We start from the raw sequence: 72,089 nt of genomic DNA, 5'->3' as shown, positions 1-72,089 counted from the left end.
TCTGTGTTTGGACGTGCCTCCAGAGAGACTTGGTTACCTGGACTTTTTTCGGCATCTCTTCATCGCTAACTCTGTCTGTCCAGCTGATCTTAAACGTCCTACTGTAGCACCATATTTCCAGGGCCTATAGCCGTCTTCTCCCTTGTTTTCATATTGTCCAAAATTCACAACCGTACGCGGCCACACTACAAACAAATGCGATCATGATCCGTTTTCCTATTTCCAAACTAATGTTCTTGCTGATAAGTAAGTTCTGTCTCAAATTAAACGCAATTTTGGGCTGCTACATACTGCTCTCAATTTGTTTCCGGCTTCTACCATTCCTTGTGATATCTTCCAAAATAGGTAAATTCCTCTATCACTTCTAACACCTCTCTTCCATTTCTTGTTTTAAGAGGTTCATTTTGTTGTTCAGCAATGCGTACCATCACTTTAGACTTTCTTTTGTTTATTCTCATAGCATACTAATTCTACAGAAAATCATTTGCGTTGTGCCGAAAACCTTCTTACGTCTCCGTGACCATAGCAAATATCATATGTATAAGGTAGTATGTCTGTCTTCTGCCCATTAATTCTGAAACCCTATCTCAGTTGCTTCGCTAACTTGGTCTATAGCTCCCTGGATATAAGCATTTAATATAAGAGGAGAGACCATACGTCCTTGCCTCATACCTTTTTTCTAATTTTTGCTTCTTGTTCCTGATGAACAATCCTAATCAATAGATAGAAGCTGAATATCATACGCATATCTTTGTCATTTAGATCTGCTTTCTTAAGCACTAAACATTTCTTGCCAAGTAACAGTATGAAATGCCTGTTCCAGGTCTACAGAGGCAATATAAATTGGTTTACTTTTCCCTGTAACTGCTTTTCGATAAGCAGCCTCAGTGCCAGAGTCGCCTCCCTTATTCTTAATTGCCTCCTAAAGCAAAACCGATAGTCATTCAGCATATCTTCCACTTTCTCTTAATTCTCCTCAGAACTATCTTTGAGAATTTTTGAGGAGTACGATATTAGGTTTAAGGTTCGGCCGGCACTGTTCACATTTTGTAGCTGCCGCCTTCTTCGGTAGAGGAATCATGACGCATTCCTGGAAGCTCGCTGGTATCTCTCCTACGTTATAGATGGATCCAATCAGTGTCAGCGGCGTCATTTTCGTACTTTGCCAACATTCTCGATTTATTCTGTAACAGTGTCATCAATGGCCGTTGCTTTGTTCCCCGTAGTTCTTTTAGAGCTTTCTCAAACTCTTCTTGCGGACTGTCATCTCCTTTGTGATTTTCAAAACCTTCCCCTTTTTTCCTATTACGCCACCGATAAAGATATTCCATCAAACAATTCCTCAAGGTATTGTTTCCAGCTCTTCACCACGTCTTCACCAAACAAAATTTTCCCTCTTTGTCTTCTATTGTACCGATACGGTTGTTTTGTGTTTGTTAAAATACACTCCTGGAAATTGAAATAAGAACACCGTGAATTCATTGTCCCAGGAAGGGGAAACTTTATTGACACATTCCTGGGGTCAGATACATCACATGATCACACTGACAGAACCACAGGCACATAGACACAGGCAACAGAGCATGCACAATGTCGGCACTAGTACAGTGTATATCCACCTTTCGCAGCAATGCAGGCTGCTATTCTCCCATGGAGACGATCGTAGAGATGCTGGATGTAGTCCTGTGGAACGGCTTGCCATGCCATTTCCACCTGGCGCCTCAGTTGGACCAGCGTTCGTGCTGGACGTGCAGACCGCGTGAGACGACGCTTCATCCAGTCCCAAACATGCTCAATGGGGGACAGATCCGGAGATCTTGCTGGCCAGGGTAGTTGACTTACACCTTCTAGAGCACGTTGGGTGGCACGGGATACATGCGGACGTGCATTGTCCTGTTGGAACAGCAAGTTCCCTTGCCGGTCTAGGAATGGTAGAACGATGGGTTCGATGACGGTTTGGATGTACCGTGCACTATTCAGTGTCCCCTCGACGATCACCAGTGGTGTACGGCCAGTGTAGGAGATCGCTCCCCACACCATGATGCCGGGTGTTGGCCCTGTGTGCCTCGGTCGTATGCAGTCCTGATTGTGGCGCTCACCTGCACGGCGCCAAACACGCATACGACCATCATTGGCACCAAGGCAGAAGCGACTCTCATCGCTGAAGACGACACGTCTCCATTCGTCCCTCCATTCACGCCTGTCGCGACACCACTGGAGGCGGGCTGCACGATGTTGGGGCGTGAGCGGAAGACGGCCTAACGGTGTGCGGGACCGTAGCCCAGCTTCATGGAGACGGTTGCGAATGGTCCTCGCCGATACCCCAGGAGCAACAGTGTCCCTAATTTGCTGGGAAGTGGCGGTGCGGTCCCCTACGGCACTGCGTAGGATCCTACGGTCTTGGCGTGCATCCGTGCGTCGCTGCGGTCCGGTCCCAGGTCGACGGGCACGTGCACCTTCCGCCGACCACTGGCGACAACATCGATGTACTGTGGAGACCTCACGCCCCACGTGTTGAGCAATTCGGCGGTACGTCCACCCGGCCTCCCGCATGCCCACTATACGCCCTCGCTCAAAGTCCGTCAGCTGCACATACGGTTCACGTCCACGCTGTCGCGGCATGCTACCAGTGTTAAGGACTGCGGTGGAGCTCCGTATGCCACGGCAAACTGGCTGACACTGACGGCGGCGGTGCACAAATGCTGCGCAGCTAGCGCCATTCGACGGCCAACACCGCGGTTCCTGGTGTGTCCGCTGTGCCGTGCGTGTGATCATTGCTTGTACAGCCCTCTCGCAGTGTCCGGAGCAAGTATGGTGGGTCTGACACACCGGTGTGTGTTCTTTTTTCCATTTCCAGGAGTGTATTTGTTTGCTGTTTAATAGGCTAGAACAGTTCATCGATTTCACATATTTTCCACCACCTCTCTGCATGTTTCCCCAAGAATACTTTCTTCTGGTTCCCTAGCATCTATTCTAAGTTCCTCAGTCTTTGTCTCCAGCTTTTTCTTTTTAAGTTACGTTTTTACGCAGCCTTCTGTTTTCGAAAAGCCAAATAATATCACCTGTAATCCTTTTTCTCTTGTTTTTGGGTTTAGTTTTCCCAACTATCTTTTCTCTGCTTCGTATGTACCAGATTTAATTTGCTCTCAGGATTCTTTTACTCCTCCATGGCGCTGCAGTCATGGACTGTGCGACTGGTCCCGGCGGAGGTTAGAGTCATCTCTCGGGCATGGGTGTGTGTATTTGTCCTTAGGATAATTTAGGTTAAGTAGTGTGTAAACTTAGGGACAGATGACCTTAGCAGAGAAGTTCCATAAGATTTCACCCACATTTGACATTTTACTACTCCATGTTGTCTGTTTCCCGCGCATAATGTCTTGCCAGTCGCTCAGCTTTCAGTTCTCCTGTTTCCATTTCAGTTTTACAGTCTTTTTCTCAAGTTATTTGAATCTGAGTGAACTTTTCACCAGGACCATATTGCGGTCAATGTCTTTGTCTACGTAAGGATAGGTACTATAATCTTTATGTTCTTTTCTAAAATGTGATTTCAGTAAAATGTATTGTCTCTTGAGCTCTCCTGCGCAGTTCCAGGTGTACCTTCTTCACTCGCGATGTTGTTTACAATAACTAATTAGTGGCTCTAGCAGCATTGAATTAGTTGGGTTCCGCTTTATCTTTCTTCTCACAAGTCCATAGTTGGCCGGCCGAAGTGGCCGTGCGGTTAAAGGCGCTGCAGTCTGGAACCGCAAGACCGCTACTGTCGCAGATACGAATCCTGCCTCGGGCATGGATGTTTGTGATGTCCTTAGGTTAGTTAGGTTTAACTAGTTCTAAGTTCTAGGGGACTAATGACCTCAGAAGTTGAGTCCCATAGTCCTCAGAGCCATTTGAACCATTTTGAACCAAGTCCATAGTTGTACACAATCTCCTATTTCAGTTCCTCAGCCTCATTCGTATTCCAGTACTCCATAACAATCAGGTTTTCATTCCCTTAACATATCATATCACGCTACTTATTTCTTAATCTATTTTGTCAAATACCGTATACTTTTGTTTGGACGTTGGCACGTACACTTGTATTACCAGAATGTTTTTTGATTTAGTTTCAGTTCTGACTAGTATCAACCTAGAGCTATGCTATACACATCAATTGCCACGAAAAGTAGTATTTCTTTCTTAAAATTATTCCAACTCCTCGGAGTTTCATTTTGTTTTGATCGGTTCCGGTGTGAATAACTGTAATCTCCAGACGAGAATTCTCCTGATGGGGTCATCTCATCTCTGATTCGCCAAGACTATCGATTTCCAGTCGTTCCATTTCAAGTTTCAGGTTTTCTAACTTGCTGCACTGCAACAGTATTCTTGCATTCGAAGTGGCTCCTTTAAAATTGGCGTTGTTTTTCTTCACCTTGTCTGTACCTTTTCCAATCTTAATATGGTATACTGAGAAGAACAGTAGTTTTATTTGTGATGTAGTTCATTATTTAATGTGTCCCGTATTTTAGCAAAGCTAAATATCTTTACAACTCGCTTTACTGGAATAGTTTCACTCATATTAGTCCTGCATCAGACACTGAAAACTGTCATGTTTGAAAGCCAACTGAGATGCACCTAGTTTAAAATCTCGCACACCACAAAAGTAATTTAACAGCCACGCACATTTATCGTTGTACCTGACAATGGCGCCACAGCGAAAAACTAGTTTCTAAAATAACAAATATTATAGAATATTACACTAGTGCCGTGTGTTTTTTTCATTCATAATGTATTTTCTGTAGTATGTCAGTTTCTCATAATTTCGCAAGTTTATAACTAAGGATTTTGACACTAGTTTCAATCCAAAAGTATGATCTTTGAGCAATGAAATTATCTTGTCTAGATTAATTTTATTTAATAATGATTCTTGTATTGGCATGCAGAGAGATACAGAGCACGCGAAGTGGCTAAGGAACATTTCAGACGGTCTGTGGATAAGTAGGGTAGCGAGGTAACTGATGTTACGGCGGAATCTAGCATGCGGCGAGTGGAGGTCGTAACGTGTTGCAGCGGCATGAGCAGCAGTATGACTGCTAATTTAGAATATAGAATTGTCTATCGTAACAATTAGTGTCAAATCTAGACAGGTAGTAGTGAACATTGTTTAAAGTTTGAGCATGGATATTTTATAAACGTTTCAGACTTGTGTTTAACTGAGGCGTTCTCCAATTATTGAGTGATGGTTCAGTCATGCCACTGCAGTAAAAGAGATTTGGGACTGAATATCCATCACAAAACCGTACACTTTGATCAGTGAAAGAAATTTACGGCGTACCACTTGTACGAAGGAATTTTGGTCCAGCTACTTTAAATCCTAAATACTGTAGCTTATGGTCAAAATATCACCGCACATACATATGTACAAAAATATAGAAACGCCATAAACACAACACGTTACCATGATTAATAACGTGTGGGGGAAAACGTTGGCATTCAAAACAGCTTCCAGTCGTCTCGAAATGGATAAAAACAGGTCACGTATGCTTTTTAAGGGTATCTTATTACACCACTCTTCCTGAAAAATAGCGGGAAGTTCAGATAACAATGAATCAGGCAGATAGCGGTCGCGCATTACTCGTCCAAAGTAGACCATAAAGGCTCAATAATATTGAGATCTGGCGACTGTAGTGGCGCCGGCCGGAGTGGCCGAGCGGCTCTAGGCGCTTCAGTCTGGAACCGCGCGACCGCTACGGTCGCAGGTTCGAATCCTGCCTTGGGCATGTGTGTGATGTCCTTAGGTTAGTTAGGTTTAAGTAGTTCTAAGTTCTAGGAGACTGATGACCATAGCAGTTAAGTCCCATAGTGCTCAGAGCCATTTTTGACTTAGTGGCCAGAGGACATGCGAGTATTCATCCTCGTGCTACAGAATGGGTCCTACACGATACGAGCTGTGCGAATAGGGATCCTGTCGTCTCGGAACAGAGCACCACTATTGGGAAACATTCTGCCATGGAGTGGACCTTATCAGTGAAAATGGCCACATACTGCTTGGTAGTAACGCGATCTTGCAGAGTAACCATGGAACACTTGGAATATCACGGTTTGGATGCCAGAATGATCACTGAACCACCGTCAGGTTTCAGTCTTGGGATGTAAACTCGGCCAGAAGTTGGAAAGTGTGAAACGAGCCTCATCCGATCAGCTGACTTTCTTCTGTTACTCCATACTCCAGCTTTTATGGCTTCGGCACGACGTTTTTCTCTTACTGGTGTTTGCATCGCGAGTGGGTTTGTAACTCCAGCTTGGAAGTCACTACTTGTGGAGCTCCCTTCATGTTGTTTTCATTCTGACAGGGTTCGCGAGTGCTACATCAGTTCTGCAGTGACTTTTGCAGCTAGCATCGTCTTACTTTTCGTCACTGTTGCGTCCGCCCTGCGACTTAGCGGATGATTTTTTTTTCCCCTGTGTGCACTATAAATCTTCGACATGGTTCCCCTTGCAACACCGAGACTTCGGCTCTCTCGATTACGGAAGCACACACCAAGCCAGCAGCAACCATTAGCCCACGTTCGAAACGACTTAGCTCCAATATTGTGCACTACAACTACTCGTACACAGAACGCTGTTCTGAGCGCGACCGACTCTTCCAACGTATGGAGGTGTTCCGGTGTAACAAGGAGCGCCGGCGCGAAGATGAAGAACGTAAGAGCAGAAAAGGCTGTGAGACGACGTCAGCCAATAGCTCGCTAATTAGGGCCACACCACGACAGGAGCGGCCTCTACAAGAAGAGAATGTAAGTGCCGCTCCTGCCAGCCCCGGCCGGACAGTAGAAGACCGGCACTAGTGGAACAGTTATGAGTGATTCATACCCATGGCTTACGTGGAAATTATGTGTAGTGAAGGACACTGACTTATTTCTGTGTCGCCCATCGCTTGCGACAGCCCATTGTAAATACAAAGTTAAGTAGTGTCAATCTGCTTCTTTCTAATAAAAACGATGCTTGAATTTTTGTGTAGCTATCCGAGAAAGCAGCGTCCTTTAGGCACCCTGTAGGAGACGAGTGGACGAGACACCACAGAAGGAGGCATTGTATAGGCACCGTTAGTGGTCAAACAACAGCGCAACCTCTAGATTTCGCTAACACCTTGTAATGGTACTTGAATTACGTAAACATTACGGCACCTCAACGTCTCGATACCAGCCATATTCTACTGTGTTTCTGTAAAATAGTTAACATATTTCTGTGACAACATTCAGATTTGATTTCATTAATGTAGAGGTACTTCGATACATCGATATGTATATATTGCAATGATATTATTCTTATGTGTATTCATTCTTTTGTCACTATGGTCTTTGACATACTTGTAACCCTGATTTTTGGGCTCGTAAGCGGTTATTAGAGTGTCAAGTTTTGGTTGTCATGTTAAAAAGACGCAAACTGTAGTCAGTTTATGAAATGTGAACTTTAACAGTGAGGAAGATATTTTCAAGTATGTTTTATATTGTGAAGTGATGTTTTGGAACGAGTTACGTGATATTGCAACAAAAGTAATAAAAAAGAAGTGTAACTTAAATTCGGAGTTCTGATTACTTTTTTACATCACCATTGTCCTAACTTGCAAAAGTTTATCTTCAAGAATGGTTTACGAAACACATCTATAAAACTTTTGAATATCGCAGAATAACACCTAGGCCTCTTTGCATCCGAGCTTGGAATCATCACTACCTAGATTTTCGACGATTGAGCCATGAGTACACAACGAGATCAGCGTGGGAAACACGAAAAGATGAGTGCCTAGTTTATCCATTATTTCAAGAAATGACTTATTAACTGTGCTCTAATGACATCTGCCACATAATATAACTTTCTTGTTGCCCGAAAATGCAATATTTAGCAGCGTGACCAACACTACAATCATAATTAGTTTTTGACCTTTGTTGTGGTAGGGTTGGCAGAACCTGCATCCATTTAGTTTCCATATTTTTGTCGAACCCCTGTATGAGGTTGACTCTTAAGGCACAGAACAGGCGAAAGTTTCCTTAGCAAGCCACGCAGTAACCCAACCGTCGTTGCAGAAAAGAGGGGGGAAAATAAGGGTGCATGGTGCGGCGCGGATGGAGTAAACTATCACCAAGCGCGACACCTTTTCATTGCTTGTTATCCCAACTTGCGCGCAGTGTCTTATAGGCAAGATTTTCATCCCTCGGTATAAATTAGAGCAAACTTGGAATTCACGGTAATGATAACAGCCAAACAGTTGTAGGATAAAGATTTATTGAAATCCTTGACCACGCTTTCGGTATATCTAAATATACCTTCATCAGAAGCAAAAATACACCTGAACAGGAAGACGCCTTAATTAGCAAAAAACTTAGCAACGTAACTGAGATAGGAAAAAAACACTTATAGAGGTCTGCGCGGATAAGAAAAGTGCAATCCGCATTCGCAAGTTCCTTATCCGCATCCGCATATATTTAAGTTTTGAATGAGTAATTAATAGTAATGGACAGTAGTACTTAGAATTATGGTATGTAATGCCATAGTTATTGTTAGGGTGCCATTTCTGCGACAACTTAACTACTTTTCACTTCTTAAATCACAGTAAATGCTCTATACCTACTCTGAAGCAGACCATTCCAAATAGGAAAGCATTGGCGCTCCGGAGCACACACAGCAGCGGCTCGGATTTCGTGAGATTGGAAACGCTATTTAGAGAAATAAAATTCAATGTAATAGTATTAAATGATGAAAATACGTGTATAGAAACAATTATATTTCGCTGCTCTTGTGCCAAGGGAGCTGAAAATAAAGATCGTTTTAAACTGTTACTAGCACATTGCATCATTTACCGACAGTTTTTTGTACTCACTGCTTGGATGTGTCAAATTCTGAAGCCATTCATGTCAGCTGATGATTATATTATAGCTTACACGTTCAGTCCTCGTCATTTCCAGGTGAAAATATTTACAGTATTAGGCCTACACTGCAAAACGCTGGCGCACCTGTGAAAAAGTTAAACTGCCAGCAATAATTGACGTTGTCTGGAAGAAATAACTAGTCTTCCAAAGAGTGACAACAAAATGAGTGGTTATAGAAATTAGGAGTCCATTTAGCTTTAGTTAAAAATACGATTGAAATCTCGAACCTCACCTTTTGGCTGATTTATCGAATTAAGACCTAGCGATAAATGAAATGTCTGTTTCATTCTCAACTTAACAAAGTTTTTCACACTTTAAAACATCCTCAACATTGGTCTAAATTACCAAGACAAAATTTGCAGTAAATTTCGCAGTTAATACTTTCAATGTTAAAAATAATTTTTTTCAGAGTTTAATGGAACTGCAAACGATTTCAAGATGTCTATATAAAAACCAATGTCCCATAACTTCAAATGTTATGCACTGTTCCCTGTTAAGAAATACCGAACTACAGTTAAAATGTTCAATTTTGTTACGAATTTCAGCCCTTATCTGGCTGGTAAATTAAAAGACACATTATTATTTTGGATGATTTGAATATTTTGTAAGTTTTCAATGTGATCAGAATAATCTTTCGCGGGCTATCCCAGTCACAGCTTGTTGGTGGTCGTGAGCCGTAGTTTGAAGTCCCACTTGTAATTAATTACAAGGCCCACCGCTCCGAGCGAGCTGTTTCACTGTTCACAAAGAGCGACAATGTTAGGCGACTGCAAATGTTACTGTAGTGCACGCTAAAATTTAGGTAGGCACTTAGGAGATCATTACCTAGTTTGATAATACTGACGTGTTAGCTGTTGAATGTTCTTGTTGCAAAGACTAAAAACTTAAAATTGAGTTCTTTAATATGAAAATTACAACAAAACAAATTCTTGTTAAATATTTCCTTCTTTTACCTAATGCTACTTAAATGTTCTTGTTGGGAATAGTAAAAATACTAACAATATGTCGAGGAAATTCTTTACTATAAATATCACTATAGAAACTCACAGGCTTCAGTTAAATATTTTCATCTTCTGCTTGCTTCTGATTCAAATTCTGAAAAAGAAAGAATCAGATGAAAAAAATTGTAACTAATTCAGATAAGCCCAAAAAATATAGTGAAGTAAGAGAAGCTGTACAAGTACCTTTTTACGTTGGAAGATTACTATGCAGGAACATGATGTCATCAATCGTCTGTGGCTTCAAAGACGTGCGTCGGTCCTGCATTATTTGTACCGCAGAAGAGATGCTTCTCTCAGATGGCGCGCTGGACGCTGGAATGCAGTGCACGAAGTATGCGAGTTTGGAAAGACTCGGATAGATGTTTTCACGTCCATGCCACCAAGCTATCAGGTCGATGCCTTCCGAAAACTGGACTTTATCATTCATATATCTGAGAATTTGATCTGACGGAAAGTCAAGATCTCTCGTCGATTCATCTTCTGAGGAATCTTCAAATTCATTAAAAAGTACGTCAGACTCCTGTTTTTTGCAGGAATTCCAGATGTTGTTCCCTCCTTATCTTTTAACTGTGGACAATTTCTCACAACATAATTATTCGCAACCTTGACAACTTCATCTTTTTCGGCACTGCTAAGAAATTTTAGGCTTTTATATTTTGGATTCAAAAACGTTGCAAGTTTATGGGTTACTGTTATGTCCCATTTGCTGATTAATATAGATTTGGCTGTACTCTTTAAATCTATTAAAAATGGGCTGTCGCCATTTTTTTTTCAAGGAAGGAGAGTAGTTTTAACTTGTAAGACGTATGCGTTGCCGGCGATGGGCGAGCCATGGCAGAGTCTCTGACCAGAGAGTAGTATGTAGTTAGTTGTTGCTTGTCTCGAGTCGGCGTCTGTCGGCAGTAGTCTTCAGTCCGTGCTAGTAGGCAGCAGTCTGCGTGAGTCGGCAGTAGTCGACAGTAGTCGGCGCGTGCCTGCGCGTATCGGCAGTCTGCTCTGGTCGGGACTCTGGAGGATGAGTATTATTGTAGAAGGTAAAGAAGCAGCCTTGCGCATATCTAGTAATGTATATTAACTGTCATTAACTTCTTTAAAAAAAATGCCCCCAATAATAATTTTTATAATATAAAGTAATTTTTTAAAGAAAAGCATTCATTTCAATTTAAAGAATATTTCCAATGCATGATCATTCCTTTCAAGAATCAGAAAAAAATATACACCAGCATTGCACGAAGCTATGCCGAAAAATTTCTACATAAGAGCAGATATACTCGCAGTTTTTATTGAGGTAAGAATTTTTCCTTTTTTATTCAGAATACAGGGCCGAGGTGCAGCACTGCTGTCGTCATAAAATTTACCAGGTTACTGAATTTTTTTTATTATTTCCGGATTTACGAATTGAATTTTGTGGTTACATTAAATGTGAATGCATTTCTGCACAGAGATTATAAGTGGGAGCCAATTTTGTTCAGAGGTTACAATACTTTACAAATTCATTTATTCATTATTTTTGTGCAGAGGTTACCCTTGGTTCATGGCTCATATTATAAATAAATTTCTATGGGGAGGTTACACTTGGTTCCTTATTCATTTAAAAATATTCGTGTGGGGAGGTTACACTTGGCGACCCTGCCAGGATCGTATTTCTTTGTGAATCTTCTGATAAGTAGTCACATATCTGCTCTTATTTACTTAAATGTAGTTTGCATCTGGCGCAACACATTTACTAATTTGTCACTCTTTCTTTCACAGATCATCGGCAATTTGTTGCTCTTTGTTGTAATTGTGTTTGTTGCATTTTGCATTGTCCTTGTTTCATTTTGTGCTTAATTGTGATTTGTGAAAAATGCGGCGAAAAACTGTTAACAGTACATCGCGATGTGCAATGAGTGAAATAGCCGACTCGAATAATTTGACCGATAATACTTGCGACACTCAGTGTAATGATGATAATCCGCTAATTGTAGACAGTCAGTGGGTACCGACCACAAGTAATGATTTTGATCGTAATGATGAACAAATAAATTCAATTGTGTCATCTGTCAATTTAACGACAATTGATGATGCGGGACGTTCTAATTAACGCTGCCCAGTTTAACACACCCGGTTTGCAAAATTTGCATAGTGAACAGATGAATTTTTCTAACGAAAATGAACAGTATACTCAAAATACGACAGATTTATTTGATTCCGAGGTAGTGACTAACAGTGCACATCCGATTGGAAAACCTTTTCGAGAATCACTGAATGACCAAATGGTTACTCAAAACGTGATAATTGCAGGTACGCCATCAAACAGCACAGAGAATAGAGTAGGTAATATTGGCTTGGATCAAATTATGGCAATATTGCTACAACAGAATTAAAATTCCAAACAACAGAATGAAATAGAAGAGAACAACTCAAAAAACTTAGTGAAAATCTCAAACATCAAATTAATGAAAAACAAGACAACCTTAATGAAAATTTCAAACAACTTAGTGAACAGAACAAACAACTTAGTGAACAGAACAAACGACTTAATGAAAAACTAGACAACCTTAATGAAAATTTCAAACAACCTAGTGAACAGAACAAACAGCTTAGTGAACAGATTACAGCCGTTGCCGTGCAATGTCATGATACTAAAGAACAATTACGTGAGAAACAAGTGTAACCTCCCCACACGAATATTTTTAAATAAATAAGAAACCAAGTGTAACCTCCCCACAGAAATTTATTTATAATATGATCCATGAACCAAGTGTAACCTCTGCACAAAAATAATAATTAAATGAATTTTTAAAGTATTGTAACCTCTGAACAAAATTGGCCCCCATTTATAATCTCTGTGCAGAAATGCATTCACATTTAATGTAACCACAAAATTCAATTCGTAAATCCGGAAATAATAAAAAAAATTCAGTAACCTGGTAAATTTTATGACGACAGCAGCGCTGCGCCTCGGCCCTGTATTCTGAATAAAAAAGGAAAAATTCTTACCTCAATAAAAACTGTGAATGTATCTGCTCTTATGTAGAAATTTTTCGGCACAGCTTCGTGCAATGCTGGCGTATATTTTTTTCTGATTCTTGGAAGGAGTGATCATGCATTGGAAATATTCTTTAAATTGAAATGAATGCTTTTCTTTAAAAAATTACTTTATATTATAAAAATTATTATTGGGTCATTTTTTTAAAGAAATTAATGACAGTTAATATACATTACTAGATATGCGCAAGGCTGCTTCTTTACCTTCTACAATAATACTCATCCTCCAGAGTCCCGACCAGAGCAGACTGCCGATACGCGCAGGCACGCGCCGACTACTGTCGACTACTGCCGACTCACGCAGACTGCTGCCTACTAGCACAGACTGAAGACTACTGCCGACAGACGCCGACTCGCGACAAGCAACAACTAACTACATACTACTCTCTGGTCAGAGACTCTGCCATGGCTCGCCCATCGCCGGCAACGCATACGTCTTACAAACTTCCACAACACACATCAATAAAGCGTAGGGGTTTTGGAGGCTTCGAGATCACAAGAAGCTATTTTAAATGGTGTCAGAAAGGTTGTTATATCTTCCAACAACCTCTTGTCTATAGAATCAATCAAATTATCTTGATTTTTCTCTGACAAAATTGACAGAATTTCAAACCATTGTGAATTAATAGACCCAAACATATCCAATTTACTGTTCCATCGTGTGTCTATATCTCCTTTCAATGACTTCTGAAGGCGATTCTGAAGTCCAGATCTTTGAAAGAAAGTGATAGCTCGACAGGAATTTATTAGTCGCTGCACGTCACTCTTCTCATCATTCGCGTCTCCTCGAGTCGTGTGCTCCAGCACAGTATTAAGAATTTGTGCTGAACACGAGAGGCTCTTGTATTGGCGAAATGCTGCCACAATATTTGGAACTCTATCCGTAACGAACACGATGTTATTCACAGCACTGAATAAATAGAACGACCGTAGTATCTTAATTAATTCAAGTTTAATGTTTTCTCCTGTTTTTTTAATCTCACTCTCAAAATTTCTGGTGAACAACACTCGATCCTCAAGTTTTACTTCTTCGTAAGTAACATAATGTGCAGTCACTCCCATCTAGTTTATTTTACGGTACGAATCAGTCCATAAATCGACAGTTAGTGCTGCACCTATATCTCTGAATATATTCTTCACTTCTGTGGAGACAGTTTCACGCAGACGATCGGCCGTTTCCTTCAAATTTCTGGATATGGTGGTTGGATGAGGTAGCAGCTCCTTAGCACTCACTGCATCGTACTTGGCCCTCACATCAAGAAGAAACTGTGCCGTCTCGAGAAACCCAGATCCACACGCAACTTCGAATGGTAAAATGTCTTTGCCGACAAGATTGATAAGTTTTTCTGTCACGGCTGTCTTCAAATTTGGCGGAACTTCAGGAACATTCACGTCTCTCTTGGTATTTAAATAAGAATTTGTGCTACTTTTTCCAGCGTCACACGAATGTTTTAGCAAATTTGAAGTTCTACTTTGTGTCCAGTGTAGGAATATACTTTTTTACATGCAAAACAAGCCACTATATCTTTTCGTTGCCATCAAATACGTATCCGAATTTTTTCCAAATTGGCGATATCAATTTGTTTTCCTTCACTAATGTAAAATCACCTTTATTCACCTTACACGAAATTGTATCCGTCGATATGGTGTTCATTTGAAGAAAGAACTCTCACTGATATTCGCTACGATGCACATTGTCACTCGGTCACTACAAAGCGCTAACTGAAGGCAGCGGAAAATTGCAACGGGCACCTGTCTGGTAGACAGTGGGCAGGTTTGCCACCCAGAGAGCATTTCACAGGCCGCACAAAAGACACGGTCGCGGAAACGCATTAGGCGCAGGTCTCTCGGGTACAGCTACGTCGGTCGTAGCCAGGGGCTGAGGACAACAGACATCCGTTCTACCCGGGCCCTGCAAGATTCCAAGAACGTCAACAGACTTGAAGTTTTCAACTAACATTGCAACATACGTACTGGGCACATGCCTTGCTCATTATCCGCAGATGACCCGCTGATATCCGCGCCGGTCACGATTTTATCCGCCAAGTAACAAATACCGCGGATTTCCGCGGATATCCGCATCCGCGCAGACCTCTAATTATAGCTTTAAGTAACCATGAAAATTACCAAAGTATTACAAGCAGAAAAAACTATTAGTCCCTTACTAAAATCACATCCTGTGATGGAGATGCATAAAACAATCCTGCCAAACGCGTCGTCGGTAGTTAAAATTGAAATATCACCTCCATCTGTACAGCATAATTATGAAGAGGTGGTCAATGCGAACACGGCATATTATCAGTACTTAGCCTGTGAACTAGCGTGAAGAGGGCGTGGAAGCACTAGGGCAGACAGCTTCACCGCGAGAGTGCACCCGTGGCATGCGCGAGACACTCACGCACATCAAAACCCAGGGATGCATACTCATGCACGTCAAAATTTTAAAGGTTGTGCTAATTCAAACCTTCTGTCTTAATAAATAGAACATATCAAACCATTTAAAACACCTACATATAATAGAAAATATGAACAGCAATTTACGTATGTCTTAGTAACAAGCAGGTGAACCTTGCGCTAAGGAACACATCTAACGAGAGAGGGCACTAGTATTATGCGTGAGAATCTCGCGCTAATTAGAGGCTAGTATACATACTAGCGAAAACGAACAAAATGTTGTAAATCTAAACCGTCTGTCGTCATGAATAAAAAACATAACAGTATCATTTAAACCACACATACACATCGAAAACCACGAACAACAGTCATCAAAAATACGTAAAGTCGCAACAAGACAGGAAAGGAGCATCTCTCCACCATCAACAGACAATAAAACTAGCTTCTAGTCAGCCAGACTATATTACGTTAGAGCAAGAAGCGGTTTGAAACTATCCAAAAGATTTTTATTTCTAAGCTGGACCTGTTCGTTAAGAATAAATCCATCTATTTGAGATAGATGTTTGAAAATTTCTAATTCCTCGAGCAGGTCCAGTTTGTAACCCTTACTCACTTGTGTAGAAATTCTACGTCATCCAGTTAACGTGGAGTAGGCTGTAAGAGCAATAGATGTTCAGCGAACGTAGAATTGTACACGTTTTCCCCATTTTTACCTAGCATGTGTACTTTATATCTTAGTTCTGATGAAAGTATATTGAGATATACCGAAACCGTCGTCAAGGATTTCAATAAATCCTCATAATGCAACTGTTTGGCTGTTACCATTTACCGTGAAGATGAAACTTTCTGGAAAACTAAAACTGTGTGCCGGATCGAGACTCGAACTCGGGACCTTTACTTTCGCGGGCAGGTGCTCTACCATCTGAGCTACCCAAGCACGACCCAGACCCCGTCCTCACAGCTTTACTTCTATCTTCCAAACTTTACAGAAGCTCTCCTGCGAAGCTTGCAGAACTAACATTCCTGAAAGAAAGGATACTGCGGAAACATGGCTTAGCCACAGCCTGGGGTATGTTTCCAGAATGAGATTTTCACTCTGCAGCGGAGTGTTCGCTGATATGAAACTTCCTGACAAAACTGTGTGCTGGACCGAGACTCGAACTCGGGACCTTTGCCTTTCGCGGGCAACTGCTCTACCATCTGAGCTACCCAAGCACGACTCACGCCCCGTCCTCAGCGCACACTCCGCTGCAGAGTGAAAATGTCGTTTTGGAAACATCCCCTACGCTGTGGCTAAGCCGTGTCTCCGCAATATCCTTTCTTTCGGGAGTAGTTCTGCAAGGTTCGCAAGAGAGCTTCTGTAAAGTTTGGAAGTTAGGAGACGAGATAATGGCAGAAGTAAAGCTGTGAGGACGGGGCGTGAGTCGTGCTTGGGTAGCTCAGATGGTAGAGCACTGGCCCACGAAAGGCAAAGGTCCCGAGTTCGAGTCTGGGTCCGGCACACAGTTCTAATTTGCCAGGAAGTTTCATATCAGCGCACACTCCGCTGCAGAGTGAAAATCTCATACCGTGAAGATTTTCAACAGTTGCTGCTTCAGCCTTGTTTAAAATTTTGTCAAACTTGGTAGTTTCGTTTGCTGTGAGGCAGTCTCGCCCCGCTGCAGGTGAGCTCGCAAGACGCGCCTCGCCACAGCGAACGCGGGCTGCCACTCCCCGCCGTGAGAGGGCCGCGACCGCACGCGAGGCTCAGCCAGGTCCTTCACCTTGGCGGAGTTTCGCAACGTGGCACAACACTGGCGGCCGTGGCCCAGCGAGGTCGTCCCCAGTGGCCGAGACCGACAGCGCACTCGGCCGCCAGGAAGGCGTTTCGTCCATGTCGGCGTCATCAGGGACGAAACTCGAGCTCGGTAGGGCAAAGAGAGCGAATGAAACTGCTAGCAGTTGGGGAAAGTGGCCTGTTATCAGGTACCGTTTTTAAATTTAAAATTACTAATAAACTAGCAGTCTGTAAATTATGGAAAATGCGCTACACCATTACTGGAGAATATTTAAATATTACCTTTGCAAAAACTCCTACGATTATTTTCTCATTCTGTAATACCAGAACAAAAAATTAAAACATAATTTTTACCTCCGAAAAATATAGCTCCCCTTTCAGGTTTTCGGGTTTCCTAATTACGAGTTGTTAATATACACTAAAATCTAATGAATTAGTAACGCAGCCTTTTTCACACCAAATGTTTGTTTCAAAAGTAAAAAGAGCTGCGTAACTGTTGGTTATTGTGCAGAACAAGAGAAAAATACTTAGTCTTTACTGCTTTTTGACACTGAAGTCACATTTAAAAACCTTCCAGGTATCATCGTCGATACCTGCGCAGAGCTCATAACACCAGCCAAAGCAGCCGATGCACTTCAAAGGTCGCAGTTGAGCGCAGTTGTTCGCAATAAATGTATTCCTAGTCCTCTTCATATTTAGATGGGCAGTCCATCAACATGGTTTCATCAACGCTTGAATGGGAGACTTCTTCACCATGATCCTGCTGCTTCGTCACGCTCTGATTCTTTCCTACGAAGAGCTTCCTTTTGGTATCCCCGGATGTTGAAGGTCTATCAGATGCATCGAACGAAGCTCCTGCAGCAGGTGTTGTTGGAGGTGGTGTCTTCCCTGTAGTCTAGGTACATGCTTTCTTTTTTCCTTTTAGCCGGTGAGTCCTTCACAGCCTTTCTGAAAGAAGATAGTAAACAAAACTTTTTTACCTGCTCCTGATGTCTGGTTTAATGGCGAAAGTACACGACGTGGGCTGGTTTCAAAAGTAGAGAACACTGTTTCTTGTATTCTGTTAACTGCAGTCGGCAGTGGCCCTGCTGTGGCTTCTTTGACATTGTCCACACTTGCTGCACTTTGCTAAAGACGAAAATCCATAGATGTAGAAACCAGGGAGTCACAATGACAGTCCCCACATTTTTAAAACCATCTGCAGCTTTGAAGTTTCATATCTGCGCACACTCCACTGCAGAGTGAAAATCTCATCCTGGAAACATTACCCAGGCTGTGGTTACATCCACATCAACATCTACATGTCTTCGCAGTATCCTTTCTTTCAGGAGTGCTAGTTCTGCAAGGTTCGCAGAAGAGCTTCTGTAAAGTTTGGATGGTAGGAGACGAGGTACTGCCAGAAGTAAAGCTGTGAGGACGTGGCGTGAGTCGTTCTTGGATAGCACTTGCCCGCGAAAGGCAAGGGACCCGAGTTCGAGTCTCGGTCCGGTACACAGTTTTAACCTGCCAGTAAGTTTCATATCAGCGCACACTTTGCTGCAGAGCGAAAATTCTCATTCTAAGCCATTTGCAGCTTGTTCCGTTGTTCCCGTTCTGCAGTATGCCCAGCCCATCAATGGCCCAACGGCTTTGTCTCTCAAACTCTGGAAACGTGACGCCTGAATAAAATTCAGAAAATCCGTTTGTATGAACTGAAGCCAAACTTTGGGTACTAGAAATCCCATACTTCTATTTAGGCAGAACTTAACCGTTAAGTGAACTGTGGATGACACTTCTTTTCCATTAGATAGGTAAGAGCTTGTTTCAAATTACTGTCTCATGTGAAACGCCTTCCAAGTACAGCTTACCTTGTTTGAGGAAGGACTTCCAACTGAATTCTATAGAAAATGTTTATCTTGACGACAGTGCTAAAACAGCTATGGGGAACGGAACGTTAACGACACCGACACAAAACTCACAATGGCATATCAGTGTGACCTTCGATATTGGCTGTCGGAGCGAGCTACGGAGTGCGGCGCCAAGCAAGGAAAATGTTCAGCTACCCGGAATTACGCAAACACCCAAAACAGGGCACTTCTCTATTTTCGAAGGAGCCGTCGTTTCGTTACCCCGAATAATTTAGGGAACCACCCGGAATCATGAATGAAGACGTCCCGACGAGAATCAAAACACTGTTACACTCGATGAGTCCAGTGTGCTATCTAACTTGCGCGTCATTTGTTCTGTTATTCTCTAAAAAGGACAAGTTCTTTAGCAGTTGTACGGATACTTACTGGATCACAAACATTTTGGTGACGTCTGTAATTTATTATGTTTACCTTCAATAAATTTAAATGACAATTATAAAAACTACCATACCACGAGATCTGTTAGAAACTTGCGTATCAGAAACGCATCATTTTTTGTATACAAAACAAGATGATTCAACTAAACTGTTCATTTCAGATATTTCGTTAACCGTTTACATCTACATGATTATTCTGCAATTCACAATTAAGTGCCTGGAAGGGGATTCGTCGAACTACGTTTGACTACTTCTCCCATTCTACTCTCAAGCAGCGCGCGGGAAAAAGCGGAAGCTAAAATATTTATGTGCGAGCTCTGATTTCCCTTATTTTATTATCATGATCGTTTGTCCCTATGTAGGCGGTGCCAACAAATTATTTTCACACTCTTTTTGAGGAGAAAGTTGGTGATTGAAATTTCATGAGAAGATCCAGCCGCAGCGGCAAACGCCTTTGACTGATGCGGATCCCGCACCGAACAGCAGTCAGAAGAACGCCGACAATCGTAGTATAAGCAGTCTCTTTAGTACACCTGTTACATTTTCTTAGTGTTCTTCCAATAAATCTGTCTTTGGTTTGCTTTCCCCACAGCATTATCTATCTGATCTTACCAATTTAAGTCATTCGTAATTGTGATCCCTAAGTATCTAGTTGAGTTTACAGCCTTTAGATTTGTGTGGTTTATCCTGCAACCGAAATTTAGCAGATTCCTTTTAATACTCATATGGATGACTTCACACTTTCAATTATTTAGAGTCAGTTGCCACCTTTCGCGCTATTCAGATATCGTGTCTAAGTCGTCCTGGCCGGCCGGAGTGGCCGTGCGGTTCTAGGCGCTACAGTCTGGAACCGAGCGACCGCTAAGGTCGCAGGTTCGAATCCTGCTTCGGGCATGGATGTGTGTGATGTCCTTAGGTTAGTTAGGTTTAATTAGTTCTAAGTTCTAGGCGACTGATGACCTCAGAAGTTAAGTCGCATAGTGCTCAGAGCCATTCGAACCTTTTTTTTTTTAAGTCGTCCTGCAATTCGTTTTGATCATCTAAAGATTTTACAAGACGGTAAATGACAGCATCATATACAAAAAATCTAACAGGGCAACACGGATTATCTCCTACGCCTTTCATGTAGATCAGGAACAGCAGAGGGCCTACAACATTTCCTTAGAGAATGCCACATATCACTTCTACATCTACATCTACATTTATACTCCGCAAGCCACCCAACGGTGTGTGGCGGAGGGCACTTTACGTGCCACTGTCATTACCTCCGTTTCCTGTTCCAGTCGCGTATGGCACGCGGGAAGAACGACTGCCGGAAAGCCTCGATGACTTTCTTCGAATTATTACGAACTGTGATCTTTGTAACGGGAAATCACGAATCCAATCAGACAGCTGAGATAACGCGCCATATGCATGCAGTTTGATTAGAAGTCGCTTGTGAGGAACAGTGTCAAGCCTTCTGGAAATCTTAAAATGTGGAATCTGTCTCAATTTGCCTGTCGATATCACTCGTTACTTCGTGAGAATAAAGAGCTATTTGTGTTTCAGAAGAATATTTTCTGAATCCGCGTTGCTACTTGTCAATAAATCGTTTCCTTCGAAGTAATTCATAATGTTCGCGTATTACTCCTATTTCTTTTCTCGGGAATAGGTGTGAGTGGCGCAACTTTCCAGTCTTTTCTACGAGAAAGGGTTTGTGTATGATTGCTAAGTACGGAGCTATTGTCTCAGTATACTCTGAAAGGAACCTGACTGGTATACAGTCTCGACCGGAGGCTGCTTCAGTACGCCGAGGGTGTCTGCTTCTAAGCTACCTATGTTGAAAATAGTTCTTGATTCGAGTTCTGGAATATTTGCTTTGTCTTCTTTTGTGAAGGAATTTCGGAAAACCGTGTTCAGTAACTCTACTCTAATGGCACTGTCATCCATAATGTCACCATTGTTATGGCACAGTGAACGTATTGACTGCATCATAGACTACGATCTCTTTGGGTTTTCTGCCAGATTTCGAGAGAGAGTTTCGTTTTGGAAACTGTTACAAGTATCCTGCATTGAATTTCATGCTAACTTTCGAGCTTCCGTAAAACTTCGCCACTGTTCAGGATTTGGAGTTCTTTTTAATTTGGCACGTTTTTTCGTTTAAGACATTGTAATCCTTTGTACCCACATAATTGTGAGAAAGTTCTCAATAAATGATCTATAATCTCTTTTCATAGCTATTAATTACGGAGATAACGGTATCAACTTCTCCTTTTCAAACGGAAGTACAGTAATTTCTGATGCTAGTACCGTATTTCTAAAAGATGTGAATACAATGGCGATTGACTCTCCAAAATTCGATTAGTAGTTTGGGAGAAATTACGATATTTAGACCTTGGGCTTTATCTGTTTTCAACACGCAACTGGTTGCTGTTCTGTGAGGAAGTTGTATTTGTTATACGGAGCTGTCGTGTCAAAATCACGGGGTCCTTCAGCTTGACGCAGCTGAGAGATTCTAGCTACAAAAGCAGATTGGTGGAGAAAAGTTTAATTTAAAAATGACACTTATCACTCTCAAATACATGTGGCGTCTGAACCGACATACCACCTAGAAGGCAAAGGACGTGGCATCTAAGGATGATACACCAGTTAACTACGTTAACAATTCTGCTCTTGTTTCTGCCAGAATCTCGAAAGAAAGGAGCACGTCAAAAACTGAATGGATTTGTTAAACAGGAAATTGAGGTATACAATTGTTAAATACTGACTCCACATCCTGAGTTCAAGATACACAGGTAGGCAGAAAAATTGCATCGGCAACAGCTGCAAAGAAAGGAAAGCACAAAGGATGGTGTGTCATCAAGACTTTCTTGAAATTTTTATTTGTGTCCTTCACAACTGATCGATATGCCCACCGTCTACTGAGATACATGTTTGAAGTTGCTGATGCAAGGACTTCTAGATACACGTAGGACATGCCTTTAGTGCCGTCGTACACGCTGCAACAACACTGTTTTTAAGCCTCTTGGGTCGTCGGAACTTATGCACGGACTTCATATTTTTGTTGCCTCGGAGAAAAATACTCAGTGGTGTCAAAGCAGGCGGACGTGTAACTCAACTGATAACGTCTTCGTGTCATACCTAGAGACCAGGAAAGAGCTGGGTGAGCGCTTTCCTAGCCTCAAGTAACAAGTGAACAGGGAACGCGTCGTACTAGTCCCACGTACAAATACGTATTCCTAGTGGTACTTTCTTTACGAGAGACTGTAGCACTTCGGTAAAATATTGAACCTGTTTCTTACGCATTAAGGTTTTTTTCGTTGGAGTAAGGAACAACCACGTAGTCCCCAAAAATCTCATACCACATATTCACACTCCACTGCCTATGCCGTTCAATCTCCCTCAGCCAATGTCGATTCTCAGCGGACCAGTAATGCGTATTTCTCACGTTGAGCTTTCCATCATGTATATAAAAGAAGCTGCATCGCAAAGGGAGTTCTTTGAAGAGAGGAACTACTATCCTGATGTCGCATCAGAACCCAGGAAGACAATTATATGCACCTTCTGTAGCCCCGCTGATTAGCCTGCTGGGGTGGTGACGCATAATAGGGATATATGCTGTTTGCGCACAAACATGCAAACAGGACTGGTCTGACTTACATTGAAGAGGCAAAGAAACTGGTACACCTGCCTAATACCGTGTAGGGCCCCCTCGAGCACGCAAAGTGCCGCAACCCGACTTGACATGGACTCGACTAGGATCTGAAGTAGAGCTGGAGGGAATTTACACCATGAATCCTGCAAGGCTGTCCATAAAACCGTAAGAGTACGAGGGCGTGCAGATCTTTTCTGAACAGCACGTTGCTAGGCATCCCTGTTATGCTCAATAATGTTCATGTCATGTCTGAGGAGTTTGTTGGCCAGCGGAAGGGTTTAAACTCAAGAGTATTCCTACAGCCACTCTGTAGCAATCATGGACGCGTGCGGTGTCGCATTGTCCTGTTTGAATTGCCGAAGTCCATAGGAACGCACAATGGACATGAATGGATACAGCTGATCAGGCAGGATGCTTACGTACGTGTCACCTGTCAGTCGTATTTAGATGTTTCATGATTCCCATATCACTCCAACTGCACGCGCCCCACACCATTACAAAGCCTCCACGAACTTACAGTCCCCTACTGACATGCAGGGTTCATGGATTCATGAGGTTATCTCCATACCCGTCAAGTCTATCAGCTCTTTACAATTTGAAACGAGACTCGTCTGACCAGGCAACATATTTCCAGTCATCAACAGTCCAATGTCGGTGTTGACGGGCCCAGGCGAGGCGTAAATCTTTGTGTCGTGCAGTCGTCAAGGGTACTCGAGTGGGCCTTCGGCTCCGAAAGCCCATATCGATGATGTTTCTTTGAATGGTTCGCACGCTGACACTTGCTGATGGCCCAGAATTGAAATATGGAGCAATTTGCGGAAGGGTTGCACTTCTGTCACATTGAACGATTCTCTTCAGCCGTCGTTGGTCCCGTTCTTGCAGGATCTTTTTCCGGCCGCAGCGATGTCGGAGATTTGATGTTTTACCAGATTCCTGATATTTACGGCACACTCGTGAAATGGTCGTACGGGAAAATACCCACTTCATCGCTACCTCGGAGATGCTGTGTCCCACCGCTCGTGCGCTGACTGTAACACCATGTTCAAATTCACTTAGATCTTGATAACCTGCCACTGTAGCAGCAGTAACCGATTTAACAACGGCACCAGACACTTTGTCGTCTTATATAGGCGTTATCGACAGCAGCGCCGTATTCTGCGTGTTTACATCTCTCTGTAGCTGAATACGCTTGCCTATAGCAGTTTCTTTGACTCTTCAGTGTATTTCAGACGCACTCACTCACAGTTTATCCAGAACTAACATGTGGATTATCAGGAACTGTTGTCTTACTTCGTTTCACGTTTGCTCCTTACCTTTTTGGTAGTATTCCAGTATCGTAGCAACAACAATGTTTTGCACATTCACTGAACTGTCATTCTTGCTGAAACTTATCCGTCGGGGTAAGTTTGTGTGAACAATTCAGTTATCTCTTCGCGTTCCTTCTTTCGGATTGTGAAATACGTTGATCTTTTTGTAAAACTGTGTAACATTCGGCACATGCTAACGACACAAAGAGAACGAAAGCTACATTTTCTCTGTGTCCCTTTCATATTGGTAACGCGGTGGTGCAACGATCCATTTCCTCCTCATCCGACGTAGCATATTCCATTATTTCTGTATAAAATGATAAATTTCAGCGCAAGGCAGCAATCGGTTGTGTGTTCAAAACAGTCCTAAATATAGTTATTATACGGAAACTACCAATCATTGTTGAAAAGTGAAACGACGTTGATCAAATGGTTCAAATGGTTCTGAGCACTATGGGACTTAACATCTATGGCCATCAGTCCCCTAGAACTTAGAACTACTTAAACCCAACTAACCTAAGGACATCACACAACACCCAGTCATCACGAGGCAGAGAAAATCCCTGACCCCGCCGGGAATCGAACCCGGGAACCTGGGCGTGGGAAGCGAGAACTCTACCGCAGAAACGACGTTGAATTCGTCTCCTTTAGAACTGACATTAGTAGTGCAAATTACTGTAGTTCCAGTTGAAAAGCGAAGTTGATACCGATATATCTGTCACTAAAATAGCTATGAAAAGACAGTATACATCGTTTGAGGACTTTCTTACAATTCATCTGGGAGAAAACAGAATTGCGGTATCTTGAAAGTTCCGGCAATATTTTAGATAAACGCTTTGCTTAATCACCCATTAAATAAGAACAGGAGTGATACTAGAATTGAACCTAAAGGAACACCAGTTGTAATACGTCCCGTATCAGAAGGAGATTCACTATGAGAACTATGTGAGGTAAGTCAAATATTATCTTTCCGTTAGTATCATTAAAATATTAAGTTTCATCAAAAGAAGGTCGTGGTTTTCACCGTCAAATGTCTTAGACACATCACAAATAACCCAATAAGTGAAATGTTGTCACTGAGGTATGTTATTATAGCGTTGCGTATTTCAGATTCAGTACTTTTATCTTGACGGCTTCAAAGAACTGACTGCCCGAAAGCAAAATAATGAATGTATCAACAAAACATTGTTTAGACACCAGGAGTACATTAACCGTCAAGACTGCTTCCTGCAACTTCGTTCATTGCGAAGATATGAAATACAGTATATCTCTTTGCGTTTTTTAAACAGTGCTCCGTATTTTTTTTTTATTTGGTAATATCCACTTTCTCCCGTCAAGATCTGTTCCAAAACGCGGCACAATGTGCCATTCACGTAAACATGACGTTATTTAAACAAAACTCCAAACCTACTTTCACTCTCTTGTGCCACACACAGTGCAGGCTCCCAGGGCACCGTAACTCGCCCACTTGCTCGAGGAGACAGTAAACAAAACGAAATATAAGAAAAACATTATTGCAGTCACTATTCTGCTAACGTACGTCCTCCGTAGACGAATAGCGATAGTACCTCCTCGTCGTTATTGTTCGAGGGTCATTTCAGAAGTCCTGCACACTGCATATTCGCGACCGTCAAGGTGGCGTGATCAGGTTGAAATTCGTGTCGGCTGTGAGCGGTACTTCAGCGGTCGTGGCGGTCGTCTATGTGTTTTACTGGTTCGCATGGCTGTGTCGTGAGTAATTTAAAGTGGAAGATGAAACCGAGTCAGATCGTATTAAACTTAGCGACCAGCCTTCCTACATCAAAATCGAGTCCTAACAACGCTTAGAGAGAGGTGCGTGGGAATAGTTTAGTGGATCGTAGCACTCTATCAGGATGGTCTGCTTGTTTCGGTGAAGGTGGTGTAATCACTGAGGACAACCCAAGAAGTGGAAGACCATCAACTGCCACAGACTACACCTCTCAGGTTATTGTTAATGACATCTCGAGAGAGGATCGACAAAAAACGTGTGAGGAAACTGCATATGAGGGCAGAATGTCTGTCACATCTGTTTTTCAGAATCATAAACGAAAAGTTAAAAATGAGAAAAATTGCTGCCAGGTGCGTTCCGCATGGTCTAAGTGAAAGCCAGAAAGCAGAACGTAAAATAATCGCAGAATAATTGATTCAGCTTTGTTAAACAGAAAGTGAATAGGAATGTTGCACTCGATGAAAACTATATACGAGATTTTGAGCAAGAACTGAAGTCAGTCGTCACAATGGAAAAGTTCCTACTCTCCACGCCCGAAAAAATTCCGCCGCAACAATCAAAGTCGAAAAATTATGATCTTTGTGTAGACCTGAATGGAGTTATAGCTACAAACAGGGAACCACAGAGGACCTCAGTAACAGGCGCGTATTACAATGTGTTTCTGCGAAATGTTTTGCGCTCGAAAATCCTTAAAAGAAAGACTGACAGGCTTGCAGCTTCTGTCCTCATTACGCACGATAATGAGAGACTGCATATTGTCCTACCAGTGAGAGAAACGCTCGACAAACATGGATGGCAAATACTTCGCCACCTACCATACAGTCCTGATATGAAGCCATCAGATTTTGATTTTTTTCCAAATTGAACAACTACTTCGTGGAAAACCTTTTGATACAACTGTTAATGCTTCCAGTGAAGTGACAAGAGTAATCAGACAGCTCAACAGCGACGATGCCCTGTTCGGAATACAGAAGTTCACAAAACGTTGGCAAGCTGTCGCAAGCAAGAATGGAGGTTATATTGAAGGCATGTAAAGGTATTTTGTAAAATAAATTACTTTCTTCACTTCCATCTTGCAGTCAGTAGAACTTTTGGAATGGCCCTCGTAGATCGTAACCCACGAATCTCCAACTAAGGTCAGTTCTCTGAAAGACCATTGAGCATTTTTTTTACTGTCGACTCCAAAACGTGGACAAACTAAGTTATCCCAGGTGCCTTCACTGTGTGAAAATACAGGAGAAACAGTCCATTTTGTGTTACGTTTTAATTATAGCCAATTTTATGTGAATGCAACACTGTGACACTTTTTGAACAGGTCTCCAGGAGAGCAGGAGGATTAGCGAATAAAAAATATAGGATGTTATTCGAAAAAAAAACGTACTGTTTTCATGTCTTCGTAATGAACATAGTTTCAAGAAAGGCAGTCGTGGTGGATAATGTTCACCTGATAGCTAAAAAACTTTCGCGCTATACAGTTTTTCTTTTGGTTCTTAACAAAATGTTACTTGTGGGAGAGCGGATGGAGGCGGCGATCAGAATAAATGAGACTCCCTGTATACAGGGCCGATTCTGCCATTCAGTCGTCGGCACACGGGCGGCCATCCGAACGTTGAGCGTACCAAGTTTCTGACGTCATAGCGTGGAACAGCACGTTGGAGAGTCTTTCTAACGTGCAGAGCAATATCTAGCGTGTCAGGTATTGTGAACGGCGTTTGAACGTTGACCAATGAGATGGCAGAACGCCACCTACGTCGCAAGCACGCCATCTCAATTCGGAGCAGAGTTGTGAGGCGCCTTATTGGCTTTCAGTTGAAGCTCATTTGTACACTACGTGATCAAAAGTATCCGGACACCCCCAAAAACATACGTTTTTCGTATTAGGTGCATTGTGCTGCCAAGTACTCCATATCAGCAACCTCAGTATTCATTAGACATCGTGAGAGAGCAGAATGTGGCTCTCTGCGGAACTCGGGGACTTCGAACGTGGTCAGGTTGTTGGGTGTTACTTCGGTCATACGTCTGTCACCCTCCTAAACATCCCTAGGACCACTGTGTCCGGTTTGATAGTGAAGTGGAAACGTGAGCGAACACGTCTAGCACAAAAGCGTACAGGCCGACCTCGTCTGTTGACTGGCAGAGACCGCCGACAGTTGAAGAGGGTCGTAATGTGTAATAGGCAGACATCTAGCCAGACCATCACACAGGAATTCCAAACTGCGTCAGGATCCACTGCAAGTACTATGAAGTTAGGCGGGAGGTGAGACAACTTGGACTTCATGGTCGAGCGGCTGCTCATAAGGCACGCATCACGCCAGTAAATGCCAAACGATGCCTTGCTTGGTGTAAGGAACGTAAACATTGGACGATGGAACAGTGGTAAAACGTTGTGTAGAGTGATGAATCATGGTACACACTGTGGCGATCCGATGGCAGGGTGTGGGTATGGCGAATGCCCGGTGAACGTCATCTGCCAGCGTGTGTAATACGAACAGTAAAATTCGGAGGCGGTGGTGTTATGCTGTGGTCATGTTTTTCATGGAGGGGGCTTGCACCCCTTGTTGTTTTGCATGGCACTATCACAACACAGGCCTACATTAATGTTTTAAGCACCTTATTGCTTCCCACTGTTGAAGAGCAATTAGGGGACGGCGACTGCATCTTTCAACACGATCGAGCACGGCCTGTGGCGGAGTGGTTACATGACAATAACATTCCTGTAATGGAGTGGCCTGCACAGAGTCCTGATCTAAATCCTATAGAACACCTTTGGGGTATTTTGGAACGCCAGCTTCGTGCCAGGCCTCACCGACCGACATCGATATCTCTTCTCAGTGCAGCACTCGGTGAAGAATGGACTGCCATTCCCCAAGAAACCTTCCAGCACCTGATGGAACTTATGCCTGCGGGAGTGGAAGTTGTCATCAATGCTCAAGGTGGGCCAACACCATATTGAATTCCAGCATTACCGCTGGAGGGCGCCACGAACTTGCAAGTCATTTTCAGCCAGATGTCCGCATACTTTTGATCACATAGTGTATATACGCCGTTTCTGAGAACCAGAAAACTGAGGAACCTCACACAACTCGCCGTCAATTGCATTATTCGTTGTACAAAATGACGAGAAACGTCATATTCATGATAAAAGGACTATTGTAACTTGCGTTTTATGAGAGTTATGCCACACGAGGCAACGGCACGTTGAGGATCCATTAAAACGCGTTGTTCTTGGTACAATTTGTTATAATTAAATTTCAGTTAGTAGTAAAGCTACGAATGAAGCTTTCAGGACATAGTAACAAGCTAGATATGGCCGTCCAACAATTGTGGTTGCTTTTGCGCAATGAATAGCATCACAGCTCGTGACGAAATTTGCGATGTGTTGATGGATCGCGTCCTATTACATGCAAATGTTTTTCTTTCCAACTTTCGTGTTTTTCTTATGTTCTGGTATTTTCTTATTAGTTCAATACAAGTATATACTATAATATCCGATGTTACGTAAATATAAGTGCTCTCTTTTTGAGTAGTTAGTTTCTTCGATTACTTAATGTACAGGACACCTAGCACTATTGCAGTAAGATATTTTGCCTTTTTTTCCTTTCAAGTTTTGAAATTCACATATCGTAGAGATTCTACTACTGAACAGGAACAGTGATCGTGTAAAGGTTTTAGTAAAAAATGAGAATGATGAAATAATTTTTATCTTGTGCAGAGAACTGCTGTAAATTTGTACAGCACTATTTGTAATGGAAATTTTTGAGCCGATGTCCTTACTGACTAGGCAGGGTACTTTCCTTTTTGCCTTATAATATTTTCACGGATATTGAAGTTTTTATTTATGTACACTACAGACAGAACAACCTGACTAGCATATGGACAAGGGAGGAAAGTACGTTTTAATAGAACTACTTTCGCCCGTCCATTTCGTAAACAGTGTGATTTACGTGCCAGAGACAGCCGACAACTGCCGCTGGAGCGCGCTGTGACAGCGTTTACCACGTTGGGGCCCACGCACCGTATGCACGAGTCGCATCGTTCTTCAGCGTTCAGCAGCACGTTGTGCTTGGCACGCACAAAGTTGACGTTCGACAGCACGGTCCGTGTGCCGACGGCTTAAGGCAAAGCTAGACGTCCGCCTAGAGAGGAAAAATTTTAGGAGCGGAAAAAACGAATAAAGAGGAAAAATTAAAACACCGAATTGTCTTCAAAAACATATGGTACAATTAGTTAATAAGTCCCTACTTACTCTGACGAAAGTAAACACGTTACCTCTTCCTATCTCAAAACTAAAGGAGCCGCTACTGAGTTCGAAACGGTAAGAAACATGGCCTTGACTCATCTCTGTGGAGCGTTGTGGCAGGTCACGTGCGCTGGCTTGCGATCATATTGCGACTTGATACCATACGTTCTTCGGACCCTCTTTCTGTTTTTGTATTTGCAGATCATTTGTCAAGTGTCAGTTGCGTTGAATGGTTCTGTCGATACTTTCAGTTCTACTATTATTTTCTGTGGATAATTCACCACCTATTGACAAGATAGGTTATGTACTTCTCTTTCAACACATCTGAAATGAGTAAAAGGTAATAACAGTTCGTCTTACCCATAAACAAAAATGAGCTAGTGTCTGTCTATAGATAATTTCTAAATTCAAGGCAAAATTCATTCGCACCAGAAAATAGCTCCACATCATTATTAGCGCATTTTCTTGAAATTAAATAACATAAGTATTGTTGCATTGGTACAGACCTATTCAGCTGAGTTCCAGTTTAAAATGTTCAGAGCATTCTTCCTATTTCCGTAATTTTGTGAAATTTCAAAAACTAAGGACAAAAGGTAAGAAATTGAACACATTTATTGTCATCGATGAGTTCTACAGAAATTGAGGACAAAGCATGAAAACTGGGGGCTGTCCGTAAAAAATGAGAACGTCTCGTCACCTTAGTTTAATGATTAAAAGTATAATAAGAGATTTGCTTTATTATGCCGCTGGATATTGGTGTGTTGGAGGGGGCGGGATGTTTAGGGGAGACCGATGATAGTAAAAAAGAGGGGGCGTCATTTTTCAGTTCTGCCCAGGGCGGCAGAGCACCTAGTAACGTTACTGCCGTTCTGTATTCCCCTACTGGTGACACTGAATTATTGCCCGTTTGTTTACATAATGACAGACGTAAACCCACGTCCGCTCCCTTGATGAAAATATGAAACAAAAAGGTATACATAATTCCTTGCGTTCCGTGACGCTTGAAATTAACAGTCGTTAGGAGAAAATGAAAGTCAGCAGACAGCGTTGTGAGGTAGCTTCTCCGCTGGCAGCAGGTAGAATGAAGTTCTCCCACGGAAGGACGGCGGTCACACGGACTCTGTCTCGTGAATCGCCGGCCGGCTGTGGCGCAACGTTGCGAAGCGCGGAATTGCACTGGCAAACAAGCCAACAGCTGTTCGCGGAAATCCGCCTTGACCTCTGCTTGGCCGTTCGATGCGCGCAACGGCGAGAAAATGGCGCCTAATGCAAATAGAAGCGTTACGCTGAATGACCGAATCTCCAGGATGAATCCTTCCTCGCAAAAGAGTCGCACTGTAACAGACAAGAAGTTATTAGCATCGAACACTAAACTGCAGGATTAAAAGCGCTTTATAATACACCTGCAGCTCACGAAATGGACAATTTTTTTAAAAACTGGCGTTCTTCGAAAGGTTATGTGCTATACAATATAATGTTCTCTTGTTACAGCTTTATTTGTATGACATTCTTTCTGAGCATATGTAGTTTGTGATTTCGTGACCACTCTAGTTGCAAATATCATATCCAACACTAGTAAGATACGTAACATAACTTATGGTACAGTCACAGAGTGTTTATTTTGCTTGGCTTGAGTTAACGGCGCAGAAAATGTTGTTGATACCGTTACATCTAAAGTGAAATGGTTGAAATGGCCCTGAGGACTATCGGACTTAACTGCTAAGGTCATCAGTCCCCTAAAACTTATAACTACTTAAACCTAACTAACCTAAGAACATCACACACATCCATGCCCGAGGCAGGATTCGAACCTGCGACGTAGCGGTCACGCAGTTCCAGATTGTAGCGCCTAGAACCGCTCGGCCACCCCGGCCGGCTGAAGTCAACTATTATCAACTGTCAAGTTGCTTGTACAATTACATTGGACAGACACATGTGTCGTACACACTCCAATATGACCGGACTCTGGATATGTAGTACTACCCATAAATATACTGAAATGCTGTAGACAATGGATGTGTAGTACTATCCATAAATATACTAAAACGCTGAAGGCAATAAAATTGAAATACTAGCGACCTTGCCCGAGTGGTAACACCGATTTCCGTCAGATCACTAATATTAAGCGCTGTAGGGCTTGGCCAGCACTTGGATTGGTGACCGTCCGGGTCTCCCAAGCGCTGATGGCGAGAGGGGTGCACTCAGCCCATGTGGGGCCAATTGAGGGGCTACTTGATGGCGAAGTAGCGGCTCCGGTATCGAAAGCTGACACCGGCCGGGAGAACGGTGTGCCGGCCACATGCCCTTCCATATACGCATCTAGTGACGCCTGTGAGCTGAGGATGCACGGCGGAGCGTCGGTACCGTTGGGCCTTCGAGGCCTCTTCGGACGGAGTTTAATTTATGACAAAATTCAAAACTTAACGGTGTTTCCGATGTCTCTGACAACATTCTCACGGGACTAACGAGTCAGGTCATTTAGCTACAATTAGGATAAATACACTACTGGCCATTAAAATTGCTACATCAAGAAGAAATGCAGATGATAAACGGGTATTCATTGGACAAATATATTATACTAGAACTGACATGTGATTACATTTTCACGCAATTTGGGTGCATAGATCCTGAGAAATCAGTACCCAGCACAACCACCTCTGGCCGTAATAACGCCCTTGATACGCCTGGGCATTGAGTAAAACAGAGCTTGGATGGCGTGTACAGGTACGGTTGCCCATGCAACTTCAACACGATACCACAGTTCATCAAGAGTAGCGACTGCCGTATTGTGACGATCCAGTTGCTCGGCCACCATTCACCAGACGTTTTCAATTGGTGAGAGATCTGGAGAATGTGCTGACCAAGGCAGCAGTCGAACATTTTCTGTATCCAGAAAGGCCCGTACAGGACCTGCAACATGCGGTCGTGCATTATCCTGCTGAAATGTAGGGTTTCGCAGGGATCGAATGAAGGGTAGAGCCACGGGTCGTAACACATCTGAAATGTAACGTCCACTGTTCAAAGTGCCGTCGATGCGAACAAGAGGTGACCGAGGCGTGTAACCAATGCCACTCCATACCATCACGTCGGGTGATACGCCAGTATGGCGATGACGAATACACGCTTCCAATGTGCGTTCACCGCGATGTCGCCAAACACGGATGCGGCCATCATAGTGCTATAAATAGAACCTGGATTCATCCGAAAAAAAGACGTTTTGCCATTCGTGCATCCAGGTTCGTCGTTGAGTACATCATCAAAAATGGCTCTGAGCACTATGGGACTCAACTGCTGTGGTCATAAGTCCACTAGAACTTAGAACTACTTAAACCTAACTAACCTAAGGACAGCACACAACACCCAGCCATCACGAGGCAGAGAAAATCCCTGACCCCGCCGGGAATCGAACCCGGGAACCCGGGCGTGGGAAGCGAGAACGCTACCGCACGACCACGAGATGCGGGCAGTACACCATCGCAGGCGCTCCTGTCTGCGATGCAGTGTCAAGAGTAACCGCAGCCATGGTCCTCGAGCTGATAGTCCATGCTGCTGCAAACGTCGTCGAACTGTTCGTACAGATGGTTGTTGTCTTGCAAACGTCCCCATCTGTTGACTCAGGGATCGAGACGTGGCTGCACGATCCGTTACAGCCATGCGGATAAGATGCCTGTCATCTCGACTGCTAGTGATACGAGGCTGTTGGGATCTAGCACGGCGTTCCGTATTACCCTCCTGAACGCACCGATTCCATATTCTGCTAACAGTCATTGTATCTGGACCAACGCGAGCAGCAATGTCGCGATACGATAAACCGCAATCGCGATCGGCTACAATCGTACCTTTATCAAAGTCGTAAACATGATGGTACACATTTCTCCTCCTTACAAGAGGCATCAAAACAACGTTTCACCGGTCAACGCCGGTCAACTGCTGTTTGTGTATGAGAAATCGGTTGGAAACTTTCCTCCTGTCAGAACGTTGTAGGTGTCGCCACCGGCGCCAACCTTGTGTGAATGCTCTGAAAAGGTAATCATTTGCATATCACAGCATCTTCTTCCTGTTGGTTAAATTTCGCGTCTGTGACACGTCATCTTCGTGGTGTAGCAATTTTATTGGCCAGTAGTGTATATTGTGGACAAGATGGTTCAAATGGCTCTGAGCACTATGGGACTCAACTTCTGAGGTCATAAGTTCCCTAGAACTTAGAACTACTTAAACCTAATTAACCTAAGGACAACACACACATCCATGCCCGAGGCAGGATTCGAATCTGCGACCGTAGTGGTCGCGCGGTTCCAGACTGAAACGCCTAGAACCGCTCGGCCGGCTATTGTGAACAACACAGTCTGAATAACAAATATCCGCGTTACTGTACCAAAATTAACATTAAATACGTTGGGACTCTGTATCGGTGAAATCTTATGAGCGATTGCCAATTCTGAACTGCGGCCGTTTGTACCGTCGATTGTTTCCGGATTTCCCCATTCACGTTCATTCACGTGCCGGTGATGTAAGAAGTATTCACACGCGGAAATATTTCGTCTCTGTCTCTGGAAGAATTAATGCGCAATGCTAAATGGAAATTTCAGACTCTGACCAAACAACGTAAAATTTTTGGGTAACATGGAGAAAATATGCTTACTCGTGTACAAACAATACCTTTGTTCCGTTCATGTTAGACTTCTATTTAGAAACTTGTGATTGCATAGTAAATAAAACGGTATCTGCGTCTTTTATATGTGTTGTGGCTTCCATGACACAGTTCAATGATTTGCAACGTCATCTTGAGGTGACAGCAGAGATTTATATTATTAGTGCCATATAAGTTTGGATTCCGCTAGAACGCCAGCAGTTCTCTGGCTTATATTTCTTACCACCGCAACAATGGCAGAGTTGCAAATAATTAACAAACTTAGCGATACAGGACTTAGCTATAGTCATTGGTCGTAATTTCGATGTTGCACGCACTTTTTTTATAAGTTTCAACGTCTAAGGGAGCATTTGCTATACCACAAGCTCACTCTTCTGCGTTCTTAAAATCCTGTTGAATGGAAATGTGATGTCGTTCATAGAAAATCTGCAGATACTCCACAAATTACGAGCTCGGTTGAAGAGAATGAACTACGAGCGTGTCTCTTACTATCCGTAAGCTTGTACGACATTTGCGTCTTATTGTTAGTTTCCAGAACAGTGTGTCTCGCTTCATTATGAAATTGGACAACAAAGTTTGTTCCAAATCAGAATTTTTCTGTGGCTGAATGCACTTTTTTTCCAGTGTTTATATATGTTACTGATCCGTATTTCGTCAGTGTGCCGCGCGGGGTAGCCGCGTGGTCTAGGCGTCTTGCCACGGCTCGCGCGGCTCGCCCCTTCGGAGGTTCGAGTTAAGAACGTACCACCACCATTGCGTCAGTGACGGCAACATCCAGATACCGGAAGTACTCTTGTACCCTGTAGAAGTATTGACCCCCTACTCAACTGGAATTTAATATTTCCGAATTAGTTCCGTCTCCCTTCCGTCACATAAACACTTATTTAATCTGGTTTTTAACAGAACAGTCAGTTCCATGATCCATATTCACTATCATAAACCTTAAGAGTCGTTCATACATTAGCAATACAAATATGTGTTCCTATATGCTGAAAGTTACAGTTATGTAGGTGACAATTTATTTCTATCTGAGAAGTCACTTGTAGTGCAACGAGTGCCAAGGGGCAATGGCTTTAATTTGTATGTAAATAGTCAATACATGTATAAAGAAAATTGACTAACTACTGTTTTATTTTACATAAACACCAGTCAAATGTTTCAAATATCTTCAGATGTCTTCAGACGTAGCGTTTTAAATAAAAGGCTTAACATATCTGGGTTAAAACAATGTTCACATCACAGCAAGTTTGTTGTAAACATACAACATACACTATTGTTCCAAAAACTGCTGCACGAGGAAGGAGACGTATTAGTAGAATGAAATTTGTTCCACAGATTATGACAATACACAAATGGTTACAACTACAGAACTGTTCATGCATTTTGACAGAGGATTCAATACGGTATGAAGCCGCCACACGCTGAAATCGGAGGCTCTAGACGTCGTGGCCTGGAATCAGAGAAGGCCTGGATATACTGTTAAGGAGCATAATGCGGTGTGGAGGAGTAGCCATGTATGTGAAAAACGGCATCGCATTTGAGTCAATTGATGTTTCAAAGTACTGCACTGAAAAGGTGTTTGAATGTTGTGCAGGTGTGGTTAAATTTAACGGAGCTAAACTTGTAACTGTTGTTATTTATAGATCCCCAGACTCCGATTTCACAACATTTTTGCTAAAGCTAGAGGAGGTTCTTGGTTCACTTTATAGGAAATACAAAAAGTTAGTTATATGTGGTGACTTCAATATTAATTGTATAAGTGATTGTGCAAGGAAGAGGATGCTGGTAGACCTCTTTAATTCATATAATCTTATGCAAACCGTATTCTTTCCAACGAGAGTGCAAGGGAACAGTAGAACAACCATAGACAACATTTTTGTTCATTCCTCATTACTAGAAGGGCATTCTGTTAGCAAAAAGGTGAATGGCCTTTCAGATCATGATGCGCAAATTTTAACTTTAAAAGATTTTTATGCTGCAACACGTGTTAAATGTAGTCATCAGCTGTTCAGGAAAGCTGATCCAGTTGCTGTAGAGACCTTTGTAAACCTTATAAAGGAACAAGAGTGGCAAGATGTTTATAGCGCTGATACAGTAGACGATAAATATAAAGCTTTTCTCAAGACTTTTCTCGTGCTCTTTGAAAGTTGCTTTCCGTTAGAACGTTTAAAACAGGGTACTAGCACAAACAGGCAGCCTGGGTGGCTGACTAGAGGGATAAGAATATCTTGTAGAACAAAGTGGTAATTATATCAAAACGTTAGAAACAGTCAAAATCTAAATGCAGTAGCCCATTACAAACAGTATTGTAAGGCGCTTAAAAATGTTATTAGGAAGGCAAAAAGTATTTGGTATGCAGATAGAATAGCTAAGTCTCAGGATAAAATTAAAACCATATGGTCAGTCGTAAAGGAAGTTGCTGGTCTGCAGAGACGGGTCGAGGATATAGAATCAGTGCGTAGTGGGAATGTCCGTGTTACTGATAAGTCGCATATATGTACAGTATTTAATAATCACTTTCTGAATATAGCAGGTGAACTAAATAGAAACCTAGTCCCAACAGGAAATCGTATAGCGCTCTTAGAAAAAAGTGTTCCGAGACTGTTACCTGAAATGCTTCTCCATGATACTGACAAGAGGGAGATTGAGTTAATAATTAAATCACTAAAGACCAAGAACTCTCATGGATATGACGGGGTATCTAGCCGAATACTGAAGTATTGTTCTATGTATGTTAGCCCAGTTCTCAGCCATATCTGTAACTTTTCCTTTAGGAGTGGTCGGTTTCCTGACCGATTAAAGTACTCGGTAGTGAAGCCACTTTATAAAAAGGGAGACATTGATAATGTTGACAATTTTAGACCTACTTCTATGCCATCGGTGTTTGCTAAAGTTATCGAGAAGGTTGTATATACAAGGTTACTGGAGCATTTAAATTCACATAATTTGCTGTCAAATGTTCAGTTTGGTTTTAGAAATGGTTTAACAACTGAAAATGCTATATTCTCTTTTCTCTGTGAGGTTTTGGACGGATTAAATAAAAGGTTGCGAACGCTAGGTGTTTTCTTTGATTTAACGAAGGCTTTTGACTGTGTTGACCACAAAATATTACTGCAGAAGTTGGACCATTATGGAGTAAGGGGAGTAGCTTACAATTGGTTCGCCTCTTACTTTAAGAACAGAAAGCAGAGGGTAATTCTCCGCAATATTGAGAGTGGTAGTGATGTTCAGTCCCAATGGGGCACTGTTAAGTGGGGCGTTCCCCAAGGGTCGGTGCTGGGGCCACTGCTGTTTCTTATTTATATAAATGATATGCCTTCTAGTATTACAGGTGATTCAAAAATATTTCTGTTTGCTGATGACACCAGCTTGATAGTGAAGGATCTTGTGTGTAATATTGAAACAGTAACAAATAATGTAGTTCATGAAATAAGTTCGTGGCTTTTGGAAAACAATTTGATGCCAAATCACAGTAAGACTCAGTTTTTACAGTTTCTAGCTCACAATTCAACAAGAACCGATATTTTGATCAGACAGAATGGGCATATTATAAGCGAGACGGAACAGTTCAAATTCCTAGGCGTTCGGATAGATAGTAAGCTGTTGTGGAAAGCCCATGTCCAGGATCTTGTTCAGAAGCTAAATGCTGCTTTATTTACCATTAGAACAGTATCTGAAATAAGTGACAGTTCAACACGAAAAGTAGTCTACTTCGCATATTTTCATACGCTTATGTCGTATGGTATTATTTTTTGGGGTAATTCTTCTGATTCAAAAAGGGTATTTTTGGCTCAAAAACGAGCTGTTCGAGCTATATGTGGTCTAAGTTCGAGAACCTCTTGTCGACCCCTATTCAAAAATCTGGGAATTCTGACATTGCCCTCACAGTATATATTTTCTTTAATGTCGTTTGTTGTTAGCAATATTAGCCTATTCCCAAGAGTTAGCAGCTTTCACTCAGTTAATACTAGGCAGAAATCAAATCTGCATGTAGAATGCACTTCCTTGACTCTTGTGCAGAAAGGAGTGCAGTATTCTGCTGCATCCATTTTCAATAAGCTACCACAAGAAGTCAAAAATCTTAGCAGTAGCCCAAGCTCTTTTAAGTCTAAACTGAAGAGTTTCCTCATGGCTCACTCCTTTGGCTCACTCCTTCTATTCTGTCGAGGAGCTCCTGGAAGAGCTAAAAAATTACGCAAATTCCAGTGTTACATTGTTGATTGTCTTCATTTAAACTTACGACTTGTCACCTGAATATCTTTTTTTTTATATTTCATTTTATCTGTTTCTAATATCGTGTTATAATTTCATGTATTGACTCGTTCCATGACCATGGAGACTTCTCCTTAATTTGGTCCCACGGAACAATAAATAAATAAATAAATAAAAAATGCCACGAGGTTTGTCGGTGCGTCCACGAAATATCGACAGTGGTTGCAAGAGAAACGGTAAGAACAAGTTGCCAGAGGTACGTGGAGGCCAGAGAAGTAGTGTCACCCGTTCTTCGTAGACGGCTTGCACATTCCTCGCCACATATGGCAGGGAATTGTCCTGGTGGTGTGCGGCACTGGAGTTGCTTGCAGGAGAGGCAATGTCTCAGGCACTGAAACACCCATGCAGTAGCGGCTGCTGTTCAGATCGCCCTCAACCCGCAGGAGACGAGATCGTGTGTCATAGAGCCAATGGCGCGCCAAAACATACCTGCAGTTTGTCCGCTATGTTGATCAACAATGCAATCTGCCCGATTATGTCCACAACAGTTCACATGTGCGAGGAGCGTTCAGTAAGTAATGCAATACTTTTTTTCTGAAAAAAAGTTGGGCTTATTCAAGATAGCAATACACCATATTATTTCCCATTCTTTTGGCTACAAAACCCTGTTTTTCAACATAATCTCTATTCAATGCGACGGCTTCACGCTTACCGGGAGGGGATGTGGGATGTGTGCAAACCTGGTGCCACTAGTGGTCGGCGTCGGAGGCAACGTCTTGCTGCATCAATAACCTCCCCATGATCCAGGTACTGCTTCCCGCGGAGTCCATCCTTAATTGGGCCAAACAGATGGAAATCAGAAGGTGCGAGATCTGGACTGTAGGGCGGATGCGGGAGAACAGTGCAATGAAACTTTGTGACGTCCTCTCGGATGCACAGACTAGTCTCAGCACTACCATAAGAGACGTCAAGTTTTGCAGCGAGATGTTGGTGTGGGATCTATCGATCACCTCGAAAGAGAGTATCCGCACGCTCCAACAGTGCAGGAGCCACAGCTGCGTGCGGTCGGCCGGCGCAAACGAGATGGGGCAGGTTTGCACTACCTTGTTGCGATGATGACAGACGAATCGTCGAGCTTTTGTTCACTGCCGTGTCTCCGTAGACATGCTGTAAGCGCCTCTGAATGTCTGAGATGGTCTTGTTTCCCGCCAAAAGAAAGTCAATGACAGCTCTCTACCTGGAATGCACCTCAGGTATATACGCCGTTTTGAAGGCTACGTATAGATCCGTCACCTATCGGAACTTCATAAAACTGTAGGGTATGAAGCGGAAATGTTACACCACGTCCTGCAACAAATTCCGTAATTTTCAAACTAAACTGGCCGAGAGAGAAAAAAGTTGCTTTACTTATTGAACGCAGCCATCACTGTAGGACAAGTTGAGATGGGACTCAGACCAAAACTCTACATTTAGCCACACAGCACGCCAGTGGCGTCATTAATGTTCCCAGTACAGTCTGGGGCGTTGGTGGTTTCGGGTCAGTGGAAGCTGACGCAGTGGTATGCTTACCACCATTCTAACCCAAATCAGACTGCGTCGACCCATTTACGCAGACAGGTCCAGAACGGCTGCAGTGCCCCGATGTAGAGCCAACACTGGACGAAGCTGTTCTGCTGCTTATGACCGTGGGGACAAAACAGTGTCATCCCCCGCTATTGTCGCACTGTCTGGCTCAGTACCAGATAGTCGTCGGTTATGGTCCTCTTTTATCTATTGGTCCCACACATAGCAGCGTGTCACGTAAAAGTCGCCATGTCGCAGTACGGCCAACCCGTTTCCTCCCCATTTTAATCACTCACGTGTTGCCATTGTATCCTTTGACATGGCCTAGGCATACCGGCAATCGCTTGCTCGTTTTCACTTCTTCTGACGACTCTGTAGCATGACATAACATTGACCTTCCCAGTCACGTAAAAGGCAGCTCTGCTGAGTATATACGCATGCCACATCTAATTCCAACCGCCTATTATAGTTCCACTGCTCTATATAGCCTCCGATTTGGGGATGATTCATATACTCCTTCTGAGTGTTGTACTGTTCACAAACATTAGTGGCCTGTGAAACGTAGTCGTGTTCGCTATGTCAGTGCTCGTATAACTGTATGCACTTTGGTATTTCTGAAAGTGCTCAATCATATTGCCTTTAGTACAGCCTAAAACAGGGCCGTTCAAGGTACCGCTCTGTGGAGCAGCGTGATTTCGCTCTTTGCTCCGGCGCCGACGGAGGTCCCTTGGCTGTTCGCTTGACAGTGAGAGCCAAGCGGCGCTGCGCGAAGGTGGCTCATTCTCCTTTTGTGGGAGACTGTGGTGTCGTAAATAGAAGACAGCGTTTGAAATTCTTTAGTATTGTACAGGGTGATTCAAAAAGAATACCACAACTTTAGGAATTTAAAACTCTGCAACGACAAAAGGCAGAGCTAAGCACTATCTGTCGGCGAATTAAGGGAGCTATAAAGTTTCATTTAGTTGTACATTTGTTCGCTTGAGGCGCTGTTGACTAGGCGTCAGCGTCAGTTGATGCTAAGATGGCGACCGCTCAACAGAAAGCTTTTTGTGTTATTGATTACGGCAGAAGTGAATCGACGACAGTTGTTCAGCGTGCATTTCGAACGAAGCATGGTGTTAAACCTCCTAATAGGTGGTGTATTAAACGTTGGTATAAACAGTTTACAGAGAATGGGTGTTTGTGCAAAGGGAAACGTTCTGGACGGCCGAGAACGAGTGATGAAAATGTAGCACGCATCCAGCAAGCATTTGTTCGCAGCCCAGGAAAAGCGACTCGCAGAGCTAGCAGAGAGCTGCAAATTCCACAATCAACTGTATGGAGAGTCCTACGAAAAAGGTTAGTTATGAAACCTGAACGTCAACTACCCGAGGCGATGGATCGGCCGCCAGGCAGCCCGTGACAGAGCACTTCATCACTGGCCTCCAAGAAGCCCTGATCTTACCCCCTGCGATTTTTTCTTATGGGGGTATGTTAAGGATATGGTGTTTCGGCCACCTCTCCCAGCCACCATTGATGATTTGAAACGAGAAATAACAGCAGCTATCCAAACTGTTACGCCTGATATGCTACAGAGAGTGTGGAACGAGTTGGAGTATCGGGTTGATATTGCTCGAGTGTCTCGAGTCTCTGAACTTGTTTTTGAGTGAAAAAAAACCTTTTTAAATACTCTTTGTAATGATGTATAACAGAAGGTTATATTATGTTTCTTTCATTAAATACACATTTTTAAAGTTGTGGTATTCTTTTTGAATCACCCTGTATTGTATTGTATGTTAACCGGGGACCTAGAAACGACGGAGAGGCTCCGTCCCCGTCGCAGCCGCAGTGGTCCACAACCCCACGAGGACTACTGCAGTCCACTTCACACCTCCGCCGCCCCACACCGAACCCAGGGTTATTGTGCGGTTCGGCCCCCGGTGGACCCCCCCCCCCCCCCCCCCCCCGCCCCAGGGAACGTCTTACCCCAGACGAGTGTAACCCCTATGTTTGCGTGGTAGAATAATGGTGGTGTTCGTGTACGTGTTTGCGCAGCAATCGCCGACATAGTGTAACTGAGTTGGAATAAGGGGGACCAGTCCGCATTCGCCGAGGCAGATGGAAAACCGCCTAAAAACCATCCACAGCCTGGCCGGTTCACCGGACCTCAACACAAATCCGCCGGGTGCATTCGTGCCGGGGACCAGGCGCTCCTTCCCGCCCGGAATGCAATGCGTTAGACTGCACGGCCAACAGGGCGGGCTAATTCTTTAGTAACAAGTAAATCAAAGCTCTGGTGAGCAGCTGGAAATATGCGTACTGAAAGAACCGTAAGAGGGAACCACAGTTCTAATTAAAAATGTTGAAAACTTAATGAAGACACTTATTGGCCGCGCGGTTAGAGGCGCTATGTCACTGATTGCGCGGCCCCTCCCGCCGGAGGTTAGAGTCCTCTCTTAGGCATGGGTGTGCGTGTTGTTCTTAGCATAACTCAGTTTAAGTAGTGTGTAAGTCTAGGGGCCGATGACCTCAGCAGTTCGGTCCTTTCGAAATTCACACACGCTTATTACAGTAGTCTTAATACCAAACAGATTTTCGAATCCAAGAAAAAATTGCCAGTAAATAAAGGACAAAATGAATGTAAATACGTATTAAATACTAAAGTTAGTGGGTGACGACAAACTGGAAGAAAAAACTAGGAAACTGAATAACAAAGAAAATACACGAAATTAGTCCACCTCAATTTTCTATTGCTGCTATTTGCCATTCTTTGCTTAAGAGCTTCAGCGTTGGGAATGATTGATTCAGCACAGCTCAGTCTCGAGACAAATCTCAAATGATAATCTGATATGGAGCATCTCAGTTGTGTTTTACACAGTTCCATTAGGGAAACGAACTGTTCACAATTCTACGTCGATCCGAACAGACTAAGCATCCTTGCTGAATGTTTACAAAGTTTCGACTAACGCTCCTGTGAAAAATGCTTGCAAAAGGCACTTACAGTCTTTCTGCTCTGAAAACTCTTTTTCAATTCTGAATCGCGGTAAAGATCTATGATTTCCATTTGGAAAGGGTGGCTTACAGAATCGACGCACATAGAGTGCGGAGCAGCAAAAATTACTAAATCTGTGTCCAAGCGCATAGTATCAGTGAATCTTGTTTCAAAATCAGTACACAATTTTCTTAAAAGCTCTGTGTAGTCTCCAAAATCTGCAGCAACGGCAACGTTTGTTAATGCTGACAGTTGAGGAAAGCAAGAGACGTGTCTAACCTCCAGATGACTTTCCTAGAGCAACAGTTGCATCTGGAATGCCTTCATTTTGCTAACACACAAGTTGCGGAAATGGCCTGTCAGATCAGTTAAAAATGATAAATGACAAAACCATCTGTCATCCGACAGTTCAGAAAAACTGTCTCCCTTCATTTCCATGAATAACAATATTTCTTGGCCCAGTTCCATGAAGCGCTCCGAAACTTAAGCACGACCGAGCCAGTGAACCTCACAGTAATAAGGTAAACCTCCATATTCACAACCGGCATCGTCCAGAAACGCTTTGAACAAGCGATGATTGAATACTTTTGATCGAACAGGATGAGCGATTTTCACAACGAAGCTCATTACATTATTCTGTTTTACGCTTTTGGAACATAAATGTTATTGATGGATCAGGCAATATATGGGAATAATCAGGATATCATGATTCTTCATTTTTCTCTGGACGTGCCTTACAAAATGATTGATTTCTCCAGTCATAGCTGGAGCACCGTCTGTTGCTACGGAAGTTAGAAGTTCCCAAGGCAGACCAAACTTCTCTACAACCGCTTCAAGTTCATCGAACATGTCTTGACCTGTTGTTGTGTCGGGGCGACATCTAATGTCTCCTCGCGAACTTTCAGCATTTTGTTTACTGTCCTAATGAAAATTAACGGTGTTAATGTGTCTGACAAGTCAAGAGAGTCATCTAAAGACAAAAGAAAATTCAACACTATCTTTAATATTCATTGTCAGCTTCAATTCGACGCCTTACAGTGGCTGGAGAAAGTGATACGGACTGTAGCTGTGGACCCTTTGTAGGCACAACCCGTCCGACGCTATTACACAGCATTCTTTAATAAATTCACCTTCAGCAAACGGCTTCAAGTGCACAGCTATCTCATGGGAAATTCTGTAGCTAATTCTCACAAGAGTCTCTTCCAGGATGATCAACGTCCTGCAAAAAATGTGAAATATTTTTATCAAATGGCTGTATAGCAATTACATTCCTTACAGAATATCCTCAAGCAATAGCTCCATACTTAACCTAGCAAACCGCTCGCTCGACGAAAGATGCGTACCCAAGGATTGCAAAAGTTACACAGGTCACACAATATTCAATAAAGGTAGTAGAAATAATCCACTAAATTATAAGCCCATATGATAAAAGTCGATGTGCAGTAGGATTTTGGAACATACATTGTGTTCGAAAATTATGAATTACCTCGAACAGAACGGTCTATTGACACACAGTCAACACAGATTTAGGAGACATCGTTCTTGTTAAACACAACTAGCTATTTACTCACACGAACTGTTGAGTGATATTCACAAGGGATTTCAAATTGATTGCGTTTTTCTAGATTTCCAGAAGGCTTTTCACATTGTACCACACAATCGGCTTGTAGTGAAGTTGTGTGTTTATCGAGCATCGTCTGAGTTACGTGACTGGCTTCGTGATTTCCTGTCAGGGAGGTCACAGTTTGTAGTAACTGACGAAAAGTTATCGAGTAAAACAGAAGTGATTTCTGGCGTGCCGCAAGGTTGCTGTTCATTATTTATATGGAAGATTTAGGAGACAATCTGAGCAGCCGTCTTATGTTGTTTGGAGATAAATCTGTCGTTTACCGTTTGGTTATGTCATAAGGAGATCAAAACAATTTGCAGAACAGATTTAGAAAAGATATCTGTATGGTGCGAAAATTGGCAGTTGGTCCTAAATAACGAAGTGTGAGGTCATCCACATGAGTGCTAAAAGGAATCTGTTAGACTTCGATTACACGATAAATCAGTCAAATTTAAATGCTGTTCAAAATGGCTCTGAGCACTATGGGACTCAACATCTTAGGTCATAAGTCCCCTAGAACTTAGAACTACTTAAACCTAACTAACCTAAGGACATCACACACAGCCATGCCCGCGGCAGGATTCGAACCTGCGACCGTAGCAGTCCCACGGTTCCGGACTGCAGCGCCAGAACCGCTAGACCACCGCGGCCGGCTTTAAATGCTGTAAATTCAACTAATTACCTAGGAACTATAATTACGAAAGTAGACGTAGATAATTTTGTGGGGAAGGCAAACCAAAGTCTGCTGTTTATTGCCAGACCACCTAGAAGATACAGATGCTCTACTAGAGAGACTGCCTACACTAGCACGTTTTGTATTACTGTGAAACAGGGGAGAGAGTGTCCCTGATATGATACAGAATTTCGGGTGGACATCAACAAAATAAAGGCGTATCTCGTTGCGGTGGAATCTTCTCCCTAAATTTGTCACCAATTTTCTCCTCCGTATACGAAAATGTTTTGCTGGCGCTGACCGACATAGCAGAAATAATCACCATGATTTAATAAGGAAAAGCAGAGTTCGCACAGAGAGATGTAGGTGTTCGTTTTTTCCGCGTACTTTTCGCGATTGGAATAATAGAGAATTATTGTGAAGGCGGCTCGATGAACCCTCTGCCAGGCACTTAAGTGGGATTTGCAGAATATCCATATAGATGTAAATTTAGATGTAGATGAAGTAACATCAGTTGCACGAGCTTTCAAAACTGACCTGGTAGTTGTTGATACGAAGCAATTTTGTCTTATTCCTTCCATTACCATTGAACTACGAACGAAACTTGTTATTAAGTGGTAACTTACTTCGTTTGAAAAGCTGGCTTTCAGTTCAAGGATAACTGCCTTTCGTTTGTCGTCGATTTATTTATCATAGTCTGCCGCTTGAATTACTGCAGAACAACGTCTTAAACTGAATTTTTTGTATGGTTGATACTTTGTTACACTCTCAACATTTTACGAGACCACCGTGTTCAGTAAAAAGATGTAGGTCCTCCCTCGCAGCTGAGAGCAGGCTGTTAGGAGTAGCCTGCTGCTTCTGCTACGTCTAGATGCGCTGACGCCTATAGACACGGCCAGAGCTCTGCTCTTTCCGCTGCTCTCGCCTGTCGCTCTGTTTACTTCTCTGTCTACATATCTCTATATATACTCCGCTAGCCACCAAGCGGTGTGTGGCGGAGGGCACAATTCACGATCGCGCGAGGGAAAAACGACTGTCTGAACGCCTCAGTGCGATCTATTTCCCTTATCTTTGAATGGGTATCATTGCGCGATTTGAAAGTTGGCGGTAATAATATATGCTCTACATCCTCGGTGAAGACCGGATTTCGGAATTTAGTGAGCAGCCCCTTCTGTTTAGTGCGTCGTCTATCTGCAAGTGTGTCCAACTTTCTATGAGATTTGTAATGCTCTCGCGATGGCTAAATGTACCAGTCACCAGTTATTTCTCGCGGCTCCACACTCCCTTCCGGCTTTTCTGAACGGCCCTCGCCTAAAAATCCCCAGAGCTACATTTTCATTTCTTGTTTTTATTCTGTGTGCGTCGTAATTTCAGTAATGTATCTTCTAGTCGCCTACAAGGCAACAGTCGTGTCGTTCAATCTCTCGTTGTTGCTGCCAGCTTGTAGTTCCTCAGTTCGATTAGTAGGAAAGCAACAGGGGGTCTGTTTGTTGTGTGTGGACGCTGGAGACGCTGTCTAGTACCGGTTAGAAGCTGCGTTCGCCGTGGTAGACTGGCTTCAGGTCGCTGCCCTAAGCTGCAGCGTCATTGGTGCACCTCTGACGAACGCTGTGGCACCTCTGGTGCAGATCGAATGCCCTGAAAAAGCCGATGTCATGGCGCTGTACACTAGCTGCTCAAGAGTATCCAAGACACCCGTATGTAATGTCGAATTGACCACTAAATGTCGATATAGTCTTGTGACCAGAGAAGCAGTATCAGCAGGGTAGGTCCCTCAGGAGAGCTAAGTTACTTCGAACACTTGATGTTATCTGAGTAGCAGATCCGTCAGGGAAATTTCAACCCTTCTAAAGCTGCCCAAGTCGACTGTTGGTAATGTGACTGTAAAATCGAAACGCAAAGCAACAACCAGAGCTAAACCTTGAAATCAGCGGAAGGAATCTTTCGTGATTTCCTAAGTGCTTCCAGCAGTGCAGCTAGCACAGTCACTGTGCGTAAGGAGTTGAAAAGAAAGGGGCACAGTGGTCGACCATCTCCTCGAAAGTCACATGCTTCAGATGTCAACGCTAAGCGACGCTTGATGTGGTCTAAAGAGCGACGGCACTGGAGAGTTTCCAAGATGCTACTCGAGGCGGGTGTAAAATGAATGTGTGCCACGGAGAATAATAAACGCTAAAATGAAGGTTTGGCCCTGTCTGACTATCCCTTGAAGCAGGTATTACGATATCTTAATTCTCTAAATTACAATCTAAACATATACTACTGGCCATTAAAATTGCTACACCACAAAGATGACGTGCTACAGACGCGAAATTTAACCGACAGGAAGAAGATGCTGCGATATGCAAATGATTACCTTTTCAGATCATTCACAAAAGGTTGGCGCCGGTGGCGACACCTACAACGTGCTGACATGAGGAAAGTTTCCAACCGATTTCTCATACACAAACAGCAGTTGACCGGCGTTGCCTGGTGAAACGTTGTTGTGATGCCTCTTGTAAGGAGGAGAAATGTGTACCATCACGTTTCCGACTTTGATAAAGGTCGGATTGTAGCCTATCGCGATTTCGGTTTATCGTATCGCGACATTGCTGCTCGCGTTGGTTGAGATCCAATGACTGTTAGCAGAATATGATATCCGTAGGTTCAGAAGGGTAATACGGAACGCCGTGTTGGATCCCAACGGCCTCGTATCTCTAGCAGTCGAGATGACATGCATCTTATCCGCTTGGCTGTAACGGATCGTGCAGCCACGTCTCGATCCCTGAGTCAACAGATGGGGACGTTTGCAAGACAACAACCATCTGCACGAACAGTTCGACGACGTTTGCAGCAGCATTGACTATCAGCTCGGAGACCATGGCTGCGGTTACCCTTGACGCTGCATCACAGATAGGAGCGCCTGCGATGGTGTACTCAACGACGAACCTGGGTGCACGAATGGCCATACGTCATTTTTCGCATGAATGCAGGTTCTGTTTACAGCATCATGATGGTCGCATCCATGTTTGGCGACATCGTGGTGAATGCACATTGGAAGCGTGTATTCGTCATCGCCATACTGGCATATCACCCGGCGTGATGATATGGGGTGCCATTGGTTACATGTCTCGGTCACCTCTTGTTCGCACTGACGGCACTTTCAACAGTACACGTGACATTTCAGATGTGTTACGACCCGTGGCTCTACCCTTCGTTCGATCCCAGCGAAACCCTACATTTCAGCAGGATAATGCACGACCGCATGTTGCAGGTCTTGTACCTGTCTTTCTGGATATAGGAAATGTTCGACTGCTGCCTTGGCCAGCACATTCTCCAGATCTCTCACCAACTGAAAACGTCTGGTGAATGGTGGCCGAGCAACTGGCTCGTCACAATACGCCAGTCACTCCTCTTGATGAACTGTGGTATCGGGTTTAAGCTGCATGGGCAGCTCTACCTGTACACGCCATCCAAGCTCTGTTTGACTCAATGCCCAGGCGTATCAAGGCCGTTATTACGGCCAGAGGTGGTTGTTCTGGTTACTGATTTCTCAGGATCTATGCACCCAAATTGTGTGAAAATGTAATCACATGTCAGTTCTAGTATAATATATTTGTCCAATGAATACCTGTTTATCATCTGCATTTCTTCTTGATGTAGCAATTTTAATGGCCAGTAGTGTAAATGAATGACGAGGGCAACTAACGTAATCACAGCTGTTTAGCTTTTATAGCCCTAATAGACCGCCCTGGTTCCCGGGTTCGATTCCCGGCGGGGTCAGGGATTTTCTCTGCCTCGTGATGGCTGGGTGTTGTGTGCTGTCCTTAGGTTAGTTAGGTTTAAGTAGTTCTAAGTTCTAGGGGACTGATGACCATAGATGTTAAGTCCCATAGTGCTCAGAGCCAACCCTAATAGGCCGAAGCAATTTGCGATATCACCGTATGTACTGCGTCTGTTGCGTCGGCGTGTTGGTTCTCGTACACGTCTGCGTCGATGGAAGAACTCCAGCCACAAAATAAAAACTCTTTCAAACACTAGGACGCCAGAAGGCGGTTCTCTGACTAATATACTCTAATACTGTCTTCGCTTCTCTGTGTTGTACAGACGAGAAACGCGAACTGCCAGCCACAAGGACAGAGTTCAGATAATGTCTCAATGTAAGTATAGACAGAAGAACTGCTCTCAATTACTGAACGCCGCGTACTCAGTGACGACTTCCAACCCGTAGGTGAAGTACAGAATCGTATAGATTCGCAAAGGTACAGTGCCTAACTGTTCCAACTATAAACTCTCCTGAGAGCAAAGACAGCAAATCCGTCTATACCAACAAAGCTGATTCCAGGGAACGCCGCCAGGAGTGGCCTTGCGGTTCGAGGCGCTGCAGTCTGGAACCGCGTGACCGCTACGGTCGCAGGTTCGAATCCTTCTAGGCGACTGATGACCTCAGAAGTTAAGTCGCATAGTGCTCAGAGCCATTTAAACTTCTCTCACTCTCTCTCTCTCTCTCTCTCTCTCTCTTTCTCTCTCTCTCTCTCTCTCTCTCTCTTTTTTTTTTTTTTTTTTTTTTTTCCAGCGACCGTTGCACACGGGCGCTCGCAACGGAAGACCTCTCCACCGCTGGCCTCCCAGCAAGGCTCGGCTCCCCACCATCGTAACTCCGAAAACGAATCGTATTCCCGAAACCACGGAATATTCTCCCTCTCTACAGATTCTTCCGAACACCGACCAACCATATTCTAGTCTTTTGTCGTCCAGCGCGGAAAGTTCGCAAGGAAAAACCTATACTCTTACAATGGTACGCTTCTGAGTAAAAATCCTTGTAAATAACTCAGCCTGCGTGGTTTCCGAGGTGCCACTTTTTCGTTCCTCTCACCTGTGTCCAAAATTTGCACATCCTGTCATAAAGCAGCCTCTGTGAGGCAATGCTTTGTGGACAGTAACTTTTCTGAAATGAGCTGGCCTGACCAGAGTCCCATCCTGAACCCAGTGGATCACTTCTGGAATGAGAACATCGACTTCGTTCCAGGCTCCAGCGCGCAACGTCACTACCTTCCCTGGCTTCGGCTCTTGAGCAATAATGGGCTGCCATTCCTCCACATATACTGAGACACCACATTTAATGTCTCCCCAGCAGAATTCACGTCGTCGTAAAGGCGAAGGGCGCACACGTCCCGGATTAATGCCCACTAGCAGGTACTTGGATACTTTAAATGAGATAGCGTACGATGTGCACGATCTGAGTGGTCCATTCCCCTCTGAGGGTGAGTGGCGAATACTAGTGGATTCACGTATCTCTCGGCACAAGGCGAATTTGGGAACTGGCCGTGCGCCTGTTCCTTTACTCTTAAGAGCGGGCGTGAGATGTTGATAACACATCTGTACCACCCTTGGGTGTCCCGTCTGTTTGGGCTGTAGTCGTTCTTCCTGCCAAGTCTGGAAAGGCACAGAGGGTATAACACAGACCCCAGGAGAAAAGTAGGCAAGTCGGGGACGAAAGCCAGTATGCACTTGAACCTCCGCTTCTAGCAGCAACAGAGTATATCGAGCGATTTGAGAAGAGGTGTAGATTCTTCCCATTTTGACGAGCGGCTGCCGGACAGATGCACATACAGTAACTATACTGAAGACGTGGAATCATGGGGCAAGTTACGTGCTCGCCTTTTAAGATATTTTTAGAGAACGAAAATCTCCAACTGCGATTTGAGGAACTTGCGAAACTCGGCTAGCTTACCCGAGATTTTTCTTTGAGTCAGCTCTAGAGCATGATGAAGGCACCGCAGACGATCCTGAGCTCTTGAAGCGACCGTATCTGTATTTGATCTAGAGATCTCCCCCACAGCTAGCTTTGCTCAACCACGGAATATAGAGCGCCGCAGACAAAGACCCCCATGACTCATTTCGTGTTCCTTGACTTCCGAAAGGTATTCCACAAAGCTCCGCACTGTCGGTTGGTTGCCAGTTCTGTGACCGGATTCGGGACTTCCTTGCACATAGCTCTCTTTTGAAGGGGGCCGAACTCGACAGTTGCTGAAGTAGCTTAGGGAGTGCACCAAGGGTGGATACTGTTGCCAGAATAGGCAAAACACCTGCTGGACACCCGACTCTGTAGCCGAGCTCGTTAACACACGCCAGTCCGGTGGGGCTCGATTCGGAGGCATTCCGGTTCGAATACTGGTAGTGGATGAAATTTTCACTGCCAGTATGTAGACGGCAGGGGACGGGGAGGTGGTGCAGTAAAGTTCCTGATCGCTAGTTTTAGCACCAATGTCCAAACGTCTCCGCAGTGAAGTGAGGTGCTGTGAAAGTGTAGACGTGAAGCGCGCGTGCCGGCCGTGGTGGCCAAGCGGTTAAAGGCGCTACAGTCTGGAACCGCGCGGCCGCGACGGTCGCAGGTTCGAATCCTGCCTCGGGCATGGATGTGTGTGATGTCCTTAGGTTAGTTAGATTTAAGTAGTTCTAAGTTCTAGGGGACTGATGACCTTAGAAGTTAAGTCCCATAGTGCTCAGAGCCATTTGAACCATTTTTGAGCCCGCATCTCGTGGTCGTGCGATAGCGTTCTCGCTTCCCACGCCCGGGTTCCCGGGTTCGATTCCCGGCGGGGTCAGGGATTTTCTCTGCCTCGTGATGGCTGGGTGTTGTGTGCTGTCCTTAGGTTCGTTAGGTTTAAGTAGTTCTAAGTTCTAGGGGACTGATGACCATGGATGTTAAGTCCCATAGTGCTCAGAGCCATTTGAACCATTTTTTTGAACCATTTTTGAAGCGCGCGTCGGATAGGAACGTTAAACTCGGCGGGACCTATAATGCTGTTGGATAGCAACAGTGTATGTACCAGCACCGGGTTTCACCTTCCACTGCTCTCATCATCATAAACTACGAACATAACACTACAATGGTTGTGACAAAAACCATGGAATAGCGATATGCACATATACAAATGGCGGAAATATCGCGTACACAAGATTTAAAACGGCACTTCATTGGTAGCACCCTCATTTGCGCTCAGGAGATTTGCATGCAGAGGGTTAAGACGTGATTATGGCCGCAGGAAGGAAAATCATAGACTTTGAACGCGGAATGGTATTTGGACCTAGACGCTTGGGGCATTCTGTTTCGGAAGTCGTCAGTGAATTCAATATCCCGAGCTCCACAGTGTCAACAGCGTGCCGAGAATACGAAATTTATGGCATTACCTCTCACCACGGACAACACAGTGGCCGAAGGTCTTCATTTAACAACCACGAGTAGTAACGTTTGCTTAGAGTTCTCTGTGTTAAGAGACAAGCAACGCTGCGTGAAATAACCACAGAAACCAATGTGGGACGTACGACTAACGTATCCGGCAGAACAGTATGGCGAAATCTGGCGTTAATGGGCTGTGGCAGCAGACGACCGACGCGAGTGCCTCTGCTAACAGCGCGACATCGCCTACAGCGCCTCTCCTGGATTCGTGGCCATATCGGTAGGACCCTAGCCGACTGGAAAACCGTGGCCTGGCCAGAAGAGTCCCGATTTCAGTTGGTAAGAGTTGATGGTAGGGTTCGAGTGTGGTGCAGACCCAACGAAGCCATGGACTGAATTGTCAACAACGCACTGTGCAAGCTGGTGGTGGCTCCATTATGGTGAGGGCACAGTTTACATGGAATAGACTGGGTTCTCTGGTCCAACTGAGCCGATCATTGACGGGAAACGTTTACGTTCAGCTGCATGGAGACCTTTTTCATCCATTCACGAACTTCATGTTCCCAAACAACGATGTGATATCACCGAGCCGCAATTTTTCGCGGTTGGTTTCAAGAACATCAGGACATTTGAGTCAAATGATTTGGCCACCCAGATCGCCTGACATGAATCCTATCGAACATTTATGGAACGTAATCGAGAGATCAGTTCGTGCACAAATTCCTGCCCTGGCAACGCTCTCGCAATTATGGACGGCTGTATAGGCAGCCTGGCTCAGTGTGTCTACAGGGGACTTCCAACGACATGTTGAGTCCATACTACATCGAGCTGCTGCACTATGCCGGGCAAAACGCGGTCCGACACGATATTAGGAGATACCGTATGGCTTTTGTCACCTCAGTGTACAACACACGCATCAATTATATTCCACAAATACAGATACGCTACAACTTTTACATATCAGCAGGGAAAGTGGCCAACGTTGCGGCATTACTGCTCGTTTCTGTCTCAGTTTTTCTTTTTCTGTCCTGTTAGTTGTACATTGTCCGCCCCCGGTAGCTGAATGGTCAGTGTCACGGATTGTCAATCCTCTGGGCCCGGGTTCGATTCCCTGCTGGGTCGGGGAATTTTCTCCGCCCAGGGAAGGGGTGTTGTATTGTCATCATCATCATCATCATCCTCATCCTATCATCCTCATCGACTGCAGGTCGCCGAAGTGGCGTCACATTAAAAGACCGGTACCCGGCGAACGGTCTGTCCGACGGGGGGTCCTGGGCACACAATTAAATTAATAAAGTTGTACATTAACATTGATGGTCAGTGAAGAAGATTTGGCCGATCTGTACCTCATGTTAGCGTTCACGAATGCGGTGAAAGAGCGGCACAAAGACGCTACGCTAAGCTGTTTTCGCAACCACGACATCCAAGTCACAGTTGGCTAATTTGTGTTTCGAGTAGCATGTTGCGTTAAGTGCACTTTACAGGACTTTTTTATTGCTGCGAAGACATTTTCATAGAAAAAAGTAACTGTGTAAGAAAACGAATGATTCAAATTTACGTTATTGCTCTCTAAGGAATAACGAATGAGAAGATCAGGGAATTGTTTAAAAAAGAACCATTGCAGGATATTATAGAGAAATCAAAGATTAGATAGTATGGACATGTTGATACACGATACACGAGATACACGAGATGAAATGGAAGGGAAATAGTCCAAGAGGAAGACTGAGATAGGTGACGGAAGGGAACGAATGACTGCATTGGAAAGAAAGGAGAAAATGAATCAGGGTAGAGATACAGATGTGATGAGAAGACAGAAGACAGTGGAGAGGCCTGTATACCAAACAAACCGGCCAGCGACTGCACACTGTACAAGCAGGTCACGACGATAAACGAGCTACAGGAGGCCACGCGTCCCTCGTACCTAAATATTCAAAAAATATTTCTGAGCAATCTCCGAAATTGTGCTACTGTAATTTGATTTCATACTGTAATGTTTGTTTGACTATCTCGGAAAGACGGCCGTTTGGACATTTAGACGACAGTGGGGAGAGATGCTGCAGTAGAGAATTGGATTCTGATTGGGACTGGTGGTGGGGGGGGGGGGGGAGGGAGGGCGAGGAATGTAGGAGGTGAACTGGCGTTAATTTCCCTTCTAATCAGCCGGTTTTGTTTTCCGTGTTTTACCCAGATCGATGCTCACAATATGACACAGGCAGTTTCATTTCCCCAATCCGAGGTTGTCCTCGGTCTGTAATGACATCGTCGACAGAACGTTAAACCCTAATTTTTTTTTTCTCCATCCCTTCCTCAATCACCTGGCTTCTTAGCACAAGAGTTCACGACTGTCTGCTAGCTATCGCGACCTTACATAAAGTCTCGAAATTTTAGCTCCTTAGCCTATCAGCACTGCAACTAACAGAAAGCTGGTGTGTTTGTCGACCGCAAACATTCTCATAGGTTCAGCCCGTCTAAATGTGCGGGCATGTTCAGTGAGTTGAGCAGAATAGGATATCCAGAAAGATACACAAGATGAAAGGGAAACAATAGGCAGTCGTGGCCATATTTTGTAAACGAGTTACTAGATAAGTAATGTGAGCTGATGGGAAACACCTTCAGTACCGTACGTAATGAAAACATTTTCTGTAAGTCGAGGCTGCGTAAGATGACCACTGACGGCTGGCAGCGCTGTTCCCAGCTTTCAAACGCGAAGCGCAAGCGGCTGCAGGCGAAAACAGCAGTCGTCTATAGACCTGTGACAACGCGGAGGCGCTGCCATAACGACATTTGCAAAATAGCGTTACGTGACTGGCCGGGGCAGGCGCGCGAAGCGTCCTCAAACAGCCAACTGCAACTGCCAGAGAGCCTCTTAACGCCGTTTCGACTGCAGTGGCAGGCTGTTGTCGTGTTAGGGTAAAGTCACATTCCTCCACCAGCCCATCTCAGGCTGCAGAAAGTTCCCATACGGAGCGGAGCACTTTGCATAACACTCTTGCCCTCGTCCATTTCGGCGACTACCACTGCAAAATAAGCACACTAAACGACTCCCCAGATTGACAGCGGGATCGAGTAATTACTCTTCCGACAAGTCATCACTAATGTAACGGCACGAGAAAATGACGTTACAGTTTTACTGGCATAGTGAGTGACGGGAAAAAAATCGCATCACCAAGGATGAGTTGTGCGGCATAAACAAAAATTGACAGGCGTGTTTCTATATCCGAAAGAAGTTTTCTAGTCGCGCCACAATGAGGGTACAAATCAGGTTTCATTTCCATAAACGTTGTAACTGTCTCGAGCGTTAGTTAGCTTTGAGATTGGACATTGTAAGTTTAAATGAGTCAAGAATTCCTTTAAGGTGACAAAAACGCTAATATCAACAGCTCACTGAGTTTGAACGAGGTGATGTAACAAGGCTACGAGAAGCTGAATATTCCTTCTGCGATACTGCAGAAAGACGTGCTACGTATGTAGCCACAATACATGATTTCTAACAGCAGTGATCACGCAAATGTATGGTCGCACGATGATCGAGCTCCAGTCACGTGGCATGACCAAGAAGGAAGAGCGACGAGTTCAGCGTATGGCTCTGGCGCGTCGTATTGAGTCTGCAGCAGCCATTTGAGCAGCAGTTGGCACCACAGTGACACAAACAACTGTTACAAATCGGTTGCTTCAAGGAAATCTCAGAGCCACATGCCTTGTAGCGTGCATTCCACTGACCCCAAACCACCGCCATTTGCAACTGCAGTGATGTCAAGCGATAGCTAATGGGAGGGCAGGATGTAAGTCTGTTATGTTTCCTGATGGTAGATGGTTGTGCCTTGGTGCCAGTGATGGCCGTGTGTTGGTTAGTTGAGGGCCATCAACAAACTTCTCTGCGTCCTAAACACACTCGACCTTCACCTTGAGCTTATGGTCTGAAGTGCAATTTCGTATTACAGCTGAGGCAATCGTAGTTATCCCACCCACCCTGACTGCAAAGTTGTACGTCAGTCTGGTGATTCGACTTGTGCTGCTGCCAGGGCGTGTTTTCCAACAGGATAACGCTCGTTCATATACCGCTGTTGTAACCCAACATGCTCTACAGTGTGTCGACATGTTGGCTTGCCCTGCTCTATCGCCAAATCTGACTCGAATCGAGCACATATGGAACATCATCGGACGACAACTCCAACGTCATCTACAAGAGCATTAACCGGCCCTGTACTGACCGGTCAAATACAACTGGCATGGAACTTTGTCCCATAAACATCCGACATCCGGCGCTTGTAAAATGCAATGTATGAACGTTTGCTCTCTTGCATTCAACATCCTGGCGGATACAGTGATTATTAATATACCAGCAGTTCACATTTGCAGTGTCTTATATCGCGCTTATAGTAACCTGTGATCTTGCAATGTTAACTGTAATGTTAATCACATAAATATGTTACGTAGACAAAAGTACTCACGAAAATTCCATTACTCTACATTAATTTTTTATTTTTTATTTTGGTGTTGCAATTTTTTTCCGTCAGTGCTTCCCCGATACTTCAGATTGACAATGACATCAGTGCCCTTACCACATTAATGGTTCAAATGGCTCTGAGCACTGTGGGACTTCACATCGGAGGTCATCAGTCTCCTAGAACTTAGAACTACTTAAACCTAACTAACCTAAAGACATCACACACAACCATGCCCGAGGCAGGATTCGAACCTGCGACCGTAGCGTTCGCGCTGTTCCAGATTGAAGCGCCTAGAACCGCTCGGTCACTCCGGCCGGCCTTACCACATTAATCTCATATATGAAGTTTCTGTGCAGGAATGGAGGTACGTGTGGACCTATTATACTAAATTTATTTTACTTGTCAGTTAAACTACAAATTAAAATAAAAGACGCTATCGCCGACCGGAGTGGCCGAGCGGTTCTAAGCGCTACAGTCTGGAACCGCGCGACCGCTGCGGTCGCAGGTTCGAATCCTGCTTCGGCATGGCTGTGCGTGATGTCCTTAGGTTAGTTAGGTTTAAGTAGTTCTAAGTTCTGGGGGACTGATTACCTCAGAAGTTAAGTCCCATAGTGCTCAGAGCCATTTGAACCATTTGGAAAGGCTGTCTCCAGGTTTTCTGTGTTTGCCCGAAACGAGAGAGAGACTGGTATTACATGACATTAGTCTCTCTCTCTACAGGTGTAATTTTGTGGCACGTTAATTTTAAGACAATGCCTTTCAAAAAGTAATAATTGGTCACCAAGACGGCGGTGACAGAGTAGCTCCTTGGTTTGAAGGACAGCAGGAGCGTAGAAATCCATTCCTGGGAAGTAATCCGCGCTTAGGACAAACCAGGTAATGCCAGCCTGACCGATCTGGAAACCTCCTTCAGAACTCACTGATAAGATAGACATAGCTTTTTGTAGCAACGGCCGTTTAGGATGGTTGTACAAAAATTGTACCCTCCCTGGCAGGGTGCTATTTTCTTGATGGGATCGAGTATCTGAATAGGACCACCAGAACCACTCAGCCTCACTCTGTTCCGGTTCCTGGAGCAGGCAACACGTAGCGTCCATCGCAGAGGGCCTCGTAGGCAACTGTCAGTAGTAAGCTGTGATTCCAGCACAAAATACTGTTTATTTAAATCAAGACAAAGGAATTACAATATGTAGCTACTAGTGGGCATTGATTTATATCAATGGAGAAGGTTGAAAATTTGCGCCGGTCCGGAATTCGAACCCGAGTCTCCTGCTGACTAGGCAGACGCTCTGACCACTGACCCATCCCGTCACAGAGGTCATCGAAGCTGCGCGGACTACTGTAGCACGCCTCTCGTCAGACACAAATTCTTAACTTATCCGCACGCTGTTGACGTATCGCCCTTGCCCATCATCCTCATTACTTACGGCGTTTCAGCCGGCCGAAGTGGCCGTGCGGTTAAAGGCGCTGCAGTCTGGAACCGCAAGACCGCTACGGTCGCAGGTTCGAATCCTGCCTCGGGCATGGATGTTTGTGATGTCCTTAGGTTAGTTAGGTTTAACTAGTTCTAAGTTCTAGGGGACTAATGACCTCAGCAGTTGAGTCCCATAGTGCTCAAAGCCATTTGAACCATTTGAACTTACGGCGTTTCGCCGATGCCCGTAGAATTCCGAGAGTGGTGTGCATCGACACTGAAGGTGTCACTGGCCAGTCTCGCCTTAGTTACATGCTGTATGTGGTGTCTGTCCTTTCGGACATGTCGGAAAGAACAGTCACCATTTTGATCCTGCAGCCATTATCAATCAAGACGCAAAAGAATTACGACATGTAGCTGCTAGTGGACATAAGTAATTAAGACGAAACTGGGCAACGATCTTTTCAGTGCAAATGCACAGCACTCTCGAACTCTTACGGAAATCGGCGAACACCGCGAGTAATGAAGATAATGGGCAGGGGCAATACGTCAGTAGCGCGCGGATAAGTCGAGAATTTGAGTCGGACGGGAGGCGTGCTGCGGTATTCGTGCAGATGCGATAACCAGCGTGTGTGGGTGGCTCAGTGGCCAGACCATCCGCATAGTAAGCACGAGACTCGGGTTCGAATTCCGGTCCGGCACTAATTTTCAACTTGCCCCATTGACATTAATTTATGCCCACTAGCAGCTACATGTCGCAATTCCTTTGTGCCTTGATTGATAACGGCTGCAGGAACAAAAGTTTACCGTTACAGAACTTACATTACAAGGAGTTTACAAAAGGCCAAATCACAGATATCAACATTATATCAAATGGAAGATATAAATGTCTTTGACTATATCAATTCTCCACATCTGCCAGGAGCTCTAGGCGTAACACTGCGTGATACCACGGCCTACAGGCTAGGTGACGCGCCATTTTACTCCGCAGTTGCTCCTCATTGCTGGCATTTCTCTCTCCTCCTCGCTCGCCTCAACTTCATAGGAGCTTCATTCATTACAATTGTGTAACTCCTATTTTCACTGATGCTTCGTAACATACGACCTCGACATTGAACACTATTGCACTCTTTCCTCCCTATTTCAGTGCTTAATGTTCGTTTTCTGATGCCATTTAAATCTTTAGTGTAGAATATATCGCATTTTAGGAGTCGAATTTGGTCTCTTCCCATTATTGTGATGGTGATCGTACCCTTCCTCCTCAATTACATCTCCATAATTAGCTTCGATCACTAAATGTTCAAAGAGACTGCTTGACTGAAAACAGGATCGAGTCAGATGTTGTAAAGAGAGAGAGAGAGAGAGAGAGAGAGAGAGAGAGAGAGAGTTATGTTACTGTTAAAAAAATCTTTGGTGTTGTTGTGCCACAGTCTTTGCCTCTGCTCACTTTGATACTTTCTTAATTGAAGCGTGGTAGGTGATGGACTTATTTTGTAGTACTGTGTTCACTTGCCATTTATATGGTAGATGAAGAAATATTGCATAGAACAACAAGGGTGAATTTTATGTATATATTGAAAGGTGAAAGGAATATTAATTTTGAATAACTTTTTTAAGAAAAGATTGAGATAAGGCAGCAGCATTGCGGAGATACTTTGTCGGAATGATTGTCAGCTAGTTAACTTCATTCACTTGGTCAGAGCTGAGAAAGAAACCACCCCACTTCCCTGAGTCATCTGTTCACATAAAAAATGAAAGCTGTTTGGTTTTTATAGAAATTCTCTGTTAACGTTATACCGTTGTACCGTTTTTAAGTCATTGTTCACTTTGTTAAGCGTATTATGTGTGAAGATCACATGAAGTTTTACTCTGTCTTTTTGAATACATATTTCATTCAAAAACCGTTGTCTTTTAATATAATTTCATAGCAATAGTTACTTTCCCCATCCCACTGTTAAAAGAAGGTTTTTCATTACGCATTACGGTTGCACCATGTGGTATGCAACAGATTGAATACTGCTTGGAAAGTTTATTTAAAAATAGAAATCTAGCTTAGCCGCTGCCTGCTTGCTGTCTGCTCTTGTGTTCCAGAGAAATCTGCAGCAATGTTGTCAGGACGCGAGATAAATGGAAATTTTGATTGGAACCAGGTAATTGTTTTACTTCAGTTGCGCGTTTAATAATAAGACAAGTTGTATTCAGACGTTACAATTCAGTTCAAATTAGGTTCTGTTTAGTCAGTTATTAGCATACGGGTTTAAGTTAGGTAACAGTTTGTAGGTGCATAGTTTTGGTAATTCGTAGACATTTATAGAGTGGGAGGTAAATTTGGGCTAAATTTCATACAAAAACACAAAGTCGGGAACTGACGTTTCCAGTAAGACAGTATTGTATGAGGGGCGTTTGAACAGTCCGTGCAAAAATAGAAACTAGTTACCTGTCTGGGGTAAACCTTTTTTATTTCTCGACGTAGTCTCCTTTTAGACTTATACACTTCATCCAATGCTGTTCTAATTTCCTGATCTCTTCCGAGTAATAGGAATTGTCTAAGTCTACAAAATAGCTATTAGTTGCTGCAATCACCTCCTTGTTTGAATAAAATCTTTGTCCCCCCAGCCATTTCTTCAAATTGGGGAACAAATAGTAGTCCGAGGTAACCAAGTCTGGAGAATAGGGGGGATGTGAAACGAGATGGAATACTGTTTACATTGATTTTGCGACCACAGCTGCTGAGGTGTGTGCTGGTACATTGTCGTGATGGAAAAGGAGTTTCTTGCGGTCCAATCGCAGGCGCTTTTCTTGCAGCTCGGTTTTCAAACGGTCCAATAACGATGTAACGATGAGTAATATCCACCTGTAATAGTTTTACCCTTTTCCAGATAGTCGATGAGGATTATCCTTTGCGAATCTCAAAAGACAGTCGCCATAACTTTTTCCGGCTGAAGGAATGGTCTTCGCCTTTTTTGGTGCAGATTCTCCCTCGGTAACTACTGTTTAGATTGTTGTTTGGTCTCAGGAGTATAGTAATGTATCCATATTTCATTCACAGTGACGAAACGATGCTTAAAGGGCTGCGGATTCTTCCTGAACAGCTGCAAACCATCCAGCAGCCGTTAAGAATTTAGTTTCAGACAAGGCACAGTTGAAACATAATTTAAAAGAATTTTTGGTGACCAACTCCTTCTATTCCATCCATGAGTTTCTCAACAAGTGCAGTAGACCACTTTAATGAAAATTTATTATACTTTAGTTTTTGACAATACTTGGTTGTAACAGCCAAGTAATTACCTACTGTGTGAATGATGGATGTATGGAAAGCAGATGTAAGTCTTAAGTCTGTAAATAGTGGAAGTTTAATTTTAAATCTTGTACATAATCTGACTGTTCTTAACTCAGGATCACTGAAATGAATAATTTACTTTAATTTTTGACAATACTTGGTTGTAATAGCCAAGAAACTAGCAAAGATCTGAATGATGGATTTAATGAAAGCAGATGTAAGTATTAAACCCGTAAATATTAGAAGTTTAAATTTAATTCATGCACATCATTTTACTGTTTGAATGAGGATCATTAAAATTAATGAAACTCAAGTTTTTCTAATTACATTTTTGTAATGTGTTTATCTGACATGTTCCACACCCAGGAGGATTCCCTCTTTTATGGGTCTATGGAATGAATAATTAATCTAAACTAATCTAATCTCTAATATTCACACGATTCCGTTTTTGATCAAGCGTGAGCAATCGCAGAACCCATCTTGCGGATAGCTTTCTAATGTCCAAATGTTTATGCAACATATTGTGTACCCGTTCATTCGAGATGCCTATAGCACTAGCAATCTCACGCACCTTTTTTGTCGTCCATCACCATATCATGGATTTTATCAATGATTTCTGGAGTCGTAACATCCAAGGGCGTCCAGAACGTTCAGCATCACTTGTGCCCATATGGCCACTCCGAAAATTTTGAGACCACTTATAAACTGTTCTGATCGAAGGTGCAGAGTCACCATAATGTTTATCAAGCTTCTCTTTAGTCTCCTGAGGCGTTTTGCCTCTCATAAAGTAATGTTTAATCACCACACGAAATTCTTTTTCGTCCATTTTTGGACAATCACTCGAATTTCTTGATTCACACGAATGCCAAACACAAAGAAATAGACCAATATGGCTGAAACATGGTGTGCGTTCTTTCCAAAGGTGCTACTAACTAAACATGACCTCGAAACGCGCCGGTGGTGCCATCTCTCGGACTTTTCAAACGCCCCTCGTATTAAGTTAATTGGGTGCCATCTGTTAGCGGAAGCGGTGGGCCACTCTTTCAGAGTTCTTCGGAGGTTTTCAGGAGAGTTTTAAGAAGTCCTCTTTGCTGGTTTTTAGGTCATCATCATCATCATCATCATCATCATCATTTAAGACTGATTATGCCTTTCAGCGTTCAGTCTGGAGCATAGCCCCCCTTATAAAATTCATCCACGATCCCCTATTCAGTGCTAACATTGGTGCCTCTTCTGATGTTAAGCCTATTACTTCAAAATCATTCTTAACCGAATCCAGGTACCTTCTCCTCGGTCTGCCCCGACTCCTCCTACCCTCTACTGCTGAACCCATGAGTCTCTTGGGTAACCTTGCTTCTCCCATGCGTGTAACATGACCCCACCATCTAAGCCTGTTCGCCCTGACTGCTACATCTATAGAGTTCATTCCCAGTTTGCCTTTGATTTCCTTATTGTGGACACCCTCCTGCCATTGTTCCCATCTACTAGTACCTGCAATCATCCTAGCTACTTTCATATCCGTAACCTCAACATTGTTGATAAGGTAATCTGAAGCCACCCAGCTTTCGCTCCCATACAACAAAGTTGGTCGAAAGATTGAACGGTGCACAGATAACTTAGTCTTGGTACTGACTTCCTTCTTGCAAAAGAGAGTAGATCGTAGCTGAGCGCTCACTGCATTAGCTTTGCTACACCTCGCTTCCAGTTCTTTCACTATGTTCCCATCCTGTGAGAATATGCATCCTAAGTACTTGAAACCGTCCACCTGTTCTAACTTTGTTCCTCCTATTTGGCACTCAATCCGTTTATATCTCTTTCCCACTGAGATGCTAATTTTCATACCATAGGCCTTACATTTCTGATCTAGCTCTGAAATATTACTTTGCAAACTTTCAATCGAATCTGCCATCACAACTAAGTCATCCGCATATGCAAGACTGCTTATTTTGTGTTCACATATCTTAATCTCACCCAGCCAGTCTATTGTTTTCAACATGTGATCCATAAATAATATGAACAACAGTGGAGACAGGTTGCAGCCTTGTCTTACCCCTGAAACTACTCTGAACCATGAACTCAGTTTACCGTCATCTCTAACTGCTGCCTGGCTATCCATGTAAAGACCTTTAATTGCTTGCAAAAGTTTGCCTCCTGTTCCATAATCTCGTAGAACAGACAATAACTTCCTCCTAGGAACCCGGTCATATGCCTTTTCTAGATCTATAAAGCATAAACACAATTCTCTGTTCCACTCATAACACTTCTCCATTATTTGCCGTAAGCTAAAGATCTGGTCCTGACAACCTCTAAGAGGCCTAAACCCACACTGATTTTCATCCAATTGGTCCTCAACTAATACTCGCACTCTCCTTTCAACAATACCTGAGAAGATTTTACCCACAACGCTGATTAAAGAGATACCTCTGTAGTTGTTACAATCTTTTCTGTTTCCATCTTTAAAGATTGGTGTGATTACTGCTTTTGTCCAGTCTGATGGAACCTGTCCCGACTCCCAGGCCATTTCAGTTATCCTGTGTAGCCATTTAAGACCTGAACTTCCATTGTATTTGATGAGTTCCGACTTAATTTCATCCACCCCCAGCTGCTTTATTGCACTGCAATCTATTGACCATTTTCTCCACTTCCTCAAATGTGATCCTATTTCCATCATCATTCCTATCCCATTCTACCTCGAAATCTGAAACATTACTGATCGTATTTTCACCTACATTGAGCAACTCTTCAAAATATTCCCTCCATCTGCCCAAGGCATCCACAGGATTCACCAGCAGTTTTCCTGACCTGTCCAAAATACTTGTCATTTCCTTCTTACCTCTGTAAGTAGGCTGTTTAGGTTTTCTTATTGGTATCGCCACGTAGCGCTCTGTATGAAAATCACTGGCTGTGCTGTGTGCAGTCTGTGGCTAGTTTGCATTGTTGTCTGCCATTGTAGTGTTGGGCAGCTGGATGTTAACAGCGCGTATCGTAGCGCAGTTGGAGGTGAGCCGCCAGCAGTGGTGGATGTGGGGAAGTGAGATGGCGCATTTTTGAGAATGGATAATCTGGAGGTGTGTCCATCAGAAACAGTACATTTGTAAGACTGGATGTCATGAACTGCTATGTATATTATGACTTTTGAACACTATTAAGGTAAATACATTGTTTGTTCTCTATCAAAATCTTTCATTTGCTAACTATGCCTATCAGTAGTTAGTGCCTTCAGTAGTTTGAATCTTTTATTTAGCTGGCAGTAGTGGCGCTCACTGTATTGCAGTAGTTCGAGTAACGAAGATTTTTGTGAGGTAAGTGATCTGTGAAAGGTATAGGTTAATGTTAGTCAGGGCCATTCTTTTGTAGGGATTAATGAAAGTCAGATTGCGTTGCGCTAAAAATATTGTGTCAGCTTAAGCACAGTCATTGTATAAATTTTTCTAAGGGGACGTTTCACCTCCCTTTCGAAGACTGCTAATTACACTCCAGAATGGTTTTCCAACAGCTTGACCCTATGTCTCCAACCTGTTTCCTAAGTCTTCCCAAGATTTCTTCTTGGATGCTGCAATTATCTGTTTGGCTTTGTTTCTTTCTTCAACGAAACAAAGCCAAACAGATAATTGCAACATCCAAGAAGAAAGACTGCTTATTTTAGGTGATGTGAAATATTTTATACACGTTGGTGAACAGTCATATTTATTTTGCTTGTTTAATTCTGGCATGTGACAGTAAACGAATGGTAGAATTAACAATTTTCCAATAAAATGAGTGTTTCAAATGACATTTGGTATTATTTCAAGAGAATTGATATGGACGCCAATTATACGTGATACATAATCAGTCCCTGTCTGCACTGAATTCTATGCCTCTTCCACTACACGAAGTAAATTGGAGCCAACAAAGTTCCCACTTTTGACATTGACAGTATTTTAAATAAGGTGTACCAAAACAGGTACCGGGGGCTTGTATTTTTTCTTGATTGTCACCAGCTAAGGAACAGACTACTGTCTAAACTGCTACTATCATGCACCATCTGAAATCAGTTCTCTCTTTTGACTCATGCCTCCTTAACTCGTACCTGCGATAGACATACAGTATACTGCCCCTGCACTTCTATTACCCTCGGTCTCAGTATACCGTGTTGATTTCTCTTCGGAAATGAGTACAATGTAACGCGAAGCCAGCCGGTACCACCGGGCGTGGGCTCGGCGATCACGTGGGAGGGCCGGCACAGCTGGCGGAAGCCTGTAACAGTGGGCCGGTGTTTGCTCGGGTGTCAGATAACGGCCAGCGTCAGGGCACGTCTGCGCCGCCGTGACGGCCGCGCTCTGTCGCATAGCAACGCGCGCCAGTCACGCGCTTCCTGCTAAGCGCTTAGCTCGGCGCGTCTGCCTGTTCCCGCCACGGAGATCGCCCAACGCCTGTGCCGCCTTCCGGCATGCGGGTCTACGCCCATTTCGAACCTGGCATGGTACAGGTTTCTGAAATAACAGGTTTCTGAAATAACCGGTTTTGGGTTTCTCATTCCTGTTACTTTCAGTAATGAACGTAGACTTCGAACAATGACTGAAAAATTCTAATTAAGTAGTAGGAATGGAGAACAGCGGTTTCTTTTAGTACTTTAAAATGAACATAGATGCGACCGCAAGAAACCTTTATTTTTGTGGTTACCGGTTTCGGTCAGTTTTTGACCATCTTCAGACCTCGAGCAATTGACGTTCGTGGAGTCGTAACGCCTGTTCCGTTTACCGTCAGAAATGACGGTCAAAAATAATTGGTCAAAAACTGACTGGACCCGGTAACCACAAAAATAAAGGTTTCTTTCGGTCGAGACTGTTCATGTTAATTTTGAAGCAGTAGAAGATCACGATCCATATGGGGTCGACAATGCGGCAGAAATCGGTCTCACTGTCTCCAGCAAACAATGTGTAGGTGAAGCAGACGGGTGAGGCGACGGCGAGAGTGAAAGATCACCAGTTGAGAACTTCTCTGCATTGTCCTTATTGCATGGCATCAATTTTCCGCCATGAAGTAACCTCAAAATTAAGCGATCAGTCATAATCCCGAGTCTATAGCACGTCAGTAACATCTTAGGTATACCATGCAAATTTACCTTCTCTTCCAAGGAATAATGTGGATGTTTTCTCCTTATAGGATGTCATAAGTCTGTCGAACCTCCTTCAGTTCTCAATGTTTTAAAGCTGGAGGAGCGTTGTACTTTGCTGTTATCGCACTTTGTAAAATACTTCCAAACTAAGGATAGTACCATTCTGCAATGCAGCTGACGTCCAAGAATGACAACGAGAAACTGCTGTATGCCCCACGTGGGGGCAGGTCTTGCGCACTGCATGTACTTGCGAACCTTCTAATAGGACACGTAACACAACAACAGTAACATTGTCTCGGCAATGCTGTACCGGTTCTTATCGGTTTGTGCTAGTCTATAGCTGTTGTAATTAATATAGCACTGATCGCTTTTCCTAGTGACTTTAATAACTGAACATTTCAAAGCAATGGAAAGTATACCAATAAACATTACTCTTTTTTTAAAAAAAAAAAAAAAAAAAAAAAGCCGGCCGATGTGGCCGAGCGGTTCTAGGCGCTTCAGTCCGGAACCAAATGGCTGCTACGGTCGCAGGTTCGAATCCTGCCTCGGACATGGTTGTGTGTGATGTCCTTGGGTTAGTTAAGTTTAAGTAGTTATAAGTCTAGGGCACTGATACCCTCAGATGTTAAGTGCCATAGTGCTTAGAGCCATTTGAACCACTTTTTTTAAAAAAAGTTTTATTTAAAAAAACAATAATTTTAGGACTGCTGCTACGGCAAACTGATACGCTATTTTTTTTACCCACTTATTAGTAAAAAAATCCATGCTAAACTAGTCGGCAACGAAAAATGTATCTTGCAACTGGTACTTTTTTGTGTGTGTTGTTATCCTCGTCTTCTTCCTCAACTTGTGGAGTTTGTGAGCAGCGTTGTGGTCTAATGGCAATCTTATCTGTTTTGCCAACAAAGGCTGCGTCTTTTGAAGAAGTTTAAAAATTTCAGGTTACGCCTTCATTGTTTCGTTCTCCGCCCTAACTTCCCCTCTATTAGAGCGGTGCACCTAGAAGAGTGACGTAGCAAATGTCCAATGCAACTATTGCTGCTCTCGCTGATTACTGTCGTTAAAGTACGTCCCTCTTATCTGTTTCTCAGTTAACTTCATTTGTTCTTTCAGTTGTCCACAGTATATTTAGTATCCGGCGCTAGCACAACATTTCCATTGTCTCCAATTGCACATTTGCCTCTTTCAGCTGTGTCCAAGTTTCCGATCGATGTGTTGTCACGCTACAAACAAAATTTTCCGCAAAGTTTTTTTCGCTTTCTAGAACGTCAGGGGATTACGATTTTCAAATGGCTCTGAGCACTATGGAACTCAACTGCTGAGGTCATTAGTCCCCTAGAACTTAGAACTAGTTAAACCTAACTAACCTAAGGACATCACAAACATCCATGCCCGAGGCAGGATTCGAACCTGCGACCGTAGCGGTCTTGCGGTTCCAGACTGCAGCGCCTTTAACCGCACGGCCACTTCGGCCGGCCGGATTACGATTTTTGCTGAGTGCATCATTGGCCTGAGCAGCGTCAGTGTAGAAGTGTTTTTGCATACGCCCAAGTATACGAACACGTTTACCTGTGCTGGTTTCCTGCCTTCCAACCAAATGTTAACTTTCTCCTCCTTTCTTCAGCTACATTCCTTTCCTTTGGTTTTTGTACACTGTCATAATCATTGGTTCATACACTTACGATCAGATTGTTTTGGATAACAGTTTATGACCTGTAGACTCCTTCTGCTACGATCGTGTGTACAGACGATCGTAGAGGTATGGTACGTCACCTTGGAATTCTGTGTTCCACATTATTTCAGCTTGTTTTCGTAACTGGGCAAACGATGCTGACTGGGTCAGACTTCATGGTTGGTACGTCTGACTTTCGTCATGGCCAGGGAAGTTATAGGACATTACGCAAAAGCTAACTATGCCTCCCTGATGTTACAGGAGTAGCAACACAGCGAGGTGGAGGATGTTCTGGATAAATCCTACACTGTTCTGTGTTTCCTCAACACCGTACCGCCATTGCGGGCTGTGCGTCGCATGTTATTATTCCCGCAATCAGACCTGTTACGTCGCTGCCTGGTCTCCAGGGACACTTGCTCTTTTCCTGTTTGACAATGCACTCAGAAACGACCATTACTGATTGTTTATCCCTCGCAGAGTTTTAGTCGTAGATCTATATGTCAGTGCCGTTAGGAACTAGGAGAATGAACATCCGTATCTTCCCTGAAATAGCGAACCGGTACTTAGTCAGGTTCAGTTACGAGCTTATAGTTCTCATATTTAGCACGTGACTCTTAGTCTAACCGTAGCACGGTGTTTTGAATCGTTGGCCTTACCCTCCTCTGTCAGTTACCCACGCAGTTGTTATTTGTACACTTTAGCAGGTATCCTATTAATTTTTATTTATTTTTTTAATCTTCCACTAGTGTGGTAAGTGTCTCAATATCTCAGAATGTGTCCTACCAACCGAACCCTTCATTTAGTCAAATTACGCCACGAATTGGCTTTCAGTAACTCCTCATTAGTTAGACAATTTATCCGTCTAATCTTCAGCACTCTTTAGTAGCACCACACTTCAAATGCTTATGTTCTCCTCTTGTCTGAATCGCTTATCGTCCACGTTTAATTTCTGGACAAGGCTACACTGCAGACAAATGCCTTTCTTCTATTTTTCCTCGCATTGACCTATGGATATTTCACACCAATTTCCTGCATCTTTCTGTGACTGCTACTTGCACTACGTAGAGTATTGTTGCGTTACAATCAAAAATAGGCGAGAGGTGTGGATGTAGCTAATTAACATAGCGTTTCAGGTGTACACTGCAAAATCACTACACCTTACTGGAACTCGGTAAGAAGGTGGAGGGGGAGGGAGACGGTGTAATATATTAATGTATGTAGTAAGGTCAGCGATCTGACCATTTTGAGGTCCTACATAACTAACATCGTTGAACTGCATGTATCTGTGTTTGATTTTCGGTTATCATCTGTTTTTAAACAAAGAAGCACAGCCTCCTTCCTATGAATTTCTTGCCTCACGTCTTGCAAAACCTAAAAACGGTATTTTCTTGCTCTGTGTAATTTTATCGTTAGTTATAGAAGTAATGAACCTGAGCTATGTTTTTAGCTATTATAATGTGCACTAGTATTCTTTACTAATAACGTTTAAAGCCTCTTTTCATGTTTCAGTTTTTAACAACGTTGGGAAGCTATGGGCTTGGTGTCTTGTCCATTGCGCGCCGTCCATGCGCCATTGCATACACACTTGCATTTTTTCGCAAGTCGAACTTTGCAATCTAAAATTCTTGTCATGAAGTCCGATTACTGTGTTCCTTTGTGTAACACACATTATTCTGCTGCATTGTATGTCACAATGTCATGGTTCGCCGCCACCAAGCTTTTCTGCCCCCCCCCCCCCCCCCCCCCCAGTAACGACTCTGCATCTGAGTACAACGGGGGAAAATTGGCCAGGTGTGGGTAGGACTTGCGCAGTGACAAATTTAATTATGTTTGTAGACAGTCCACCGATTCCGCGAATAGAGAATTTGGACGATTTTTGCCTGTTATCAACATGGCAAGACATCGGTCCCAGGGATTCCAAGAAGTTACAGAATGTTTTAATTTCAACTGTGAAGTCGCATAACAAATGTCAAAAGAAATATTTTTTCTTGTCATATAATTACCAATTACAATTTTCTGATTGTTTCCTTTACTTGTACTATGAAACCATTATTCTTGTCAAATATCATAACTACGTCTAGGAGTGGTACCAATAAGTTTTTAGTGAGTGAGTTTGCGAGCATCTAAATATATGACAAAATCTTTCGATTGCCTCAACTTGGAAGCTTCACTTTTTTCGTCCACCAAAGGACTATTGGCCTCAGTGTGCGACAAATTTCATCTTGATACGTCTATCGGTTCCTGAGAAGAAAGGGTCTTAACAGACGGGCGGACACAGAGTCCGGTAGCAAATGACAAACATTTTTTTCGTGTGTCATAATTACAAATCAACAATGTTCGGAGTTTTTTACTTTGCTTGTAGTGCAAAACCTTGCTTCTCGGCAAATTTTATGATTCTACCTTAACGGGAACGAGCCCGTAGATTTTGATGGCTGAGTTTGCGAATATGAAAATATGTGACAAGTGGGCGTATCTTTTGATTGCATTGACTTAGAAACTTCACTTTTTTACGTCGTCAGGCGACCGTAGACCTTAATATGTGACAAATGTCAACTTGATACTTCTACCTGTTCCTGAGAAATAATATTTTCAAAAGTCGGACGGACTGAGGTACGGAACCATTAAAATGATACCAACGGGTAACAGAGCCACTTTAATCAAGTTGGAATTTAAATTTAATGGAAACTGAAACGCTATATATACTCCTTCTGTTGTCACTGTGCTGCAGCCCACTCCCGAACAATTGGCCTTCCGAAGAATTAAGCAAAAGCATTTCATTTCACATTTCATCCATTGTTTTGTAATGGGATGTATTACAGGAGCTAGGTTTGTGTTTGTAAAATGTAAACTTTCACGGGCGGATCTGTCACAATTAATAAAATTCTCTGGGCTATTATGTCGTGGTCGAAGGGATCTCACTTTATTACCCGACGTTTCGTCCCCATCTGGTGAGGACATTTTCAAGGGGGATCGTAGCTTTATTGAATGTCCGAATCACACCCTGGCACGCATAGCC

This window comes from Schistocerca cancellata, chromosome 6 (genome assembly GCF_023864275.1).
Source record: "Schistocerca cancellata isolate TAMUIC-IGC-003103 chromosome 6, iqSchCanc2.1, whole genome shotgun sequence".
Taxonomy (NCBI): Eukaryota; Metazoa; Arthropoda; class Insecta; order Orthoptera; family Acrididae; genus Schistocerca; species Schistocerca cancellata.
This window is presented reverse-complemented; position numbering follows the sequence as displayed.